The sequence below is a fragment of the Physcomitrium patens genome, chromosome 17, assembly GCF_059467195.1.
Source record: "Physcomitrium patens ecotype Gransden chromosome 17, ASM5946719v1, whole genome shotgun sequence".
Classification (NCBI taxonomy): Eukaryota; Viridiplantae; Streptophyta; class Bryopsida; order Funariales; family Funariaceae; genus Physcomitrium; species Physcomitrium patens.
Genome location: NC_143426.1, coordinates 5,473,852 through 5,545,940, shown reverse-complemented (window position 1 = coordinate 5,545,940; position 72,089 = coordinate 5,473,852). Strand labels below are relative to the sequence as shown.

Here is a 72,089-nt window from a genome sequence, read left to right as displayed (position 1 = left end):
GCCGCGGCAGTTTGGATCACTCAACTTCAAAGGAGCAATTCTCACGACTGGATCACTTGATTGCAATGAGATTTGTTGAGGCAGGAGCGTCTTTAAGTTAACCTTGCAAAAAACTTGCGAATCATTCAATTTGAAGCTAATTAAAATTTTTGGCGAATTTTGGAGTAGAAGGGGGTCGCTGCCTTCAATCCTTGGCGTTGTCAAGGTACCTTCGCTTTTACCCCTCTTATTTTATTTTTACTTTTATCTTCACAATAACTCGTAATCTCCACATTTCAACTTTTGACGAATAAATTTTAATTTTTAACTTTTAACTTTTAACCTTTAATATTCTCACTTAAATTTTTAAACTTTTAACTTTAACTTTTGAATTTAATATTTAACTTTTAACTTTAACTTTAACTTTTATATTTAACTTTAACTTTAACTTTTAACTTTTAATTTAAACTTAAGTTTTTATTCTAATTGTGAATTAATAAAAAAAACTTAATTTATTACTTTTATTCTTTTTTGTGTAGTGAATTTGATCTGATATTTTAATTTAATATTGGTAACCATTGCTTGGAAGGCGTTAATTTTAATTGAATTACAAATACAAAAAATTTAATTAACCTAAAAATTTCATAATTGGGAGTTCTTCCATTCTACCTCTTGAGCTTGTTGTGTAGTACTAAATCCATAGAATGGTGGATTTTGGGCTCACACATACTAATCCTTGTCTCCCTCGAGCTTGTAGAAGCAAAACTCTCGAAATTTGGTTGCGAGGGTAATCGACTTGTTTCCTTCAACTGCACAACTTCTTGGCGTAGACTTTGAACTTCTTCCATAATAGTAGGAATAGTGCTTCCATGGTTGGTATTGGTGATGCGTGAAATTTTGGTCCTAAGAGTATTGATAAGCTTATGAAGATCTGCAATAGTTGCAAATCTATTTTCACTTCTACCAAGTGTAGCATCTATGATTTTTTCTTCTATAGACAACTCAAATGAATTCAAAAATTAAATAAGAGGAGGGTAATCTGTAACCTCTAAAAACATATTCCATAAAGAGGGATAATCCACTCTCTTTAAGGAAAAGATCAATGTTAGAAAACAAGATTTTTTATTTAAAGATGGGTAGTCTGCAACTTTCAAAATAAAATAATAGAAGTGGAGTAATTCACTCACTTCTAAAACAAGACAAAAATAATATGTTAGCACTCTTGTCAAACTATCAAGGACATGAACTCCAAAGAAAGATAATCTCAATACACTCTTGTGTCACTCAAAAATACTTAGAAATCACTCAAAGGTGATAATATATTAAACTAGAATGGCTATTGCTAAAGACTAGAAAACATGACGACTCTTGAAACTAGACTGGAAATAAGAAAGGAATTAACAAGAGTAAAGAAGGCTTCACTCTTGCCTCTATATATACTATCTAACTAGGGGCTACGAGGCAATGTTCTATAGGACCTCCAATATGTATTGACTTTTTAAGACACTTGCCTTGACTTATAAGGCAAGTCTTTTTATGTGTGGGCTACATAGTTAGCTTAGTCTTCAAGCTAACAACATGTGTGGCATATGGCCAACATGTTGACCACATTTCTAATCCAAAAAGTTACATAAAGACACCTATGAAGTCAAAACAACGTCTATAAAGCTTCTAGGAAGCTTCCATACCAAATTCTTTAGAATTAATTTACTTTTATCTACTTTTACTTACTTCTACTTATTTATATATGTAATTACTAACTTACATGAGTATGTTCGTGACAACTTTAAGCTCAAATCTTCTTAGACAAAGGACTCTAACAACCTAATTTGTTGTCATGCATATTTAGCTTGTGGATCAAGTGTTTTAGTGGTATTCCTTGGCACTTTCTATTATATATGTGTCCTAAAGGTTATTATACAATATAGCTTATTTATACTATAAAAAAGATTCATCTTACATTTTGTAAAATAATGAAGTATATTTTTTTTTCTTTTATAGAATAATCTTTCATCTTCATTGTAGCTATAATTGATGTTAATTTAGTTTCAATTGCTTTCAAATAAGAATCATCCTTAGTCTCATTCTAATTTCATCTAATGCTTCTAATTTTCTATTTTTTTATAAAAGTATTTGTCTTTCTCTTTTGTTGCCTTATCCTTCTATTTGGAGTTATTTTTGGCTTTTTTTTATTTTTTTATATTAATTAGCCTTAATTCTAGATAAAATATCCAACATTTGGCTAACAAATGAATTGAAGATCCACATCTTAAATAAAGCATCTCTCTAACTCATTTAGATTTTAAATCACTTCCATCATTTTAACTAATGCATGCAAGTATGATAACTTTGGCATGAACAAGCTTGGTTTTTTTATTTAGTTTTCATGACCTTTCTTGTCTTAGGTATGGCTATTTTTTTTATCAAATTAATAATAATAGAATCTATAGCCAAGAAGATATATTCCAAGGTAGGTGGATTAGTAGAAAGTAAATTCATTATTCAAACTCTAATCAAATCCTTGAACTTGGCATCTAGAATGTTATACCAATAGTTGATAACTTGTGCAATTATAATCCTTTCAATACTCTTTATTAACCTCCTGAAATAATAATAAAAATCATAAATAGTTTTTTTTCTTTAATTAAAATTATTATAATTCCAACATCTTGTCTAATCTCTAGTCATAATAATTCAATTAAAGCACCTCAAAGAAACTCAAAATTTCTCTTTGTGGAATTGTTCAACTACTCTACAATTTGAATTACATGTAGATATTTTGGTCTAAATTTCTTTGACTAATTTTTGCTTCAATCAAACTAATGAATATTTCCAAATCGTGAAATCCTTTATTAATCCTAAATCTTAGTTATCTCAGACCATAATCCACAAAAAACTTTATATTTTTCAATCTAATTGCTTGATTGACCTTAAATTTTTCACATACATTTACAAAAAGTACAACAAAAAATTATCCAATTTTCACTTATAAATACACTATGAAATTCATAAATTCTTAAAAAAATTTAACATATTTTTATTTCTCAACTTCTACATCTACCAAACACATCATTAACTTTAAAAATCTCTCAAAATTTCAATATTAATCCAAATAATATGATAATTAGTCTTCTTCATATATCAATTTTTGGAAATTTAAGGTAAGATTTGCTTTAATCTATTGTTAATTCTTTCTTAAACATGCCTATATTAATTTCTTATCTCATTTATTTTAATTTAACTTATTTATATCTCTTCAAAGTAAATAGAAATTCTTTCTATAAAAAGTAGTATTAAGACTAAAACTTTTACTACCATTTTATGATTTATCATTATTTTTTTATTACAACTTTTTACTATACTCTTTTATAATAATATCCATATTTTTATTTTTCACCATATAATTGTATTACTACACAATAATATTGTAAAAGATTTATAAAACCACAAATTTTAGGAGTACAAAATACACATCTAAATACCTTCAAAATTAACATTGGAGTTCCATCTCTATATAAGAAATAATACTTGAAAAAAAACAAAATGGACAAAAGAAACCTGTAATTTTTGTAATTAGAGTAGACTTAGAATCAACCTCTTGAAGTTAGCAAAATGCTATGCAAACTTTCTTATGAGCACTTGTGCTTAAGCTCCATTTAGCTCTAATCTCTTTAATGGTGTAGTACTCTAGATCTAGACATTCCAACTTCCACCTTTTAAATGCCACAATCATTACAATTATAGACGATTCTTTTTGAAACTAAGAACAACTTACTTGGATAAATCTATGAGTACTTCATGTAAAAAATTATAAAATATTTTTGATACTTACACTCACTTTTGTAAGTTAATGCATACCTAGCATAGGCTTTCCTATAAGAAAGATGAGCTATGTCAATTGAATGAAAAAATCCTTTTTATAGATGATATTTGTATAATTTAGATGTAACTAGTCAATCTTAGCTGAAAAATAATGAGTCATTTATATAGGACACTCAAGCATATTTTTTACATTTTAAAGTCAATGGATGAAAACTATAGTATCATTAAGCTCCACATCCTTATAATTCTAATATTCATTAATTTCCATGAAATATACCAAAATTGAAGTTTTTGGACTAGACACATAGTGGGATCTTTTTTAAGTAATAAATAAGTGAACAAAAACTCAAAAGAATATAAAACTTCTATAATAAATATAATAAGTCAAGCCATGAATAAATATTATGAAAGTGTGTTAATCTACAATGTGAGAAGTTAAACACTCAAATTCCTTTTTCAAAGGCTCAAATTAAAAAAGATGATTCTTTTTAAGGTTTTGAAGTACTTAAATACAATATAACTTAAATAGGAAGTTAAAGACCTCCAATACTCCTTTCAAGTCTCTTTTGAAGATTTAAGACTCAAGTCTCACATTTGTAGTGATTCCATGCTTCATGATACACTATAGAGAAAATGACTACATTCTTGATAAATTTTTTGAGTCAATATATTAGCTTGCATGCTTGGATTGTTTAAGTGAATTTTTAAGCATTTTATAAAATAGGAATAGTTTGTAGAGAATATTTTTTGATATTGTGTAGTAATAAGTACTCTAATTATTATTATATTTAGGTATATTAATTATATATAGGCTTCTTAAAGGCACACTAGATCTGAAATTTTTATATATATATATATATATATATATATATATATATATTTCATATAAAAATTGCATTAGTAGAAAACATCATTATATTATAAAATAATTTTTGATGTTTATTATTCTTGATTTTTTGTGTTTTTAAGATATTATTGTATTCTACACAAAAACAAAAATTTGATAGAAAAATATTTAGTGATATATTTGTAAAATAAGAGATATATTATGAAATAAAAAAAAATATATATATATATATATATATATATATATATATATATAGAAAAATAAAATAAAAAAAGATGTAAATACTAAAATCTTCTAATAATGTAATGTATTGTAAATGAAGAAATAATTTAAAAGACATTATTTCTAAATTTATAGGAAGTTTTCAAATCTATCATATTTTATTCATTTATTTTATTCCATTTAAAATTAATTATTTATAAGTAGATTTTATCAAAGTTATTAATATAATAATATTGGTTTTAAGTTTAGTATAATAAAATAGAATTTTAAAATTTTACCAAATACAATAAATTAATTTTAGTTTTATATTTTATATTAGTAAAATGTATTATATATGAAATTTTAAATTGTACTACAGAGAATGTTTTAAATTTTATTAAATATAGATAATAATTTTTATATATGTTTTATTTTAAATATATTAATTTATCTATTATATATATTTTTATATAGTAGATCTATAATTGATAAGATTGCAACATCTCTATCATATCAATCAATATATCAATAATAATATTAAGTCATATCATATTGCATTAAAGAGGTGGTTGATTGCTTTTATCAAAGGATTAAAAGGAAGAAAAATAGAAAGGTTGATGTGGCATCTTACAACTTCAATTGTAACCAATTACATATGCATAAATGAAAAGAAAAAGAAAATAAAAAATAAAATGTATCCAATGCTATTGTAGAAAAATAATTTCATCAATTATTTCAAAACTTTGAATATTCTTTTGAACCAACTTATATACATAATTTTAGTAAATTAAAGTCTTGAGATTATAAGATTCTAAATTTGGTATGTAATTTTAAAGCCTTTTATAAATTTTGCATGTTCTTTTTGTGAGCATGAAATCAGAGATACTATATGCAAGCACCAAACTATAATTTTTAAAAAATGGATTAGATTGTCATATAACATCTATATTAAAATTATACAGAATATATTATAGTAGAAAAAAAAGAAATTTTGAAGCTATAATGATTTACTTTGCATAAAATAGTATGAATGATTTTGAATACGATATTCATGAAAATATAACATATATATATATATATATTACTAAGTAAAAATAAAGTTGACATAGAATTATTTTGTAAATTTGTTATAGAGTTGGAAAACAAATTCTTGAAAGAAAACAAAGAAGAAGGCATATGAAAATATTTTAAAAGTAGTAGATAGTAGAGATTTGTTTTATAACCACATTTAATGACACTTTTATAAAGTACTAATAGTGAAGCATCTGAATAATATTCAAGTAATACTATCTTAATAAGATTTTTGAATCTAATATATATATATATATATATATATATATATATATAAATAAATATTACAAAAAAATTTAAAAAATTCATAAGTTAAATTATATAAGAAAGAGAAATAAAAAATTATTTTGACTTCTAAAGATTGATATTAAAATTTAGAAAGAACTCTATGTGTATTTGGATTTATTTTAAATTATATGATATTTTATCTTATGTAACATAAAAGATATTTTATAATTATTTTAAATTTAAAATTAAATTTTTTAATTTTTTAATAAAAAATATTTTTATTTTCATGTGATATTTTTTAATTTATTTTAATCAAATTAAAAAATAAATTATTATAAATGTTACTTAAATAACTATATTTATAGTTTTTAAATTATAACATTAAATGTATTAAATAAAAAATAATATAATTTTATTTTTTTCTATTAAATTATTTTACTTTATATATAGTTTAAAATATAATAATTTATATTATAATTATCCATATTCAATTCATATACAATACTTAACTCTCGAAATTAAAATATAAAACATGTATACAAATGACTCTTTTATATGATATTTTATAAATTTTTATATTAAAAGACTAGATTCAAAAAATTAAACTTATTCAAAAATATTATTACTCATATTTTAATAATAGAATTAATATTATTTTCTAAATTTTATAATAAAAATATTATATTTTATTAATTAATAAATATAATAATGAATAAATAATTTTTAAAATTTTACTCATGAATATATTTTGTATGCTTTTATTTAAGGTTGGAATTTTTAAACTTTTATTAAAAAAAAGTTTTTTATTTTTAATTTGAATGTAAATCTAATTATATTTTTAATTTTGGTAGTGGCCATAAAGGCCATGTCTTATCTTCTAATAAGCCTTGATAGTAAGGTTGTAAGGACCTAACTTTAAGCATGTTGGTTTTGAGTCCTATTCCTTTGAAAGAAAATGATAGGTTAAGCTTAGGCTTTGGCCAACTTTGCTCTCTTAACAAAAGAAACAGGCTAGGATCACGCATTGCTTCTCCAAGCAAATAAAAGCAATTTGTATGTGCATAATAACAAGAGCAACTTTAGCTTAAGTTCTACCTCTCATATCACTCAGTCATTGTGGTGGATTAAGATTGGCTTTGAACTTGTCTTGTTCATTTTGTGGCTCTTTGTTAGGAACAAGAATCTCAAAGAAAGAGAATCCTCAATACACTCTTGTGTCACTCAAGAGAACTAGTAACTCACTCAAAAGATAATTTAATATCAACTAGAATGGCTATTGCCAAAAACAAGAAGACTAAAAAGTCTTGAAACAAGACTAAGGACTAGAACAGTGTTGACAAGAGTGAAGAAGGCTTCATTCTTGTCTCTATGCATACTCTTAACTAGGAGCTATGTAGTGATGTCGTATAGGACCTCTAAAACATGTTGACTTTGCTAGCCACATATCTTAAGTCACAAGGCAAGTTATCTATGTATGCACTACATGGTTAGCTTGTTCCATAAGCTATCAATACGTGATTAACTTGTTGGCCAAGTTTTCTACCTAGAAATACATCTAAAGTCAAAACCACATCTATGAAGCTTTTAAGAAGCTGTACTAAAAGACTTTATAAAATTAATCTATATTTACTTACTTCTACCTAATTATATAAATAATTATTGAGATAAATGTATATGTCCATGATATTATTTCTTCTTCTAGGGACAAGTTCCACAAGGAGCAGTCTTCATATGTTGATGAAGTCTAAGATGCAACGAATTGTAATTGCTACATATTTTGATCTTTGTTCTCTTTGAAGGTAGTTGATAGGTCCTCTCAGCCATTGATAGTGTTCCATACCAAAGGAAGAAGACTACCTTATTATTTGGTCGTTGTTGAGGCATTCATAACTTCTTTCAAATAAAATATTTAAAATACCATCATGAGTTGTTTTTATCTCTAATAAAATCACCAAACAGCGGAAGTCTCTTCCAAGGTCGTGATATCAAACACGTTGTATCTGGCCATCTATTCAAGGAAGGATATGTTGTTGTTGAGGATCTTCATCTTGATTTTGTCAGCTTGAAGGTTGTGATAATCATAATATTTCATCTGGTTAGTCTGCAAATGAAAGCTCTTGAATTGAATCTATTGGTTGTTAGTTCTCTATCTCCTTAGCGTCACAAATACACACAAGCTACAAAGAAAGATAGAAGATAAAATGTTATCTTCCTTTGATATTGTTTCTTTTATAGCAAAGATTTGATATTCTTCATCTTGATTTTGATGGAATTTGTTAATGAAAAGCTTCAACTTTCTTTATTGTATTTGTAAGATTCTTTAATGGCTCTCAAGTGCATTCACTAATATCATATCCATGCCAATGAACAAGATATTTCAACCTATTTCAGCGTCGCCTTGAGTCTGAGACTTCTTCCATCTCAAACGCTTGATAATTATCTACTTCTATAAGAAGAGGTGGCATTTATCTTCTTCCCAAATTATTCACTATCTTATATGGCTCAAGAAGGGATATATGAAATACAAGGTAGATCTACATAGACTCCAATAGATATAATTGATAAGCAACATGATTGATTTGTTCACAAATAGAAAAAGGTCCCAACCTACGATAGTCCAACTTATCACAAGGATAAATAGTCTTGATATTGCGACAAAGTAATCATACCTTGTCACCTACCTTGAATTGTAGTTGTTCCTTGCAATAGGCACCTGACTTGATCTTTGGCCATCCTTTAGCTTCTTTTGATTGTATCTTCATTGTTGCATGTAGCTCTAATAAATGATTTGCTAAATCTTTTACGATAGGATTATCAACTTTTGAAAAGTCAAAGGTATTAAGTCATAGATGATAACCATAATTAGAAAAAAAAGATGTTTATTGAATAGAAGAATGTACTAAATTATTATGTGTAAACTTTGCGAATGATAAAAGCAATCATCTTAATAATAGTTGATAGTTGATAGTACACCTCCTATACTGTTCCAAAAATTGATTCATCTGTTTCGTTTGTCCATCAATTTGAGGATGAAAAGCCAAAGAAAGCTTTATATCCACCTTTAAAATCTTGAATAAGGTTCTCTAAAATCTTGATACAAATTGAGTCTTCCTATTTGATATAATATCCTTTGATAATCCATAATAGCAATAGATATTATCAATAAAAAGCTTACTTATTTCTTCACCTAAAATATATTTTGTATATAGTACAAAATGTGCTATTTTGGTGAAGTAATCTACAATTATAAATATAGAATCATATGAACTTAAAACTGAAAGATCTATAATAAATTCCATAGAAACAAAAGACCATGGTTGTTCTAGAATAGGTAACAGTTGAAGCAGTCCATAAAGTCAATAGCAAAGAGTTTTAGAACTTGAACGAGTATTGCATGATTGTACAAAGACTTTTACTGCCTTTCACATTTGAGGCTACCAAAAATCTCTTAATATTAGCTTCAAAGTCTTATTATATCTAAAATATCTGACTGTTGAAAAATCATGATGAGCTTGAAGGACACGTAATCGTGCCTTGCTTTCTGGAATATATAGACAATCATTATAATATAGCCGATTGTTCTTGAATTCAAACTTTGAAGTATCATAGGACTTAGAGGAAGTATTCTTGATATCATGAACAAGAGGATCAGATGACATACTTAATTGAATTTGCTTGATAAAGGTTGAATCAATAATCAATGTTGATTTTATTGCTCGAAGATGAAAATACTTGGGCTTCAAGAGGATTATTCTTTGTCGATCAAAAGATGCATCTCCTTCTTTTGGTGCAAGATAAAAACATCTAAAAAGGACATCTGATAGACCATGTTGTTTTTTGGATCAATAAGTAATCTTAAAATTGAATGTCGATAAAGACATACTCCAATGGGCTTGATGACAATTCAAATCACATGCTGACATGAAGTACTCAAGGTTCTTATGATCCGTATATACAATGATTAGACTTCAAGCGCCTTCTAGATAATGACATCATTTTTGAAATGAATCCACAATTATAAGGAGTTTTTTGTCATGCATGTCATAATTAATCTCGGCTACTAAAAATTTTCTAGAATAGAAAGCTACAGGGTGGAGTTTATCAACTGTTCCCATTTGTGACAATACAGCACCCATAGCAAAGTCTAACGTATTTGTTTCCACAAAAAATACCTTAGAGATGTCGATACAATACAAGATTGGTGCAAAACTAAATTCTTTTTTTAAAGCATCAAATGATACTTATGCTTCTTTATTCTACTCAAGTTTGTCTTTACAAATTAAACATGTAAGTAGAGCTACAACTTGAAAAAAGTTTTTGATAAAGATTTGGTAGTAATTAGCTAAGTTTAAAAAACATTACACATCTCATATTGATCTTAGAATCTTCTAATCTATGATAGTTTAGACCTTCTTCGGATCCATCACAAGGCCTTAGTTAGAAATAATGTATCCTAAAAAGTCAACTTGAGTAGTGTGGAATACACACTTTTCCAACTTAGCATATAATCCTGCATCTTTAAGTTTCTATAACACATGATGAATATGAAGTTTATGTTCTTAGAGTAGATTAGAATGTGGTTTAAATAGCAAACAACAAAATCGTTTAAAAATTTATAAAAAACATCATTTATAAGTATTAAAAAGTGGTCGGTGCATTCATAAGTCTAAAAGATATGATATTATATTCAAAATATCCATACCAAGTTTAAAAAGTAGTCTTCCATTCATCTCCTTCTTTAATACAAACTAAGTTATATACTCCTCGTAGATTTATTTTGGTATAGATCTTTGCTTGATTGAGTTGATCAAAAAGTCCTAAAATCAAAGGCAAATGATACCTATTCTTCATGGTGATCTTATTAAGTCCTCAATAATCCACACACATCCGTCGAGATCCATCATTCTTCTTCACAAAGATACTCCTTTAATGCAGCTAAGTCATAGTGCAATAAGCTATAGATTGGTCCGAATGGTGGTTGAGCTCCTTCTTACAAATCAATTAAACAATCATAAGATCAATGCTTTGGAAGAATATCTACATTCTTTTTTTCAAAAATATCTTGGAATTCTTTCTATTGGCTAGAAATATCACTTGATATTTTTTCACCATTAAAAATGGATATAGCATATATAACAAAAGATGATCCTTCTTTTGTAGCATGTATGAAAGCTCTTGCACCTATCAGTAAAGGTTTGGAAGTACTAAATTTTTGTACTTCTACTTTGTTAACTCAATCTTAGATTATACTACCAGAAAAGTTAAGGTTACGAGAAATCCAATCTATTTGAGGATTATATTTTTTTAGCCACAATAATCCTAAAATAATTGGATTGGAGGGAGATCTTATTACATTAAATACTACTATATTGTTATGATCTTTAACTGTTACATTTAAAAGAACAATCTAATGGATAACATTTCCAAAAGACAAAAAACAACGATCTATGACTTCTGCATGTACGGATTTAGTTTTCTTGACTAAAGATATTTTTTGATTTTTGACAAAATCTTTGTCTGTAAAATAGGCTGAGATTCCTGAATCTAATAAGGCAAAGCCTTTGTGATTTTTAGGTCCTAAATACACATCTATTATAAAATAAGGTAAGAGATCTGAAGAGAGAATAGGACCTTTACTAGGTGTTGCATATGATTCCAGTTGCACATTCCTTATTATAGTTGAAAAAACTCATTTTTTGACACATTATCTTCTTTGGTAATTGTGCTCCTCATTTTGTAATTGCATTGCTTCTTTGGATAATGTTGAGCAGTGTGCTTAGCTTCTCTATAATATAAACACAAACCCTCTTCGTTATGTCGAGTCTTTTCTTACTTTGTGAGAGTTTTAAAATGTATTGTATCAATTTGCATTGATTTCAACCTTAATGAATACGTTTCAAAAAACTTAGAAGTTTTCGTGATTACTTGATTTGTTCCTCTCTAGCCAAATCTTTGTTCTTAATATCTTTTAAATAATTGTCTCATGTAATAGTTAGAGCAATAAATTGTTCCAAAGTTTCTGTCTTTGGTATTGTTAATAACAAATCTTTGACACTATTCTTTAATCCATATCAAAATTAATTGATGAAAGCTTTGTTATTCCAATCCACATTACAAGCAAGGTTTTGGAATTCAATAGCACATGTGGTGGTTCATCGTGATCTTTGTCATAAAGATAAGAGTTTGATCTGTGCTACTTGTTCTCGATCGCTTTCTCCAAATGTGGTCGTAAATACTTTTAGGAATGAATTCAAATTATAATGAGACACAAATATTTTTTTCATTAAAGGTACAAACGAAGAGAGAGCACTTTTTGATAGAAATGTACCTATGAATCTAATTTGAGTAAATCCATCAAGATATTGGAAAGGATACAACCTTAGATAGAACTTAACTTATTGCAAAAATCCTTGAAATTTTGATCTTGTTCCATTAAACTTCTCAAGCATACTAATCCTTGTCCCCATCATACTTATAGAAGCAAAACTCTTTAGATTTGATTGTGAGTTTGATCTACTTACTTCCTTCAATTGCACAACTCCTTGCCACAAACTCTAAACTTCTTCCATAAGCGTAGGCAAAATACTTCTATGATTCACATTAGAAATACGTGACATTTCCACTCTAAGAGTGGTGACAAGCTCATGAAGATCTGCAATAGTTATAAATTTATTCTCACTTCCACTAGATGTAGCATCCATAATCTTTCCTTCCATAGGTAATTCAAACAAATCCAAAAATTTAAATTAGATGACGATAATCCACAATCTGTAATAAAATTTTCAACACAGATGGATAATCCACTCTCTTCAAATAAAGATCAATGTTAGAAAATAAGATTTTTTTGTTTAAAAGATGGATAGTCCACAACCTTCAAAAAACAACAATAGAAGTGAAATAATTCATTCACTTCTAAAGTAAGATAAAAATAGTATGTTAATACTCTTGTCAAACTATTATGAATATATATTTCAAAGAAAGAGAATCCTCAATACACTCCTGTGTCATTGAAGAGAACTAGAAAGTAATTCAAAAGGTAATGTAACTTTAATTAGAATAGCTATTGCCAAAAACAAGAAGACTAGAAAGTCTTGAATCAAGACTAACGATTGGAATGGTGTTGATAAGAGTAAAGAAGGCTTCACTCTTGCCTCTGTATATTCTAAACTAAGTGCTACATTGTGATGTCCTATAGGACCTCTAAAACATATTGACTTTGTTAGCCACATGTCTTAACTTATAAGGTAAATTATCTATGTATGCACCACATGGTTAGCTTATTCCACAAGCTACTATGCAAAGTTAACTTGTTCTATGAACTACTAACACGTGGTTAACTTGTTGGCCAAGTTGTCCACCTACAAATACATCTAAAGTCAAAACCACATCTATAAAGCTTCTAAGAAGCTTCACTAAAAGACTTTATGAAATTAATCTATATTTACATATTTCTATCTAATCATATAAATAATTATTCAAGTAAATGTATATGTATGTGACACTCTCGTATTTTGGACTTTGCCTTACTATCAAAGACAAGAACATGATAAAGATAAATAAACAAGTGAGACTTCTCTCAAAGAAAGATGACAACATAGAAATAACTTGATATATATATTAAGAAATAAATTGGAATGGCTATTGCCAAAAGCCAAGAAAACTAGAGACTCTTGAAACTAGACTGGAAGCAAGAAAAGAGTTGACAAGATGTCACGGACACAAAATACAGACTTGAAATCTAACAAGAAGTTCAAGAAGAAGTGGCAGAACTAGATTAAACAGATGAGTACAAGAACAACACCAGAAAGGTGAGCTAGAACTCCAAGAGATGTGTTGTCGAGACTGAAGAACTCTTCAGCCTCGACTCTTATATATACTACTGGCCTATGGTTCTAAGGAAGCGCATCAAGAAGCTTCCCAAGAACTATGAAGCTTCTCGAGCAACTACCCAAGAGCTAGGAAGCTTCTCAAGTAACTTCCTAGAATCTACTAGAATATTCTAAGAATCTTCTAGAGCCTTCTAAGGGAATCTTTAGGGAATCTTCAAAGAATCTTTAGGAAATCTTTAAAGAATATTCTAAGAGAATATTCAAGGAATCTTCTGGAAGTTTCTAGAGACTTCTTTCTAGAAGGTTCTAGAAACTTGTCTCTAGAGACTTCTTTCTAGAAGGTTCTAGAAACTTGTCTCTAGAGACTTCTTTCTAGAAGGTTCTAGAAACTTGTCTCTAGAAAGGTCTAAGGACTATGTCCCTAACATCACCTCCTCTTTTAGCTTCGAGGTCTCCGAGAAGCAATGTTATCGTCAGTCAATACCAACGCAAGAAAATGAAGATCTGTCGCATAACCTCTGCTATGAACTCCAATTGTTGTTCACGAGGCAAGTGATTCAATGGTCCTTGAAGCCAACGGTAGTGGCCCACGCCTTCAACTTCTGACCAAGCATGAACCTCCGTGTCTTCATTGTGAAATTGTCCTGCAAACACTCCTTCTGGTTGACCATTGTAGGCAGGCTCGACCTCAAATACAATCACCAGCGATCTATTGCTCGGAATCCTTCGACGTCGTCGTGGTGCAGGCGGTTCTTCATCTCGCGGTCGTCTTCGTGAGCTAGTTGCTTGAGATGACATGACAAGTGTAGTATCTTGGCTATCCATATTCAAAGGCTAAAACAATAAGAACAAACTTGGGCTACTAACAAAGTTCTATGCTATCTTGGAGAGAATGACTACATCAACTATGGATTTTGGTGGTGCTCTCTCCTCTTTTCTGTTTTCTGGATGAGCAAGCTTCAGTAAGAAGCTATCGTCAAACCGGCTTGGATTTCTCAAGATATCGTCGATGAAATTTCTATACCTTTTGCGACGCATTCGCGAGATTTTCGGCCGGCTCTCATGTTCGTTCATTAATATCGTAACCGCTCCAATGCACAAAGTATTCTAATTTACCCCGTCTTTGCCGTGAATCCAGGACCTTTTCCACCTCGTATTCTTCGTGGTTCTCTATTTCTATGCTAGGTGGTGGACATTGTACTCTTCCAGGAAAAGACGATTCTCGATAAGGCTCCAACAAAGAAACATGAAAGACAGGATGTACCTTCATAGTAGCTGGTAACTCCAGACAATATGCTACAGGATTGATCTGCTTCTGGATAACAAATGGTCCCAATCTCCGATAGTCCAATTTGTCACATGGCCGCTTGGTCTTAATATTTCGTCGAAGCAGCCAAACTTTGTGTCCAATCGTGAATTTAGGTGCCTGATTCCAAAATTTGTCCGCGGATGCCTTGTAAGATTCTTGGGCAGTTTGCAATTGAAGCTTCAATGTAGTTTGAAGCTGCGAAAGCTCCTTCACCAATCCTTCAGCTGCTGGATTGTTAATCATTGACGAACTCCATAAGTCAAGCTTCGGATGATATCCATAATTGGAAAAGAATGGCGTTTGTTGAGTTGACGCATGAAGGATGTTGTTATATGTGAACTCGGCTAGCGGTAGATATGCGGCCCAATCATCTTGTTGATAGTTGATGGTGCAACGTAAATATTGCTCTAAAACTTGATTCACCCGTTTTGTTTGGCCGTCCGTTTGAGGATGAAATGCCGAAGAAAGCTTGATATCCACCTTCAATATCTCAAAAAGAGATTTCCAAAACTTTGACACAAAATGGGCTCCTCGATCCGATACAATATCATCTGGTAGACCATGATATCGATACACATTATCAAGAAAGAGTCTTGCTGTGTCTTCGCTTGACGATGTCTTCTTGCAAGGGACAAAATGTGCCATCTTTGTAAGCCGATCTATGACAACAAAAATGCTGTCAAATGAATTCGATGGTGGTAGATCCGTAATAAAGTCCATAGAAACCGAAGACCATGGTCGGCGCGGAATAGGCAATGGCTATAGAAATCCATAAGGCCAATGTCGAGGGTTTTTGGATCTTGAACAAATGTCACAAGATACAACAAAATCTTTCACATCCTTCCACATTTGAGGCCACCAGAAATCGCGGGAAATAAGTTCCAAGGTCTTATTGAATCCAAAATGTCCCGCAGCTAGAAAGTCATGACGAGATTGAAGAACTCGGAGTCGTGTTGGCCCTTTTGGGATATACAACCGCTCTTTGAAATATACTAGATCTCCTTCCATCTTGAATTTATCATCACTAGCATGTTGCTTGATATCAAGGGCTAGAGAATCTTCAATGGTTGCGGCCCGTACCTGGTCGAGGAAGTCAGCATCAATTGGTACAATAGCTGCGTTGAGCCGAAATTTCTCTGGCTTCAACAATGTCGTGCACTGTTGATCAAATGTTGCATCTCCAGCCTTTGACGCGAGATATGATCTCCTTGATAATGCATCGGACAACCCTTGTTGCTTCCCAGGCCGATAAGTAATAACAAAGTCGAACCTGGATAGCGACATACTCCACCAAACTTGACTCCGATTCAAAACCCGAGCCGACATAAAATACTCCAAATTCTTGTGATCCGTATATACGGTCACTGGATGTGCAGTTCCTTCGAGAAAGTGGCGCCACTCTTGGAAAGAATCTACTATAGCAAGGAGTTCTTTATCGTGGATCTCATAGTTGATCTCAGCAACAGAGAATTTTCGAGAATAGAACGCAACTAGATGGAGCTTCTTATCTACGCCCATCTGTGAAAGTACAGCTCCCAAAGCAAAATCCGAAGCATCTGTCTCCAAATAAAAGGCCTTTGTAAAGTCCGGATGTACCAAGATTGGAGCTGTAGTAAATACCATCTTCAAATCTTGGAATGCTTTTTCTGCGATAGGTCCCTGTTACGGCCATAATCATATAAGCTAATAATTACATATAGAAATAGGTAGAAGTAAGTAAAAGTAGATAAAAGTAAGTTAATTCTATAATATTTAATATAGAAGCTTCCTAGAAACTTCATAGACGCTGCTTTGACTTCATAGGTGTCTTTAATTGACTTTTTGGATTAGAAACGTGTTCAACAAGTTGGCCATGTGTCACACATGTTGTTAGCTTGAAGATCAAGCTAACTATGTGGCCCACACGTAGAAAAACTTGCCTTATAAGTCAAGGCATGTGTCCTACAAAGTCAACACATATTGGAGGTCCTATAGAACGTTGCCACGTAGCCCCTAGTTAGATAGTATATATAGAGACAAGAGTGAAGGCTTCTTCACTCTTGTCAACTCCTTTCTTGCTTCTAGTCCAGGTTCAAGAGTCTTTAGTTTCTTGTCTTGTGGCAATAGCCATTCCAGTTTCCTTTTAATATACCTACTTGTTTATATTTTGACTTATTATATCGAGATAGCCTTTTGGTGTATATTTTCCCTCATCAAGTCTTTGTCCTTGACAGTCTCCATTCGAGCTTGTCCTTGCACGTTAATCGAGTGAGGGGGGCAGCAACTTGAGAATAATTCTTGATGAAGATCCGATAGTAGTTAGCAAATCCAAGAAAACATTGTACATCCCTAACCGTCTTCGGAACTTCCCAAGACATGATTGCTTCCACCTTCTTTGGATCCATCTTCAAGCCTTCTGTAATCGCGATGAATCCCAAAAACTCCATCTCAGTTTGGTGAAATAAGCACTTCTCCAATTTGGCATAGAGTCCTCGCTCCCGTAGTTTTTTGAGTACCAGACGAACGTGCTTCTCATGTTCTTCCTCGTTCTTAGAAAATATCAAAATATCATCTAGATAGATGACAACAAAATCGTCTAGATGCTCTCGAAAGATGTCATTCATCATGTGTTGAAAGACCGCTGGAGCATTAGTAAGACCAAATGGCATGACATTGTATTCAAAATGGCCATACCTTGTTCGAAAAGCTGTCTTCCATTCATCTCCTTCCTTGATTCGCACAAGGTTGTAAGCTCCCCTTAGGTCAATCTTTGTAAAGATCCTTGCACGCCCAAGTTGTTCTAGAAGACCAGAGATCAAAGACAGTGGGTAGCGATTCTTTTTTGTCACCTTGTTGAGACCTCGATAGTCCACGCACATCCGTAGTGAGCCATCTTTCTTCTTCACAAATAAGATTGGTGCCCCAATTGGCGACTTCGAATGACGGATGAAGTTCTTGGCTAGATTCTCGTCAATGTACTTCCGCAACTCAGTCAACTCCGTCTGCGACAAATTGTAGATTGGTCCAAAAGGTGGTTGTGCTCCTTCTTGCAATTCAATGGCACAGTCATAGGGTCGATGCTCTGGCAGCATATCAGCATTCTTCTTTTCAAAGACATCTTTGAATTCTTCATACTGCTTTGGAATAACCAAAGTCGGAGTTGCATCTTCTCGAGTCAGAGTTGCGAAGATGACAAGAGGTGTATTTTGCTTGGCTTCCTTCATGAAAGCCCTTGCACCTATAAACAAGGATTTGTTTCTAGACATTGTCTTGGCAGATTCCACCTTCAAGGAGTTTGTTGGAAATGTCACTTTCTGCAACTTCCAATCTATCAATGGATTATATCTATCAAGCCAAGATAGTTCCAAAATGATAGGACATGAAGGGGTCTTGATAACATTAAACACAATATTGCTCTCATGGTTTTCAAGATGTACCTTCAATGGTTTAGTTTCATGGATAACATTGCCCGAAGACAATGGTCGTCCGTCTATGACTTCTACATGGACAGGCTTAAGTTTCTTTATAAGAGAAATATTGTGAAGCTTGGCAAACTCTTCATCTATAAAGCAAGCGGATGCACCCGAGTCTAATAAAGCATCGACTTGTAGTTCTTGAATATCCAGATGTAAAGGTACCATAAAACAATCTAAAGGTTGAGCTGAGAGAAAGGGACCTTGATTAATTTTGGATGTTGAGATGTCCAGCCACACGGTCCCTATTGTGGCTGGGCGTCCTTGTTTTCCTGCATGCTTGTACTCCTGAGTCTTGTTGTTTGAGGCTTCTGTTTCTTCCGACAATCTACAACTTTATGGCCCGCTTCTCCGCAATATAAACACAAGTTTTGTTCAAACCGTCGCTTCCTTTCCTCAGCTGTGAGGGGTTTGAAACGTACCGCATCAATTTGCATGGGTTCAGGATCTGTGAAGTGATTCTCTGGACCTTTTGAAAATGTAGCAAATGCTCCATCATTTCTCCAGCCTGATCGTCTTTCTTGTCGTAATTCAAAGAGGCGGTTATCACAAATAATTGCTTGAGATATAAGTTCTTCTAAAGTATCCGCCTTAGGCATGGTGATCAATAAGTTCTTGACATCATCTCTCAGTCCATATCGAAATCGTATCATGAACGCCTTATCATTTCAATCAAGATCACATATAAGCTGTTGAAATTCTGCAGCATAGATTGTAGCAGAACGTGATCCTTGTCGCAGATTTTGTATCTTTCTTTCAGCCACTCTTTCTCGATCGCTATTTCCAAACGTAGCAGTAAGTCTCTCTATGAAAGCCTCTAGGTCGTACAATATTGGAGAATCCTTCTCCAATAGTGGAGCAAACCAAGAGCGAGCATTTCCTGATAGAAGAGTACCTATGAAAGCAACCTGGGTAAATCCATTCGGATAACGAGAAGGGTATAGGCGTAGGTAAAGCCGTACTTGTTGCACAAAACCTCGGAAGTTGGCTCTTGTTCCGTCAAACTTGTCTGGCATACTCGCTTTTGGTTCTTTCGTACTAATCCTTGAAGTATCTATAGGGGTCGTATGTGACATATGTCTTGCTTCTCTCAGTCGAATAATCTCTTATTGTAGGCTATGAATTTCGCGTCTAGCTTCTTTGGTCACTAGATCAATTTGAGGTTCATTACTTGGATTGCGAAGAAATGTAATCTCCTTTCGTACACTATTCATAAGAGCTTGAAGATCTGCAAGAGTTGCCACTCTATTGTCTACTTGTGGAGATGCACTGTCTATGACCTGGTCTACTTCCATATTTAGAGAATAGATGGATTAAAATTTTGAGAGAAGAAGAAATTGCTAAGTCTCTTGGAGAAAATTGTAGTACTACCTGTCACTAAAATCTACTCGGAGAAAAGGAAAAAAAAACACTAAACAATTTCAGTTTTAGAGGAGGGTAATCCGCAACCTCTAAAAATGCCTCAATGCTTTCGAGAAGAGGGGTAATCCGCACTCTATCAAGAAAGCAAAGCTCTGAAATCGATGTTAACAGTCTTTTCTACTAGCTATGCTAAACAAAAAGAAGGAATTAATATCAGTCCAAGAGAGGGTAATCCGCAACCCTTAGAACGCTCAAGTATCTCCAAGGAAAGGAGTAGTCCACTCTTTGCCTCAAAGAACTAAGCTCTGATATTGTGATTGAGAAAATATCAGTTTAGAGGAAGGTAATCCACAACCCCTAAAGCGCTAGAATACCTTCAAGAAGAGGGGTAATCCGCTCTCAAACAAGAAGGATTCAGCTCTGATATTAAGATAAAGGTAGTCTCGACAAACTGTCACGGACACAAAATACAGACTTGAAATCTAAGAAGAAGTTCAAGAAGAAGTGGCAGAACTAGATTAAACAGATGAGTACAAGAACAACACCAGAAAGATGAGCTAGAACTCCAAGAGATGTGTTGTCGAGACTGAAGAACTCTTCAGCCTCGACTCCTATATATACTACTGGCCTATGGTTCTAAGGAAGCGCATCAAGAAGCTTCCCAAGAACTATGAAGCTTCTCGAGCAACTACCCAAGAGCTAGGAAGCTTCTCAAGTAACTTCCTAGAATCTACTAGAATATTCTAAGAATCTTCTAAAGCCTTCTAAAGGAATCTTCAAAGAATCTTTAGAGAATCTTTGAAGAATATTCTAAGAGAATATTCAAGGAATCTTTTGGAAGTTTCTAGAGACTTCTTTCTAGAAGGTTCTAGAAACTTGTCTCTAGAGAGGTCTAAAGACTATGTCCCTAACACAAGAGTGAAGAAAGTTTCACTCTTATCTCTATATATACTATCTAATTAGGGACTACGTGGCAACGTTCTATAGGACCTCCAATATATGTTGACTTTGTAGGACACATGCCTTAACTTACAAGGTAAGTTTTTTTACGTGTGGGCTACATAGTTAGTTTGGTCTTCAAGCTAACAACATGTGTGGCACATGGCCAACTTGTTGACCACCTTTCTAATCCAAAAAGTCAATTAAAGACACCTATAAAGTCAAAGCAGTATCTATGAAGCTTCTAAGAAGCTTCTATACCAAATATTATAGAATTAACTTACTTTTACCTACTTTTACTTACTTCTATCTATTTATACATGTAATTATTGGCTTACATGTGTATGTCCATGTTATTACCCTTCCTTCTAGGGACAAGTTCTACGAAGAGCGGTAATCATATGTTAAGAAAATCTATGATGCGACGAATTGTATTCGCCACATACTTTGATCTTTGTTCTCTTTGAAGATGATTGATAGGGCCTCTCAACCATCGGTAGTGTTCCATATCAGGGTAGAAAGACCACCCAGTTATTTGATCATTGTTGATGCCTTCATAACTTCTTTTGAATAAAATATTTGGAACACCATCAAGAGTTGTTCCTACCTCTAATAAAGTCACCAAATATGAGGAGTCCCTTCCAAGGTCGTGATACCAAATGCATTGTATTTTTCCATCTATTTGAGGAAGAATATGTCGTTCTTGAAGTTCTTCATCTTGATTGCGTCATCTTGAAGGTTGTGACAATCGTAATATCTCGTTCGGTACGTCAGCAAACAAAGGCTCTTGAGTCAAATCCGCTGGTTATTGGTTCTCCATCTTCTGAGTGTCACAACTACAAAGAAGCTACAAACAAGGATTGAAAGTAGAATGTTATCTTGCCTAGATGTTGTTTCTTTTATAAAGAAAGTTTTCATCTTGATTTTGATGGATGTCGTCAGTGAAAAGCCTCCACCGCCTTTGCTGCATTTACAAGATTCTTTACTGGCTCCCATGTGAATTCACTAATATCATATCCGTGCCAATGGGAAAGATATTCTAATTTATTTCGGCACGGCCTTGAATCTAAGACTTCTTCCACTTCAAACTCTTCATTATTATCCACTTCTATAAGAGAAGATGCAACTTATCTTCTTCTTGATATATCCACTGTCTTGTATGGTTCAAAAAGAGACATGTAGAATATTGGATGGATTTTCATTGACTCCGATAGATGTAAACGATATGCAAGTGGATTGATTTATGCAGAAATAGAAAATGGTCTAAGCCTTCGATAGTCCAACTTGTCACAAGGACAAGTGGTCTTGATATTGCGACGAAGTAACCATACCTTATCACCCATGTGGAATAGTGGTTGTTCCTTTCGATAGACATCCGCATTGACCTTTTGTTGTTCTTGAGCTTCTTTTAACTGTGCCTTCATCGTTGCATGTAGCTCTGACAAATGAATTACCAAATCTTTTAGAGCAGTATTATCAACTTTTGAAAAGTCAAAAGTATCAAGTCATGGATGATAATCATAATTAGCAAAGAAAGATGTTAATTTTGTAGAAGAATGTACCATATTATTGTAAGTAAACTCTGCCAATGGCAAAAGAGTTGTCCAATCATCTTATTGGTAGTTAATGGTACATCTTAAATATTGCTTCAAAACTTGGTTAACACACTTTGTTTGTCAATCAATTTGAGGATGGAATACTGAAGATAGTTTTATATCCACTTTTAGAATCTTAAAAAGAGTCCACCAAAATCTTGATACAAATTGAATTTTCCTATCTGATATAATATCCTTGGGTAATCCATAATAGCGATAGATATTGTCAAGAAAGAACTTAGCTATTTTTTCACCTGTGATAGATTTTGTACATAGTACAAAATATGCCATCTTAGTAAAATGATCCACTATCATGAATATAGAGTCATAAGAACTTGAGATTGGAAGATCTGTGATGAAATCCATAGAAATAGAAGACCATGGTTGTTCTGGAATGAATAATGGCTGAAAAAGTTCGTAAGGTCAACGACGAGGAGTTTTTGATCTCCAACAAACATTACAAGATTGTAAGAAATCTTTGACTGCTTTTCACATTTGTAATCACCAAAAGTCCTTAGATATTAGTTCCCAAGTTTTATTGTATCCAAAATATCTTTCTATTGAAAAGTCATGACGAGCTTGAAGAACACGTAATCAAGCTTCACCTTCTGGAACATATAGGCGTCCTTCAAAATATAATAGATTCTTCTTGAATTCAAACTTAGAAGTATCATAAGACTTTGAAAGATTTTCCTTAATATCACGAATAAGAAGATCAGAAGATATATTTGACTGAACTTGTTTAATGAAAGTTGAATCAACAGTTAGTGTTGATTTCATTGCTTGAAGATGAAGATGCTCTAGCTTCAAGAGAATTATTCGTTGTTGATCAAAAGCAGCATCTCCTTCCTTTGGTAGAAGATAAGATCGTCTAGAAAGTGCATCTGACAAACCTTGTTATTTTTCCAGTCGACAAGTGATCTTGAATTCGAATCTTGACAAAGACATACTCCAACGGGCTTGGCGACGATTCAAAACACATGCTAACATAAAATATTCAAGGTTCTTGTGATCCATATACATTGTGACTAGGCTAGCAGCACCTTCTAGATAATGGCACCATTCTTGAAACGAATCCACGATTGCAAGAAGTTCTTTGTCGTGGATCTCGTAGTTGATATCGATTGCTAAAACTTTTTTGGAATGAACAGCTATTAGGTGAAGTTTATCATGTGTTTCCATTTATGATAATACGGCATCCAAAGTAAAATCTGATGCATCTATTTCCATAAAAAATGGCTTAGAAAAATTGACGCGATAGAAGATTGGTGCAGAAATAAAGGCTGTCTTCAAAGCTTCAAATGTTACTTCTGTTTCTTGATTCCATTGAAATTTGTCTTTGCAAGTCAAACATGTAAGTGGAGTTGCAACTTGAAAGAAGTCTTTGATGAAGATCCGGTAGTAGTTGGCAAATCTCAAAAAGCATTAGACATCTCTTATCGTTTTTGGGATCTTCCAATCCATAATAGATTGAACTTTCTTAGGATCTATCATAAGTCCATCATTTGAAATGATATATCCTAAGAAGTCAACTTGAGTAGTGTGAAATACACACTTTTCTATCTTGGCATAGAGTCTTGCATCTCTTAGTTTTTGTAATACTTAGCAAATATGAAGTTCATGTTTTTCTAGACTCTTAGAATAGATTAAGATGTTGTCTAGGTAACAGACAACAAAATCATCTAAAAACTCTCAAAAGACATCATTCATTAGATGTTGGAATGCTGCAGCTGCTTTTGTAAGTCCAGAAGGCATGACGTTGTATTCAAAATGTCTATACATTGTTCAAAACATAGACTTCCATTCATCTCTTTCTTTAATGCGTACCAAATTATATGCTCCCCGTAGATCTATTTTTGTATAGATCTTATCTTGATTCAACTGATCAAGAAGTTTAGATATCAAAGGTAGTGGGTACTTGTTTTTGATAGTATGTCAAGGACAAGAACTTGATGAAAAAACAATCCAGACAAGTGAGCCTTCACTCAAAGAAAGGTAACAAAATATAAATAAATAAGTATGTATATTGAAAGAGAAACTAGAATGGCTATTGCCAAAAGACAAGAAAACTAGAGACCCTTGAAACTAGACTAGAAGCAAGAAAGGAGTTGACAAGAGTGAAGAAGCCTTCACTCTTGTCTCTATATATACTATCTAACTAGGGGCTACGTGGCAACGTTCTATAGGACCTCCAATATGTGTTGACTTTGTAGGACACATGCCTTGACTTATAAGGCAAGTTTTTCTACGTGTGGGCCACATAGTTAGCTTGATCTTCAAGCTAACAACATGTGTGGCACATGGCCAACTTGTTGACCACGTTTCTAATCCAAAAAATCAATTAAAGACACCTATGAAGTCAAAGCAGCGTCTAAGAAGTTTCTAGGAAGCTTCTATATTAAATATTATAGAATTAACTTACTTTTATCTACTTTTACTTACTTCTACCTATTTCTATATGTAATTATTAGCTTACATGATTATGGCCGTGACATAGTAATTTTATTGAGTCCTCGATAATCAACACACATCCACAATGATCCATCTTTTTTCTTCACAAATAAAATTGGACCTCCTGCTGGAGATTTGGAATGGCATATGAAGTTCTTGGCCAAATTTTTTTCAATATACTCTTTGAAGTCAGCTAATTCATTTGGAGATAAATTGTCCATTGGTCCAAATGGCGGTTGTACTCATTCTTGAAGGTCAATTGAGCAGTCATAGCAACGATGTTTTGGAAGAATATCTGCATTCTTTTTCTCAAATACATCTTGAAAATCTTGATATTAGCTTGGAATGCCACTTGAAGTCTTTCTACCAGTAGAAACAAGTGTGGCATAAATGATACAAGGTGATCCTTCTTTTGCAGCATGCAAGAAAGCACTTGCACCTAAAAATATAGGTTTAATTATATTAGACTTATGACTTTTTACTTGATTAACTATACTCTTAGTTATACTTTCAAAAAAGTCAAGACTACGAGAAGTCCAATCTACTTTAGGGTTATATTTTTTTAGCCATGATAAACCTAAAATGATTCGATTAAAAGAAGATCTAATGATATTAAATATTATAAAGGTACTATGACCATTAGTTGCTATTTCTATAGGAAGGGTTTCATGAGTAATATCTCCTAAAGACAACAGACGACCATCTATGACTTCTACATGAACATGTTTAGTTTTCTTTACTAAAAATATGCTATGTCTTTTCACAAATTTTTCATCTAAGAAACATGCTGAGGCTTCTGAATCTAGCAAGGCAAAGGCTTTGAGATATTTAGGTCCTAGAATAACATTTATCGTAAAATATTGAGACGGTTCTAAGGAGAAGATAGGACCTTCACTAGGCGTTGTACAAGGTTCCAACCGCATGGTCCCTATTATAACTGAAAAAATTTGTTTTCTGACATGCTATCTCCTTTGATCACCGTATTCCTCATTTTATAGTTGCATTGCTTCTTTGGGCAATGTTGAATAGTGTGCTTAGGTTCTCCACAATATAAGCACAATCCTTCTTGACGACGACTAGTCTTTTCTTGCTCAGTAAGAGGTTTGAAACGTATTGCATCAATTTTCATGTCCTCTACTTCCGAATGTATGTGTTGAAGAGATGTTGGTGTTACTATTGAATTATAGTTACGTTGAGGTCCCTTTGTATGGTTCTCAGATTCAAATTCAAAAAGACGATTGTCGCATTTCACAACAAAGTCAATTGCTTGACTCAATGTTTGAGGATCAGATAAGTTGAGCATTAATTTTTTTACCTCATATTGTAATCCGTAGAGAAATTGGCTAATAAGTGCAGCATCATCTCACTTGATATCAATTGCAAGTTATCAAAATTGTGAAGCATATAACATTACTGATCGATTGTCTTATTGTAAAATATGGATCTTATTAGTTGCAACACGAATTGCATCATGTTCTCTATACATGGATCAAAACTTTGCCAAAAAAGCCTCTGGATTATCCAATATTGGATCTCGTCGTTCAAAAAAAGATAAAAACTATGATTATGCTGAATCTGAAAGAAGCATTCCAATGAATCTAACTTGCGATCCTGGAATTGGATAGCTTTGGGATTGAAGTTCAATCATAAGTTGTACTTGATTGATAAATTCTCTAAACTTTGATCTGGTACCATCAAACTTCTCGAGTAGGGCAACTCTTGATTCTCTAACATTGGAAGGGTATCCACCATAGGAGAAGGGACATGATTTAGTGCAGATGTTAAAGCAGCTCGAATCATTTCTATATCTTCACTTCCTACCAATCTTGTTGCTCCTTGTGGTGGTAAATTGAGTTGATGCATCGCAAGTATTAACTCCCTCAATTGCTCTTCTATTTGTACCATTGCACTCTTCATTTCAGCAAGTTTTGCCATGATAACACTTAGAAAAGAAAAGATGTCTAATATCACTCAAGACAAATAGAAGAGAGGACTTGAGAACAAAGAAAATACTAATGACAATATCAATTTAGAAGAGGGTAATCTGCAACTTCTAATTTGCTTATGTCTTATCAAGAAAAAGAGGTAATCCACTCTTAATCAAGATTAGACAAAGCTCTGATATTGTAACAGTACTCTTGTCAATTTGTCAAGGACAAGAATATAATGAAGACAAATAAACAAGTGAGACTTCTCTCAAAGAAAGATGACAATATAGAAATAATTTAATATATATATTAAAAAAGAAACTGGAATGGCTATTGCCAAAAGCCAAGAAAACTAGAGACCCTTGAAACTAGACTAGAAGCAAGAAAGGAATTGACAAGAATGAAGAAGAATTCACTCTTGTCTCTATATATACTATCTAATTAAGAGCTATGTGGCGACGTTCTATAGGACCTCCAATATGTGTTGACTTTGTAGGACACATGCCTTGACTTACAAGGTAAGTTTTTTTTATGTATAGACCACATAGTTAGCTTGGTCTTCAAGCTAATAACATGTGTGGCACATGGCCAACTTGTTGACCACGTTTCTAATCTCAAAAAGTCAATTAAAGACACCTATAAAGTCAAAGCAACATCTATAAAGCTTTTAGAAAGCTTCTATACCAAATATTGTAGAATTAACTTACTTTTACTTACTTCTACTTATTTATACATGTAATTATTGGCTTACATGTATATGTCCGTGACATTTGCATATGCCTGCCATGTTTTATTTAACCAATGGTAGGAAGTCTTAGATAACTTAAAATTTGTTTAACATTGTATTTAGGACATCCATCCAGTTTAGTTCTTTTTACTTGATTTTTTAAAAAAAAATACTCTTAGGTAGTAAGTGCATGTACTTATATAAATATTTTTTAGAAATTAGATAAATTTATATCATCTATTTGGATAATAATATTTATCTATGAGGTAGTACTAAGTAGGTATTTTTTTTAACATAGTCGTTATTAGCCTCATAAAAAAATTCTCTTTAAAAAAATTATGTTTGCATATTTTAAATATTTTAAATTAAATTCTAAACTTTAAAAAAATTATGTAAATATTCTATTACATATTTGTTAAATTAATATATTAAAGAAAATATTTTAAAATTATTTAATTTAAGGAATAATTTTTTAATTCAATTTTTTTATATAACACTATATATATATATATATATATATATATGTATTTTAAAAGAATGATTTAATAAATATTTAATTCTTATTTTAATAATTTTTAATATATATACAAATATATATAATTATTTTTAAATAATTATATATATATTAAAGAATTATATATATATATATATATTAAATTTTATTAAAATATATTAAAATAATTATATTTTAATAAATAAAATAATTATATTTTAATAAATAAAATAATTATATTTTCTATTTTATCTTATGTTTACTTATTTTTTTAAAGCTTTATCTTATTATAATAAATACATTGAAAAACATGCATTCTTAAGATCTATGTTTCTAACTTATACTCAATTTATAATCAAGTTATGTTATGTTCATAATATCTAAGTATTTTCTTTAAATTATTGGAAGTTAGTTTATCTAATATACAACTAGTCTTATATGCATTATTATAAGAACACAACATTTTTACTAGCTTTTGATAATATAAAGATTTCAAGCTTTTTATTTATTTATTTATTGTTACAAGTAGAAATAGTATTAAAAGAAAAACACATTCTAAGTAGGAGTTTGTATTGACATAATTAAAAGAACACAAAAAACTAATGTAATTTATTAGAAGAAAATAATTATTTTTATAATAAATGTTGAATTTTTTTTTTTGGCTTTTCTAATACAAAATAATATATTTTTATAAGCTTTGAAAATATCTTGCAAATCAATGTGCATAGAAATAATACACTATTTTTTTCTTTAATAAATTATGATTCAATCAATTCTCAAAGAATTTTTAGCAAGTCTCAATTTATTTATTTTAAATTACTAAAAGTCTTTCTTCCAATACAGCATAATTAAATCAAACATAGATGGACTTTTGTCAACAAGATTTTTCATTGGATTCTTAAAATAGAAAAGTTTTTTTTAAAAGTACATAGATTTGCTATATAATAAAATTATATACATAACATGGTATATTTTATTGGCACACAACAAAATGTATTAGATAGAAATCCAAAACATCATTGGTTATTATAACTATAATAATTTATTAAAATAATAATAATACTAATGGTGACTAGATAATCAACAATTCAATGTTTTCTCCAAAAAACTATAACAAAGAATGGATAATCCAATAAGAAAAATACCAATGAAAAAGTACAAAATTCATTAGAAAGTACAACTTATATATAGAGAATGTAGAAAAAACAAGGTATTATTTTTGGAGAATACCAATTGAAAGAATAAAAAATGGACTTAAAAGTCATAGGCTCTACCTAAAGCTACCATCAAAAGTTGGCTTCTCCTAGTTGTAATAGAAGACTGTGTTTGTGGATAACTTTAAACCCGATGAAAGCAAATATCTATTGCCTCTAAAATTGAATCATGCCACTTCAACAACAAACAAACAAACAGAACAGAACAAATAAATAAATAAGTAAATAAATAGATAACTACTCTTTAATTCATTGTTTAACCGTAGATCCATTCAACATTTCTTTAAAAGCATTTCTACAACACATGTTCCTGATAAAACCCACAATCGACATGAATATATCAACGTTTGTCAGTGTGCCTTCCTGCAACGCATTTGTTTTCTGAATAAGGTACATTTTGCTGCACATTAAACCAATGGTGTTGATAGAGAGATAAAGGTGTACAAAGGCAGGAGGGGCTGGAGTATCAAAGCACTGCAACACGTGTGAGTGAGTGTAGTGCTTGGGTGCAGATGCTGGTTTCTGAGCCTCTTTATTGTTGCTTCAGCGGAATCTTTGTCGAAGTTTAAAGCTCCCGGTATCGGTGCTGTTGCTCTCAAGCTGCTGGGAGCAGTACCGAGAGAGCGCCATCATGGATGGTGTTGCTCTCCAGTAACGAGAATGGAGGGGGACGTTGGATCCTGGCTAAGGTAAGCAACGATGAATGCTGCAAACACGGTGTTGTTTTCAGCCTTGTTTCGATTCTGATGGAGGGAACATGAATACAACCAGGGGGCTCTTATGGAAGGATGTTACCAAGTTGCTTGATAACAGCAAGGATAAAGCTCGATGACTCAGGCTTTAGTTGATGCGGAGAACATGTTGTCGGTCGGACGTTGCAGTAGCTATTGCCAGCGATCATGCACACATCTGATCGAACACCTCATCTGACAACATCATCACCGCAAACTGCTCTCCCATGACCCAGTTTTGAGTTGAGCTGTGCGTGTTTCATCTCTAGTCTCAACGAAGACTTCTTGTGTTGGATATGGTGAGAGTAAGCGCTTCCTGTTGGTCTCATGAAGCTGAAATTATTATTTGTGAAGCGTGAAGTGGATTTTGTCTTTGATTTATTTACTTTTTGCTACACTATTGGTGATGTTGAACTTCTCGAATTGGGATAATAAAGTGGTATTGATAGTTTTTCGTGTATTCGTGTTGTTTGCTGTAGACCCTGGGTTTTATTCTATTCTGCGAAAGGACTTTGTTGACACGGAAAAGTGAGATTTTAGGGCAGAATAGTCTTTCATGCTCAGAGGTATCTCTTGTCAGTTTGATCGTTTGCAACTTGAGACGTTAAGAAAAATAACTGCAGTAAAGTTAACTTTTAACTTGAAGAATTGGCTTATTTTGAAGCTAGTCATTCTTGGTTCTGCAGTAACAAGTTAGCATATTCACACCAGAAGTGGTCTCTTGCGCAACCATGTGGCGACAAGTTTGCTAGACAGAGATTGGGTTTCATTCGAAGTGATCTACGAGAATTCCAAGTCGTAGAAATGTTGTTGACAGCCGTGAATGTGCTCACCTACTCACCTCCGTCGCCTGAGCCATTCCGAATTCGTGCGCTTCAGCAACCTTTAGCTTCACTCGGGTATAGATACCCGAAAGCTTCGCATCTCATGCACATTTGACATAAGCGTGTGAGGGAACTTGTCAAAGGAAGATTCGTTCTGCAGTTTCAGTGTGCGTGCCGAGTAGTGGGGTGAGGAAAGTGCTTGTCATAAATCCAACGTGGTGATCAATTCCTGAGAGCGGACGCTGTGGAATAGGATAGGAACTTGTCGGAGGGAGTGACCAGGACGGACGTGTTCAAAGCGTCAGTAAGCAATAATGCTCATGAACTTTACAGTTCCGATGAGCAGTGCTGCTGGTGGACAATCCAACCCAGTCGATGACGATTTGACTGTCTGCCAACCGCGATCAAGCAGCCCATCATTTCAGGTACCTTACTTTGGCTCGCATACGGGTCGACTGGAAAAATGCCAACTATAGTCTCAGCAATTCCCGGAGCGAATGGAGTCTATAAACACAGCCCCCAGCGCGATCGATTGCACATGAAGAATTAAAATAATAGTAAATGCAGAAAGTGACACTTAACACGTCTCAGAAACATTCCCTAGTAGCGAAGCTTCTTCACGCTTTGCATGGATTGAAGGCTCACGAAGCTGGTGTGGTGCCCACAGCCACCTTCTCTATTCCAGAAAGGCGGCACGGAGCCACATCACCGGCACCATTTCCAAGGGTGGCTTGTCGCATAAAGGCTAGTGTGCGGAAAATATGAGCTCCCATCACCACCATCGCTACCGAGAGCCATTAATAGATCGAGATGGTCCCCACTTGTCCCGATGGGCAGATCTGGCTCCGACTCATGGGCTTCGCAGTAAAGAGGAATGGACTTCCACCTTGAGGCCTCACAAGGTGGCGTGGCCCCGGCCACTCACCGACCTGGCCAACTCGTGTTGGAAAAAGCACCCTGGAGCCTCAAAGAGCGCAATCTGGCTTGATGATCCAATCCCGAATCTAGAGAATTCTCCAGTATCCAATATTCACTTCATCAAGTCGGATCACCGATTTCAGCTCATCAGCAGACAAACTCACTGCCGAAGAGAATGTTATGAGCTAGTGATGGTAGACTTTCTGGTGTGGGATTGTCGGAGGGTTCCTTCTGTGGGCCTGTCGGAGAGCTTTGCCGGAGCAGAGTGCTGGGGGGTTATTCAATCTCTGTGGTCGCCGCCTTCTCCTTGTAGATAGAGTTTGTTGGTTGTGTTTTTTTAGTTTGGGTCATGCATTTGGGTTGTTCGCAGAGGCATTGATGGGGATTAGAGGGACGTGGGAATAGGATTCGGAGAAGGCGAGGACATGGGTGGATGCAGGTTCAGGCTTAGGATTCAGGAGAACGAGAGCTTGTAGACGCTGGCGGTTGCTGTGGGGACATTTGGGGTCGCGTGCTGTGCTCAAGCTGAGCTTAAATGCGCTTCTTCATGGTTAGCGCCGTCTGTGATACGAGCGGAAGAGATTGATAACATCGTCTTGAAGGTGAGATGGGTTTCTGAATAGTTGCAGTTTGCAAAATTATGAACTCGAACTTAGCCAATTGATCAGATTGTTTCGCAGCACGTCTGTTCAGTTGTTGGTAAACTCAAACCAGGATTGGAATTGATGGGAATAGCATTTCGTATCACAAGTTGAATTCGAATCTACTGAAATGGACTCTGTCGTTGTCATGATGTGAGTCGGTTGTGGTTTACGTGATGGAGAGTAGAGAAATTCTTCGAAAGAAGTTATTTTGTGTGGATGAGTCAGAGAGCGTTGGCAATAAATAACTCATATTCTTTTACGGTTATCCATTGTTTCATGCTTAACCTGGCAACAAAATAAGAAAATCTCAAATAAGTAGCATTGGTGCACGATTCCGCAACAGCATTCAGGTGCCTGGTCATTCTTCGGCATTCAAGCAGGGTCTCCGAACTAGTTGTGTGCGAAGCTTAAACATGTCGAGAGAGATATGAAGTCCGGCAGTTACTGTTGATTGCGGACCCGCTTGCTAGGAATATGTTTGAGCTTAATTTTCCACAACTACGTATGGATCTTACGAGAACCTCACAATTGTACTCAGTTTATGATCTCACATCTCCAATTAAATTTCATGAACACTATGACCCGCAACGTAAAATTTGATAGTCGTCTGCAAAGTATGCTTTTAGATCTGGCTAATAATCAGTAGGAAATCTCATGGCGGGAACGTGAATTAGTGTCGCTAACCTTTAAAACTCCAGAGACACACGATTCAATGTAGATTTGCACATGGGGACAATGTCATTTTTAACTGCCACGACTTCTGAGATTTAAGTGATCATCCTGATGGCTTATTTCACTGAATTTTTCGACTGCAAAGGTGTGTTTCCGCATGTGGAACAGATGAGTTTGCATCGCTATATTTCTCCATGTATTTTCCACAACTATATTTGTGTCTCTGGAGACATTGGTGTTGCACTCTATGATCTCATGTAGTGATTTGTGTTTTCACTATGGGTGTGATTACATCAGTCATATGTTACAGTGCAGAAGAAAACTGCCTACGTACTAGCCTAATTGAATGGTGGCTAACGTTGGACGCTGTCCATTGCAGACGAAAATAGTTTGGAGTACAACACAGCACAATCGGCTTACACAAGGGAAACAATTTCAGAGGAGACATGGGGGCCTACAGTGACGAGTATGTGGTTGTGCGTAGGGGCAAGAAGCCCGAGGATCTAAGTGAGATAACTATCAATTGTCCCGACAAAGTGGGGCTTGGTTGTGACCTCGCCAGAATAGTATTCGAGTTCGGCCTAAGTGTCGAGAAAGGAGGTACATATTTGGGCTGTTTCATTAGCCTGGGTGCTTCTAGAAGAGATTGATGTTAAATCTTTACATATGCTTGGCTGATGTTGCGGAACATATGATGAATTAATCTTCTTAATCACATTCAAAGACAACATTCATAAAATCGAATGTAGTCAACATGGAAGGTGTTTAGTTTGCAATAAGCTAGTCATTTTACAAATGAACGTTATATTGTTAATTTTTATGGATAGATCCCACTACCTTACCAAGGTCTGTATGTGTCGCTTTGCAGATATGTCAATAGATGGACGCTGGTGTTTTGTAGTGCTGTGGGTGAAACCTAGAACAAGTCCTTCAACTTTGCGTTGGTCGCTGTTGAAGCAACGGTTGGAAGATGTCTGCCCATCCACCCTAGCTTCAATGTTACCTCCTGTATCCCCTCCTGTGCCCGAGTGCGAAAGGGTCCTGCTGCTGCAGGCCTGCTCTTCTGATCGGACAGGCCTACTCCATGGTATTACTCCATCGAATGTCCTGATATGGCGATGCTATTTGGTAGTTCACTGGATTTTATTCTGTAAATATGATAGCGGTCTGTGACATTTAGTTACATTCTCCTTTACTTTCATTCCGAAACGATGTTGTCTACATCTGTTTAATGTGCATTGGTTGGTTCCCCAGATGTTACTCAGAAATTGTGGGAGATGGAATTGACTATCAAAAAAATCAAAGTGTCAACCAGCCCAGATGGAAGAGCCATAGATTTGTTTTTCGTCACAGACAACAGGTTTCCTTCCCACACACGTACCAATTTAGCCCCCTTCAGACATAGATTGGATTTGTACCTTGTGTACATATTTTAATGTTTATCTTTAAGATTCAATCTGCGATTTCTAACCTTCACACTAATACGGACATTTTTCTTTCATTGTACGTTCGGTTCAGAAACCAAATGTCGTGCAAGAAAAGAGCCGAGGAAGTGACGAAGCAACTCAAAGAGTTTCTAGGGGAGTCATGCTCACATTGTGAGATTGGTCGTGCTAGTCCCGAGTGTGGGGACCTGACTTGTTCTGTCCTCCCCGACTCATTGACACGAGATATTTTTTATGATGATCCTTCAACTTTTGAAAAGGATTTAAACAAAGGTGGAAATCACGCCAACGGAGTCGTTGTAGCCTTCGACAACAATACCAGCCCTGTTCATAGTCTGCTTCAAATTATTTGTAAGAGCCGAAAGGGTTTATTATACGACTGTCTTCGTGCTGTGAAGGACCTTAACTTGAAGGTGATTGCTGGAATTTAACTAAAGCTTAGTTTTTGAAGGTCGCATTGAGGTTGATGCGTATCAAGAGTTTTTGGGTGTCCACTGCTTAGACACCTTCCCTCGTGTTGTTCATGTTGTTGATGATTGAGACGTTTTCTAGTGACCTGTCATCTTTTTGAAGGTTAATTGCCCAGTTATGAGGTGTTTGTATGGAGAATGATTTATTTTCACACATTCTTCACCACAGTCTAATGATGCGACTGGTTTTCTAATCTCTGCAGGTGGCTTATGGACGGATTGACATCTTGGACAACGGAAAATCTGAACTCAATTTGTTCTTGTTGAATTCGAAGCATCGAAAGGTTACTGACACGCAAGAGCAGAAAGTTCTGGCGCAGTATGTAAAAGAGGAAGTTGAGCATCCTGTGCGGATCAAGGTGGAGACTAGAGGTCCTGAAACCGAATTGCTTATCGCGACCCCTATTGAGAAATGTGGAAGAGGTCGACCTCGAGTATTGCATGATGCTACTCTAGCTCTGAAAATGCTAGACATCTGTATTTTCAAGGTAAATTACATATTTCTATTGTTCTCACTGTTATTATCCCTCTCTCTCTCGCTCTCTCTCTTCTCGCTCCTTACTATAACCTTCCACTCATGCGACAATCCACCACCCAAAAGTCTTGTAAGAAACAAGATAAGGACTGACCTTCATTCATTAGGTAAAGTGATCAAATTTCATCTGAAATCATTGAAATAACTAATTGAGTTTGAAATGAAAAAAGTTAAACTCTTGCCTGTTTCTCACTCGTGTTTTTATGTCGCTCCTTGATATGACATGCAATTCAAACTCTTACTGTGTTTCAGGCTGATATTGGGAGGCATGAATACAACGGCAAGCGTTGGGAAATCTATCAGTTTCTGCTTGTAGACAGAGGAGAGCCTTCTTTGACAAGTAGCAAGATGCGCAAGCTTATCGTGGACCAAGTTCGACACATACTGTTGGGCTAAAATGCCAAACAGTATCTGTCGAGCTTTTGGACCCCTCTGTCCACCTGCGGCCTGCATCAGAAAGTATAGTGCACTCTAATGACAGGAAACCTCTTTTTCAACATGGTGGGTACCTCTCAACGATAGCCAACTATATCCACTTGAGCGAGAGAGAGAGACTGGAAAGTGTAGCGTAATAAATTTTAGTCGGTGGAAAATTTAAAGAGTTTTCTATGTGCGGAGCCTAGCTACTCCGAATTGCCTCTCAGATCACCATCGGTTGTATCTGTTAAAAGTTAAAAGAGTACCCCCACAGTTCCTCAATAACCATATGATTGTTGTTTGTAGGATGTACTTTACTCATGGTTTTGCAGCCAAGGCTGCAAAATGATCATAGGGGACCTGGATAGGTTTCTGCACCCAGCACATCAAAAGCTGAGAAATGTTTAGCTAACTCCCAAGTTATGAAAGGAGCAAGGTGAAGACATGAATCTGGCGGTGCTTGTAGAAGAGTGTTTACGAGACTTCGGAAGAATGCATGAAACCTTGGAGTTATGATGTGTACTACCCAAAATCATTCATGAATAAATGTTATTTTGTGAAGGATTATAAAGTTTCTTTTTACATTAATATCTCATTTTATACTTGCATCATAAATTATAACGAAATCGCCTAGTTTCCAAATTTATTTAAATTCGTTGGTTCATTCATAGACATCACTACTATTTATATATGATATAATCATCTCTCTTATTGAAATGATTGAACATTTTTTTTTAATTTAAAATATTAGTTTGAAATAATTTTCAAGATGGTTTTATAATTTAATCATTTTCTATTTTAAAATCATTTTTTTTTCCAATTAGATTAACCAATTTCAATTGACATACTTAATGTATGAATGTAATATTTTTTAAAATGACAAATTTTTGTATAGAACTTGAAATAGTATAAACTCTTTAAAAAGTGAATATACAAAAATTAAATATTCTTCTAAACAGTGTTACTGTTTTTTCCTACAAATTATGGAATATGAGTAATAACTTGAAAAGTGAAACAAGAGAATAAATTATCTTTTTAACAACAAAATTGTAAAAATTAAATAGTAAGATTAAATGGCAAGATTAGATAGCACATTGTTGCATTCGATTTTCAATTTTACACATGCTTGGTGCATATTTCTTAGGAGATTTACCAAGTTCAAAATTCATCTAAATGTACTCCAAACCTCTAAGGCCTCAAATCATATCAAAAGATTTCTACTTTTATGGTTACAAATGATAGAATTAAAAAAATGGTGAATATCAACCAGTCAACAGCAAGCTTTTGAATGTCTTAAATGCACCAATGAAACATCTCCATACTGTTCCTTTTGTGAGAAAAGAGTCACTGATATATGACCTCTAAAGCCTGACAGACTCTACACTATTGTACTCTACACTACGCCTGCAAATCTGTAGCATGGTGATGGGAAAAACATGCTGTGCCATCACTAAAGTTTTCAATTCTGTTGTACACCTGGGCAAGGTTGTTGTCTATCTATATCCTTATCCAATAGACGACTAACGTAGAGGCCACTGTTTGTTTGTCAGGTTCAACTTAAACATCAGAAGGGAAAAATTTGCAGTACTGCTTTGTCTCCCACGCATGAAACAGAACTGTGTTGTTTCAGCAACTTCGTTTGGCACATTGGAACTGAAGATTTCTGGCACCAAAATATCTTGCCTGAAGAAAAGTTGCAAGGTACATTTTTGCTATATCATACAGTTCATAAAGAATCTAGAAGATCCCGTAGCCTTCCACAAGAAGCTACCTGATAAACGTCTTTTTTACGATAAATGTCCATTTGATTTGCTTCAGAGAATGGTCTGCAACGTCACCAGCCGCGGCGGCTCAGGTCGCTCACCTTTCAGTGGGCAAAGATAAAAATGGACTACTTACAAATCCCCTCAAGTGGTTAGAAGCTTTGGTATGTAACATGTATTTTCTCCCTGCGTCATCAACATAAAACGTCCATGATACTATTCGTAGCAAAGTCCTTTCATTGATAAAATTCATGGATTGTGCTTCATACAGCCCAAACTCCCTTTCGATATATCAGAGATGTGGGTGTATAGTCATACATTACACCAAATCATCCAAAGTAATGAAATTCCACCCAGGATGTTAATGATATTAACTCAAAATTGGATTTAATGTGGAGACTTGTATAAGCAAAGAATTTACAACAAATTTGTATATACACCTAAATACAACGTGAGAGTTATCTGCAGCATTGAAATCAAGACTATTACCTTGGTCGTAACTGGGACAAGCTATGAATATTGAAAGTCACTGTGGACTTTCTTTGTGCTAGGATGGCCAGCTTTCCCCCCTATTGATAATTTGGGGCGTCGCCGCTTCATGACAACTGCACAGTCGCTGCAGTACCACTTTCCTTTCGGTCTCTCCTTGATCCCCACACAGTCAAAGTGAAACCACTCGATTTTACACTGCAAGATTTCAATTTCAGATAAGCACTAGTATGTACCAACAGCAGATGCCTAAGAAAACCACATAGTACATGTCAGCAACGACTGCCAAGAACAACCACGGTTCCATGTGCTGAGAACTAAGTTAATCATACCCTGCCCTCCGTCAATTAAAACTAGATATACTTTTCACAGTTCAGACGATGTAAGCATATAAGACTTTATGTCACCCCGACACCAATTTCAGCAAACTAATAGTCTTGCTAAACAAACAGGAAACATAAAACTCTTACCTCAGAATTATCACAAGCAATCATCTCGCCATAAGAAACCTGTCCGCAATAGCAATATGTTGGTTCGTTTGGATCGACAGGGAGATCCAACTCTACATTGACGTTTGTAGGTATTGTCTGCCCTCCACCTCCTCCGCTGTACCTTAAAGAATATAAGGCCTCGATCTTGAGTTGCTATTTCCCATCTTTAATAAATCTGGCTCAACTAAAAACACTAACACACAAAAATACATGCAAAATGGTTTAGAATGAGCTCAATACCCAGCACCCTTCCTGCGACCGAATCTGGTTCCATCTCCTCCATCTCTTCCAAGCGTACCACCCACACCATCTAACCGCGGCTCTGCTGACAATAGACCTCCTCCAGCTGCCTCTCTATCTGCACACTCATGACACATTCGCACAATGTAAGGAATGACGAAAGCAATAACCAACCGAATTAGATTGGGAAAGATTCACATACCGTGTACTCTACAACGAGGAAGAAAACTGGGGAGGTCAACACCTAGAAAATGAAAGAAACGGAGTTTAAATAACTGACCTCTTCTTAGCTCCTCTTCAAACTTCTTCAAGTCTTTATCTAACCTTTGGATATGACCATCAACCTGCATGACGCATACTCATCCATTTGTGCCGTTCCAATCGACTAGCACTTCAGTCTCATTTCAGAGCAAAATATTCAGTAATCGAATCTTTCTTTATATCCAACTCCAAAAGCATGTGAATAATCATACTTACCAAATCATATGTCTGTACAGCTAGAAATACTTTCTCCTCAGCTACTGTGAGGCATGCCTTGTGAACATTAAGAACTTCGTTTGAATGCTGTAAAGCTACAGTATCAGGGGAAGCACTTCCAGATTCTTTGGCCTTTCTAACCTCCTCCAGCCCTTTCGCACATTGCACCTGCATGTGCTTCTGTAAAGCTGCATCATGACATCAAACTGTAAGTATCATGTGTTTTGTCTGACTATCTTAGAATCTGCAGGAGAGAGATGTTTAGTAGCTTATCATTTTCTAAATATACATACAACAAAAATCTAACTAAGACTTAAGAAATTATGTAGTACAACATAATAGTACTTGGTGAATAAGGCTCGAGCATGTGAATTAAAATAAGAAAAGTGTAAAGTGAGGTTAGATCTGTTTGTGAATCATTGGTCTCAAGGTGATGCTTTGACTACGTTAGAAGAAAGTAACCCTCAGTCCTCACCTTGAAATTTTTGATCTAGCTCCCGTAGTAGCTGATAGTTTTTTTGAAGCTCAGTTGGAAGTGTCTGCACACCTAGCCAACAGCATAAAAAATAGGACATATAAATTACTCAAGCTTAACACGCAAGCTGCAACACAAGGTGCATAAAATTATCAAATTAAAATCTGGAGATACGAAAAGGAATAATGAACTTCATTTTCAATATCGACCCGCTCCAGCAGGTGAGCAGATGTATGCAATTATAGTCGAAGTTACTACAACGATATGAATTTGTGTACATTTTAATATGACCAAAAATTATTACCAGAATAGATACGAACAAATTCGTACATAACAAAACGGTTTACCAGCCCTAACAGACTGCCAAAACTTTACGTAAAATCAAGACGCTTGTAAATGACAGCTAGTCACATGTGAAAAGTCATGTTCATTGGATTAGATCAGCTAGAAAATACGAAGACGGTTTCAATTATGATATTCTACACAGAGCTGCACGTCTAACTATAAAATATGCTGTCAGCTAATGCTTAAAACCCCAATTCAATGCAGAGTGAGATACATGTGCAGTATTTTTCTCATTGCAAGTGTCAAATTGATTAAGTACCACAGCTTAAAAATTCACAAACAATTGCTACAGTTTGAAAAGTTAGAAATTATACTCGAAATGTAATCTTCCAAGTAAGTCATGTTGGCGTCGAGTCCTCAACCTCGCTTTGCTGGATGCTAACGAGTCTCTTGCTGTTGGGCGCAGCAACGCCAGCAACTGATCCGTCCCTACCTGGTTAAATTTGCTCTTGCGAATCCGCTCAAACCTTACTAAGACAAGCAAGGAAACAGGTTCCACGACGCTTTACTCAGGGTTTCCACATAGCATCCACTATTACTCCATACAACTTCCAATTCCACAGAAGCAGAACACAATTGCCCAAATAACCCACTTCCAATCACTCGTCGATTCTTCACGTAGAAAACCCTAAAACAGCAAAAACAATTTCATGAGAAACTATCGAACTGCAGAAGTTGCACCCACCTTTCAAAACTGCGAAAAAAGGATCCACAAACCTCAGCAACCACTCACAATGCACCGAATCATCTCGCAACTTCTCCAAATCACCAGAATTACTAACCCTACCACCTTGTGCTGAACCCAGTCTGGAACCCTAATTTACTCCATATCCACTCCAAATGCTGCGAAACAGAGAACGACCCAATTCCGTTGAGTGCAATCGCAAGCCTGATTCGTACCGAGTTTGGCCAATTAAAGCAAACAGCGACCATCAACGAACACGACAAAGCTCGAGACGGAGGCGGTAACGCAGTTGGGAGAGCGTCATGAGCGAGTAGCAAGGTACCTGACGTCCTCGCGGCGCTGGGAGTAGGTACTGTTCGGGGTGCTGTGTGGAAGGTACCAGTCGCACAGGTAGGTCGAAAAACACTCAGTGAAGGACCAGGACATTGGGGCCTATTGAATCTTATTCCATTAAACAGATTATCACTTAATAACTTTACTTTTAAGCATAAATTTACTTTCAAAATGAGATTATTCTTAAATCTCATAGGTAGGTTTTTCGCTAAATTTTTTAGAAAATTACTATCTTATCACTCCTTTGACACCAAAAAATTCCTTTAAAAGTTAATTTTCAGATATTGGTTAGTTCTGCTTATCTCTGTCTGCGTGTCTGTATACACAATTCAAACAAACAAACAAATAAATAAACAATGTTTTGAAGATCAAAATATCTAAAGCTGAAAAAAGTATTTGAATAGAGTATTTTTATAAGATTACTTTTTTATTGGAACACTTGTGTACGTTTTCATTTGTTAATTTGTGTAAATAAGAAAAATATTTTTTTAGCATCAGAGAATATTTTATGAATGGGTTTATTATTAATTTTTTTTTAAAAAAAAAGGCCCTAGTTGTAAATTTCAAAACAAAACCAGTCGGTACTTCATTTTTTCTTTGTCTTTTTTTTCCTTTTTGTGAGTATTAATATTTGAACCAATGAGGATTTGCAAAATTTTGTTCCAGAAATTTTACATCCTACTAATGCTTACAAGGTAATACCAAAATTTAAATCTTTATTGTAGTACTAGCGGTTGGCGCTTGCTTTGCAACGCATTAGTCCAACCATTTTAATGTAGTTCTTATATTACAAAATAGTTTAAAAGGAAGGTAACAACAATCTATATATATAAATATGTCTTCATGACCTGAGCATGAATTTTAAGAATGTAATATAATAGAATAGAGTAATAAATTTTAGAAATAAAATGCATCTAAAGATGCATGCATTGGAAAATATCCATTCATTGAATAGTGAAATTCAAGATGTAACCTTCTTCAATTGAATGGTAAGTTGTCTCAATTGAGAAAACATAATTGAACACCAAAAGAATGCAATTGGATGGAAGGGGACGTCGCCAAAGCGTGCATGAACCCTAAACATGCAGAGTTTGAAACAAACTCTTAACTTTTCCATCCACCTGATTCAGGTGTAAATATTTATAGGAATTTATATGACAATGTCATGTAAAAACCTCATGATAAACAATGTTTTTAATCGTTCCCACGGCTTCATTGTTGTCATTGGCAACCTTAATGTTTGCAGGATGTCTACCACGAGACAATGCCACATATAATTGACCATGGCTAAATACTTCATTGCGAAGATAAATGCCAACTCGATCATATGATTGGCCCTGCGATTTGTTGATTGTCATGGCAAAAGCACTAGTGATAGGAAATTGTCTCCGGCAAAGTGTGAATGGCAAGCGGCTATCGTTGCAATGATGTGTGATTCTAGGAATCAATACCTCTTGGCTACGATAGCGTCCTTCTACAATTTCACATAACAACACACTGGAAGACACTTGCAAAAGACGCAAACGACTACCATTGCACAAACCTTTTGCCGGATTCAAGTTCCTTAGCAACATCAAATATTGGCCACATTTAAGACTTAATTGATGAGGAGGCAAACCGCTCAATTGTAAAGAATTCAAAAACTCTACTGGGTAATGATGGGCATGTTCATCATTCTCGTGAACAAAATCAGCACTAAAACATTGATGCACATCACCAGGTATACGATCGGTGATTTTTCGGTTGATTTCTTGGGCATCATCATTCCGGACAGCCAAAATGACGCGCTCAGAAAAATCAACCGGATCATCAAAAATAGCATCAATGAGACCATCTAAAGAATTTCCAGGAGCAACTAATCCTAGCGGTAAATCTACCTTTGGACCGGTTTTGCCCTCACCAATATCTAACAAAAATCGTTGAAAGTCCGATTGACTTTGCAAACGCATGTTAGTGGTCAAATGAAAATGTTGCATTAGTGGAAATAGGTATGAATTTCGCAAGCAAGCTTGAACAGTTTGCTTGCGACCTCCACGTACAACTACAGGCAAAGTTTGGCAAAAATCACCGCCATATAATACTACAACACCACCATTTGGACTATCTATATTGCGTATATCTCGCAATGATCTGTCTATAGCTTCAAACATAAAACGATGCCTAGCACAAGCTTCATCAAGTATAATCAATTGTACTTCACGTAAGCTTTGACCTAATGTAGACTGGGCACTAATGTTACAAATTGATGCATCGTGCAACTGTAAAGGAATAGCAAGAGCTGAATGTGTCGTTCGCCCTTCATTCAAAAGGCATGCGGCAATTCCACTTGTTGCCATTGCCATACACTTGACATTACGACCACGAAGATAACCCAATATGGTGTTATACAAAAAGGTCTTACCTGTACCACCAGGACCATCTAAAAAGAAAAGCCGATCTGGAGAATCAGAATTTAAAACGGCAGTGGTCACTGCATTAAAAACAATGTATTGTTCTTCGTTGAGCCTACCTACATCCTCCTCTAGAAAAGTAATGTTTTGGTTATCAAAATCAATATTGTCATTGGAATCACCGCCAACATCAACAATGTTTGAATAACCAAACTCATTCAATTCTTCAATATTAAAAAAATCTGTAAGATGTTTGTCTGATGATGACAAATATTCTTCAATGGAAAAAATTGCTTTGCAATAGCAATTTTGATCATTGCGCCAATCATCAGACATAGCATCAAGATGTGTCTTTAGTAAGCTAAGAGGATCTAGCGTTTGTCCAAACACAAGAAGTGTTGCAAACAACCGCCGAACTTGTTTAGGCAACACAATGACAGTTGCGTCTTGCAGACAATTTTTCCATTCAGAATCATCTTGTAAAAGTCCTCTTGCAATACAAGCGGCCTTGTACATTGGATGCACTATATCATGAAAACAAAGTAGGTCCTCAAATGAAGTTGGTGCCTCGACATGAGTCAACAACAAACGCAAGTAAAATACTTCGGTACCTATGGGAACCATGTTTATCCGACCAAAAACTTTTATCTTACGTACTCTTCTTTCCCACATGTTATTCTTCACATCCCACTTGTAATAGAGTGGAAGATCCATGTAACGAAGAAGCATATGGATGCCTTGATTGCCAGAAGCAATTAAGGCACGAATATGGCAATTAAGCTCAAAAAACTTGGTGAGTTTAGTCTCAGCATTTTGATCAATCACCGAGTCCAAAGATGTTCCTTCCTTAAAAGTAACATATTGCTGACCGGAAAGGTGAACAGGCAAACGACAAATACTATGGCTCTTATTATTAGTTTCAAAACCAAAGAGCCTCCAACATGCTTCTTGGGCGGCCACATAACGACCCTCCAAGAAATCCTTAATCTCATCTACCACTTCATCTGTTTCTACAACACCACGATCTGGACCTTTAAAAATATACTTGTAGAGGTATTTGACAGTTTTTACAAAACTGCAAATTTCCACATTAATGTGACAATTAAACTGACCTATCAAATATGGATTATATGGCACAACCCATCGATTGTCTAAACGGACAATTTGTCCACGTACACGTTTCTCGATATATCGACCTTGATTTTGACAACGGTACAAAACATGTCCGTCACCATCCACCTCGGTAGTATCTCGAGCTTGCATCGGATAGTTCTTTGTACATCTATCGTCTTCCATGCATGGACAATTGGGATTGTGCAAACCACATGGTCCATGCATCATGTGCTTGGCAACTGCGGCATACAATTGCGGTTGTCTATCTAAATCGGGAATCTCCGCACATACTATCCTATCTACAAGGTCACAGTCATTGACCTTATCTTTCAACCAAAGAAGAATGTGTGCATGAGGAAGACCACGTTTTTGAAACTCAATAGTGTAACAAAAAGCAATTGTCTCTCCCATGACATTCTTCTTCGTGATCTCATCCATCAATGCTCTTAACTTGAGCTCGAAAACACGCACAATAATATCTGGACGATCAGGAGGACTTTGACCTGGCTCAAGCTCATCAAGAATCTCAGACCAAGTCGGATTACATGTCATTGTCACAAACAAATCGGGTTTTCCTAAAACTCTAACCAAAACCATACTATCATGAAAGAGTTTTTGCATGTATCGGGGGGAACCAATGAATGTTGCAGGTAAGACAATGCGACGCCCAATGCGTGCTCCATTGTCTTCCTGCAAAGCATCTACGACCCCCTGATAGCACTCTGCACGAAGTTCAATTTGATGTTGCCTAATGAAAAGCAAATTTTCATGTTCTACACGTAAATACTGATCCACTACATATTGCTGGAATAATCTACCAGCCTTATGTAATACATTAGATTCTGGGCGCTTTTGAAGCAAATATTGGACATATGACTTTAAAGTCACTCCAGTATCTGCTTTAAAAGTTGGTGACCACCCACATCGCCCATCAGGAAACAACAAAGGATAGGATAAAGCATCGTAAGCTGGATGAATTTCTTTTATTCGTATTAAATCTCCACTACGTTGGTGAAGAATAATATCTCTACCAAAATTCATGTATTGTTCGTCAAGAACAACAGCAGCAACTTCTGGAACTACTTGGCGATTATATCGATGGGGATGTTCACCAAAAGGAACCTCACCGAAGATACGAAGTCCCATGTTTTGTCCCCTTTGAAGAACATCACGCGAAGACTTAAAACCACGAACCAACGCATTTATGGATTCTAAAACTTCTTGAATGTTGTTAACAACATCACGATGAAGATCATCAAAAATCTCCATACGACGATTTGTTTGTAAACCATCATCCAAGAAATAAATTTGTGCAAATCTAGCACCTTCGTCTAAATCGGGTTGTAAATTTCCAATGTGATGGCATAACTCTCCGTTCACACGAAAAGTATATACCCCTCTACCTTCAACTTAGCCAGACTGAAACTTACTACGCATACTTGTCAATGCAAAAGCTTGATTATACTTTTGAATGGATTTAAGGAACTCTCGAGATTTAGGTGTTGTGCCCATATAAAGCTCATTGAGCATTGGATGGACAATGGGGTGATTAACATGTTCATTGGCAATTTTGCCATTGTAACAACAAATGGTATTTTTTTCTTTTTTAAAATGAAAAGCCAAACATTTTGGACATTGGATGCACATTAATCCAACACTATCAACATTGACATCTACAAAATTATCAATGGTAGACAAAGCACGAGCCATTCTCTAGAAAGATGACAATATAATAAAAAAAGTGGAATTTAGGATAGGAGAATGAAGACCCTATCATAAATTCTAAACTCCACAAAGATAAAAAGATATATCAATAAATAGGATTTAGTGTAGGATAGAAGAAATCCTACCCTAAATCCTAAACTCCACAAAGATTGAAAAAATTGATAAGAAAAAGCAGAGTTTAATGTAGGATAACAAAAATCCTAACGTGAATCCCAAACCATTTCAAAACTCACAAAAGTAAGGTTTTTGATAGTACCTTTGTAAGCTTGTGCTCCAAGAAAGTTGCACCTTTTGATGAAATTTCACTCCACTCTAAAAAGTTTACGTTCAATGCACTACACTTCAAAGAAAAAAAATAGATTAGGTTGGCGCTTGCTTTGCAACACATTCGTAGCCAAGAGGTATTGATCTAACACACAAAAAACATGCATGAAAACAGATGTGATGAACATATTCTCAAGCCATACTCTACCTCCAAAGTTTAGACTCTAAATTTTTTTTTTTGAAGACACTTAAAAATGTCGATTTTTGAAAACTTTTGTCAGAAATCATTTTCTTTCCTAGTAAATGAAAATGCACCTAAAAAGTCCAAATCCGAAGTCGGAATTCAAAAATAATTAGTATTTTGGGAGATATTAATTCACTGTTAAATGAATTCTGCCCAAAATACAGTTTCATCCACAATGGATGAAAAATCATGCAGCGGATGAAAACCATGCAGTAGATGAAAAAATGCAATGGATGAAAAATCACACAGCAGATGAAAAATCGCAGCGGATGAAAAATTGTTGGGCAAAAAAAAAAGTTTTAAAAAGTTTTAAAAAAGTTAAAGTAAAAGTTTCGGCGATGTGCACATCACAAAAACAGCAGCTGCTCGTTTTTGAGTCCTTGATGTTTTTTGTTTGGTTTTTTGCAACTAAAACCACTAAATTTCAACTTGATTTGAAAGTTTAATGTTTGAAAACTTGATTTTATGATTACCCAAAATCAAAAATTACCAAAAATTTCAATCTTTCAAAACCTTTCAATCTTTCACAATCTTGCAAAAATTGCAATCTCACCTCAAATTTCTTGAACAATCTCCACAACTTGAACTTTGTAACTCCAACTCCAACTCCAACTTTGTATTCAAACCTCCAAGATCACATCAACCAATTCCAACTCCAACTTCACAACTTACAACTTCCAACTCACAATTTACAACTCAATCTTGAAGTGCACAATCCAAAAAATGTTTTGAACATCAAATTTGTAATCAAGAGCTTCAAAATTGTAATCAAGAGTTTCAAATTTGTTTTGGATAAGCTCAAATTGTAACACACACTTTGGATTGCACACACCCACAAACTCAACGTTCAAATTTCAAAACTGCGCAGTAATAAACGGAGCAGTCAACCATGTAGTCAACAAAAGTAAAAGTAAAAGTAAAAGTCACTGTAAATATAAAAGTGAAAGTCACAGTAAAGGTAAAAGTAAAAAGTCACAGTAAAAGGAAAACGAAAAGGAAAAGTATAGTTGACTTTTGATAGGGCTTATGATTTTAGTAGTATGATTGTAGTATTGCAGTATTGTATAAATGCTTATTAATGCATTTATTACATCTTAATGTAACATAGAAACATATTAAAACTTTATTGTAGTATCTTATAGATGCTTATTAATGTTTCTTTGTTATATTTAGATGTTACAATTTTAAAATGATTACAGACTAGTTACTTAAGTAAAAAATAAAATATGTCATTTTTAACATAATTAAATTAAATTAAAGATCATATTTATTAATTGTTCCCTTTTCTTTTAAAATTCTATATATATATATTTTTTATTTTATTCAATTTTTTCCTTATTTTAAAATTTTGGCAACTCCAAATAGATATTAGAAAGTAAGAGATTATCCCATACTAATTTAGAAATATCAACTCATTTTCCAACTCATTCAAAGATCCAAATACCATAAAATGCCGTAAGAAGGACAAACATTCAAAGATGCACTCAAAGATGTTTCGATCAAGTCACTGTGCATTCCACGAAATTCAAACTCATTTCACATGTGTATTCTTAAACTGCAGCTTGCAGCGACCTATATAAACTATATTTAGATCGTCCATTTGACAAAAGACATACATTATTACACAAATTCTACTAATAATGAACTTGGTGAATTCATGGACTGTTAACACATGTATGCTTGTGTCTGCATGTACGAGAGAGAATGAATGCAAATGTGCAAAACTGTCGCTGGTCGCTCTCCATGCAGAAAAAAGCTTAATGAACAACCACGCTGTCGTAAAAAGTAAAAGTATAATTCCGCACAACATTGAAACGAAGAAATCGCGCTGTCGGTGAGCATACAACCTCCGAGGGGACCCACAGACGGTGACAGGTGTGGATCATCGTCAGCTTCGAATCAGAAGGATCACCGTCTACCGTGGGGATCCAATCCCGTGGATCTCCCCTTAACCGTTAATAACGAGATCTTACGCGTCCGACGCTAGAATCTAGACACGGAGTCGCTAGCGTTGGATCTGGTGCGCTCCCACCTTCTTCCCGCACTGGGCCCCGCCTGAAGTTGTTATAAACATGTGTCAATGGCCCCTTTCCCGCATTGGGATGACACTGCAATGGGATGGTGATAGTGTCGTGGCAACTCACGATGCAGACAATCAGCATCAGGATTTGTGTTTAAACCATGGGACCAAATTTAGGAGAATTTCCTGACTGAGTAACGAAGCTGCTGGTCCTGGTCTGGTGATGGCTTGAGTGAGTGGCTCTGGAGGTGCTTTCGGAGAGATGGCGGCGTTTTCCTTGTGGGTGCACGTGGAGAATGTCGACCTCGTGTCGTATGTCGCACGAGGGGCATAGGTTTCTTCTGCAGGAGACTGTTGATCTCGAGTGCAGCGAGACGATGAGTCGAGGATGGGGAGTGTGCTTGACTGGGTGTTGCTTTTTGCGTGTCGAGTTGGTTCCAACATTGGATACGAAGGTGGATTAGCAGGTTAAGCGCATTGTCAGACGAGTTCTGTTCTCATGGTAGTGCAAAAGCTTGTTCTATCGCATGTCATGAGCGAGGTGATTGAATAGGGTTGCGCACAACCGCAACGATTTGACGACACAGTTCAACATCAGATGTGATCGAATGCAAGCCAGTGTGAAAGTGGTGAAGGAATCGAAAAAAGTTTGTGGATTGACAATGAAGTGGTTACCATTATTTTACTCATTTACGGCGTGTGTGAAGAGGATGTCACGTGTGTGCACCTCCACTAGCTGTACCCATTACAAGATCAATCGCGCACCGACAGATTGATCAATCGAAGCCTAACCAAAGGGATAAAAATTCTGACTGTCTTCCGTCGTACGTACTATACAACTCGAGGACCGTGACATGTTTACGCAGTCGCTGTAAAGCACCTCATTCTACAGCGACAGCAATCAGCCCAAAGAATGAAGAATTCACATCAGTACGGTGCTCACCACCTATTCCTCTACTTCGCAGAGCACCGATAATATGTTCAACATGCAAGAGAAAATGACGAAGAAACTACACGTTCTTTGGGGATGCTCACAGAAAGAGGATCATGGAGCACATTACCACCACCACGAGAGTTACCACAGTGGAGGTGAGCATTGAAGCGGCGGCAGTGATGGGAAAGCCCTCTGGCATCGTGCATTCCTCTCCATTGAAGTAGATCTTCGTTGGGAAGAAATCCGCTTCGCGAATATTTGGAGTGGTTTTCTTTGTGAAGGAGAAGACGGACTGCAGCTTTCCTGCCGACAGGTTAGTGGCAGCCATTAAGTAGTTGAGCCCCTCAAGTCCCGTCACGAGGAGGCTCGTGTTGGGCGCAGTGTCGTTCGTCGGCGGCATTGCGGTTGCATTGAAGGAGTACGCCTTCTCGAAACCTAGGTATGCATTCGGCATCTCCACAACGGTGTACCAGTCCGCATAGGTTTTGTTGGACCAGTCGAAAAGCGTCATGCGAGAGCTCCACCCCCCGGTGTAATTCGACACAATGTGCCAATTGATGGCCACGCCGCAGTAGTCCATGCAAGGGAGCGGGTTGGGGGGCACCTTGTGATTCATCTCTGCCCATGCAAGGATCTCAGGAGTTCGATTCAACGGGGGCGTGGTGATGGCGCTGTAAGGAAGGAGCATGGAGGAAGCGCTGGCGTCACACACTGGATTAATTTTTTTGGGGCATCCGCAAGCGCAGGTCCGACAAGGAACGATGGACTCATTTGTGTACTTCGAGAATGAAACACAGCACATCCGAGGCCGTTTGACTGCAGTTTCATTGCACGTAACCTGCCAAGACAAACCAAAATTTCTACCCAATCAATCTCTCAAGCTAAGATAATCATTAAGCTCTACAACTTCTTACTACACCCACACACAGAATTTGGGACGGTCAACTACGAAGATGAATCTGCACCTGCCATGTCTTGAAAGCGGATGTATCATGGCTCAAGTAGGGATCGGGGAAGATGGTTGGCTCAATCCGGCGAGGTTTGCCACACTGGAACCTCCCATCACCTAGCCTCCAGTTTCCCGGGGGCGTGATGCTGTTAATCTTGCTGCTCTGTGGTGGAAGCTTCATCACGTCCAACATAAATGCAGACTTGGATTTCTCTGGATCTAGAACTGCAGGCCAGAGGGTGCCATTCCGACAGCAGTATGTGATGCCGCCAACCTGGGTGTCATTTATTCTACCGAGGGGAAGATCTATGATCTCGGGGCTCCTCGAGCAGGAGAGAGCCTTGTTAAGGTCCATTTGCTGGTAAGTTTTCGCTGCAAGCCCATTCAAACAGACATCCAGGTCAGCTGCGCGCGTCGTGGCGCCCAACATCTTTGTGATGAATTCGTTCTCTTGCCATGTCCAGGAGAGGTTCCAATTCTCTAGACGCGTCCATGGGCTGTCGTTGGAAATCGTCACCTGCATTAGCTCACTCCAATGCGGATGTTTTAGGTATAGGCGCTGCGCAAGCTTTCATAGTGACTCAATCAGAAGATTGAATTCAAGTGATTAGAATACCACGAAAAGAGTGAGTCACTCACAAGTGCCAAGTAGCTGCCTGGATAAGCTTGTGTGACATCATAAGTGATTGTGAAATTCCCTTTCTCAGGAGGCAGGTACATTTCCTCGTCAGTCAGGGTGACATTGCGATTCGGCTCCGAGCAGCAAGTGTGCATTGTAGTATCTGCACCGATAATCGCCCAATCCATGACTTCTGACATGAGTACAATTGCAAAGCTAGCGACAATTCTTTAATAAATCCTTCAGCTTCTAAAAATCTGGAGGAAGTGCAAGTCTGAAGATTTTTATCAGTCATAAGACTTACTGAAGAAGGTTTCTGCAATGCTGCAGTTGTAGCCCTTCTGCGTTATGTTAATATTCTTCGGCATGGAGAACTTATTCTGGCCGAACTCAGTACCCGTTATGACAAAGGTTTTCCGAATCTGACCGAAGTCTCCAGCAGTCTCAATGGCATTCTTCAATATTCCCGCAGGAACTTGGGTGAGAATGGTGCCATTAGAGACATCAACAGGCATGAGGCGCCCGTCCTCCAAGTGCATATCATCGGCGGCGACAAGAATCTGTTCAATTTTTTGAGTCCATTTAGAGAACGTCCAAAAAAACAATTCCTGTGCAGCTTATAATTTTAAGAGCGGCCGAGGCCTTTCATTTTCTACTACTACTCCTCACCACGTTCGAGTGTGTTTCATACCTCATTGTTGGAGAAATTCATGCCGATCGCCCACCCCTCCACCGTGGAGTACCCCATGTTTGTAACCGTCACGATGGAACTGAACTTGTATGGTTGCAGCCAAGGGGTGTCGTTAAGGAAAGGATAGATCTTCTCCACGAGCGTATTTTGGTACACGACATCCACCCCGTCGCAAGGGGGCCATAGAGGTGCGGGCTCCGGTGCTGGTGCGAAATCCAGTGGCGCGGGAGCTGGGACTGGCGTCGGAGCAGGCCCTCCGACTACTGGCGGCCCTATTGGTGCTTGTCCATCGACCGACACAACCATCACGAAGAGAACGATCAGGAGCACCCCGACCCCGACCTTGCACCCTCCCATGGCTACCATAGGAAACCAGCCAAGTGAACCTCTCGCCAATCTGCTCAATCCAAACGATATAACTCACCGCCTCGTCCCCCGCAACGCCAGGGGGGAGACAACACAAGCTTCCACAGCAATAAGAATTATCCAAATTGTAAGAAACTAGAAAATTGGGCGTCTACTCCCTTCACATCACACTCCTGAACATTACATGACTTCTACGACAGGAGATAGAGAAGGTTGAGCACTCGCACCGACTGCGGAGGATGATTTTGTGGAGCCTGGGAAACGATAATTATTCAATCTGCCCACACGATCTTCCACTCACCCTAGGGCCTACACTGTCTCGATGAAGAGCGTTCCCTTTTCCGGAATGGATCTCACCCAACTATCCTGCAAAGAGGCTAGCGCGAGACCAGTGCCACCATCTAATGACCCCAACAATTGCGAACGAGAATACGATCAAGGACAGATGAGTGTGTGTAAATCCGTCAACGTATACGACTGGGCAGGTGGCTGGGTAAGAAACCTCAGATTGGATGTGTGTCGGTGTGTCTGAGTGTGTGCGTGTGAGTGTGTGTCTGGCTCACCACCAGCTACTTGTCTTAACTCGGCCTCTAATTCAAAAATAAAAAATAAAAACAGTAGGCAAATACCCTCGACGTGAGTACCATTGCCCCGTTAGATGATTGCAGGAACTTGCAATAAATGCTTCCTGAAGGTACAGCGATGACAGGCTGACGATTATCGACGTTGAACCCGTCATTTCGTGTGCATCCTTTAAAGCATTACTAACAGGTCTACGTGCTTTTTAGTAAATGCTTGTCCTGGTCGCGCATTTCGTGGACACCCTCGTGAGGGGTTAGCTCACAGCCAAGCTCCACCCCCAACCGCAACCGCCCAACAAAACCAGTTCTCAAGGCTGAGCAGCTCCTCCGTGGTAAGTCTCCCTCAAACAGAGAAAAGTAGATAATAATTCTTCTGCTATCGCACTGGAACTGTGTTTTTTCATGGGTGGCGAGATTTATTTTAAGACAATGCGTACTGACCACCGGAGGAGCAAAATAACGCAGTTTGGCGCTTGGTCGATGATGATACATGTGATGTTGATTGACTACGTGAGAATCATGTGAGAATATCTGCCATCTCTCATTCATCTTAAATACCTCGGAGTTTTCAATGCGGAAGATTCCCGCAATTTTTTTAATTAGCCCCCCTTTTAATCACCCTCGCTAAAATTTATCACTAGTTAAGCCCATCCCCTATTCCACCATTATTTGTTTCCCTAGGGCACTATAGAAACACGCGACCTTTTGACTGCAGCGTTATGTGTGCTGCTCTGACCTTTCACCTTTCAACTTCTCGGCTGCAATAATTCAACACATTGAGCTCAAGGACTGGACCCTTGTCCTGCTCCAGTGAATAATTTACCGCGAGCATTGTCAATCTCCAGTGATCTCGTGTGCCGAGGTTTGAAATTGGGACTAAACCCAGCTCACGGTTCTCAAGACAGAAACCCGAGATCCATTAAAGTATCACAGGAACCGTAAACATGTGTAGCAGCACCACCCATTTGGCAATTCAACCGTTCCTAAAAAAGAAACCACAGAATAACTTACACAGCTTCCGCTGAGTTTCAAAGTTCATCAACCCCCCTTTCAATCAACTGGGGGTGCCGGTGAGTGGCATGCTATCCTTGCCTTGACTTTCCTCACCAGACATCCTCGCCAATCACAGCCACTGTCGAAGTTGATGGTGTTGCCAATGAAATTATTTTCTAAAAAATACAAACTACCAAAAATATACAAACAAAAACAAATAAATTTGTCTATTCTTAGACCTCATTCCAACGTTCACTGGAAACAAACTCCTTGTGAAACAACTAGTCAAACGCTGCAACAGAATATCGCTTTTCATTCTATATATATATAGTTGAATCTCGTATTCTTTGCTGGACTGCACTGGCCAGGCATGCACGGAGCCTTCACGCAACTGGAGCTCTGATATTTAAACACAAGGCTCTGATCTGATTTCCCCCATCACCTGCTCAATCTCTCTCTCTCGCACTCACTCACTCACACACTCGCACAAACTATAATTATCCCGGCGGCGTCAAAATTGTGACCCGAATGTGCTGCCGAACGAAGGATTCATGCTGTTCGAGGGGAGGCAACGGTGGTGGCATGAGCTGGGGTGCATAACCCACAGCGCTGAACCAGGCATCCAGAAACAGCGACTTCTTCGATCAGGCTCTTCTCTACCGTCAAGTCTCTCTCGAGACCGATCTAGTATAGAAAAAGTGAGAGTTGGGAAGACAAAACCACGCCGGGAATTCGTTCGAATATTCTACTGGGTTGGAAATAGCACTCCCACCCCACCTCCACTCCTCCTTTTATTATTATTATTATTGTTAAAAATGTAGTGCTTGCTTTGCAAGTCAGTCAAAGAGTCAGTCAATCAACGAATAGGATTAAGAGTCCGTCTCCATCCCTTTGATTTTTTCCAACTTGCTCTATTGCTCTTCTTGTTTTGCTTCGCTTTGTTTACTTCTTTTTCTGTGTGTGTGTGTGTATGTGTGTATGTGTGTGTGTATGTGTGTGTATTTTTATTTTTATTTTTATTATTTTTTAATTTATTGAGTGGAGCATTATTGATGTTACCTTTTGACCGTTCTTTCAAATGGGTGATTGTTTATTAGGCAATGTTGATTGTGGGTGCAAGGTTGATTGTTCAAGAATTCAATTTTTCTTCTCCTTTATTTAAAAAATTTATTTGAAGATAAAATAGAAATATAGTTTCTATATATATATTGTTTTGTTCGTTGAGGGTCTTCTTTAGATTTCATTAGAGCGCATAGATCCTTGTCCTCTATTTTCTTTTTTTCTTTTTCTTTTTTGGTTTCAAAAACACAAAACCTCACTTTTTTTTTTAGAGTGAAATAGTCATCATAATATTTTCATCATGTTTTTTTCTTATTTGGAGCCACTTGCACACTATAGTCGGAATTATTAAAATAATAATAATAATAATAATAATTTAATTAACTACAGAATACATTTGATTTTGTTTTGCTAAGCTATTTCATTCAATTGCAACTTCTTCATCCAAGCAACTTTTTAGTTAGGAAACCTGTATTTAGAATAACACTTTATAAAACACTGTAGTAATTATATTGTTTCATAAATTTTTAAAAATTACACAATTGTAAATCCATTTTTTTCAGTGAAATGATTGATAACTATATTGATACTTTGTTATCTTCACTGATGTTACTTGTTTCATTACTTTACATGTAAACAAGAGAGATAAATATATATATATATATATATATATATATTTGATAAGTTTTTCAATTTTGTCTTTTCTACCATTTGTTTGTGTTTAATATCTGTTCATAATTATATATGTAAATAGAATGACTATAAACAATGTGACTGCATCACTATCTTTATTCTTTTTCTTTTCTTTTCTTTTTATTATTTTTTATACATGAATACTTGCAAAAGAAAGATTGAAGCAATAGTTATGTTAATTGAATCAACTCACACATGTTTTTGATTTTGAATGGTATTTAAAACTTGATATTATGTGCATTTAAAGTAATAAAAATATAAAAAATGAATTTTATTTATTTATTATTTGTAGTTTGAAAAATAATATTTATTTTCTTAAAAAAAATTAAAGAAAATTTTATGATATTAAAATTAAGGTATTACTAATGTCATCTCAATTTATGCTACTGTGACCATAATCCATCATCTATTTGGCATAATTTTGTAGTTTTTAAAAGCACAATCACAAATAAAATATTTTAATAAATCATACACACATTGTCATATTAGAAAATAGCATAATATGTAAAAATAAATTGAAATTTTATTAGAGTTCGGATTATAATTAAAAATAAAATAAAATAAAATGCTCATCTAATTTATTTAAGTTTGTAATTTAAATTTGTAATTTAAGTTTTTTAATTAAGGATAGAAGTTGTAGGATTTATTAGTAAGGAGTTTAGAGGGGCTTTCGAGTCAAAAATATAATATTTTGACTCATAGACCATTCCATGTGGGTAGATAAGGTGAGTGATTGAGGACTTCATTTCCATTAATTGAAAGTCATGGCCAATAGGCATTGAGATGTTGAAGACTACACTAGAGTTTGAGTCCACTTGAGGGTGACCCATTTGAGACAAGGCAATCCATTCAAGGCAAGATGATATATTGGAAGTTTAGAGGTTGGATTCACAAAGCTTGTGTTTCATACTAGAAATTGGATGAAAAAAATATGTGATTAGGATTTTGGGTGGAAGAAATATGGTTATTTGAAGTTAGGGTGTGAATTTGGTACCTACTATTTTTCTTTTTAGCATACAAAGAGTTTTAGGAAGGAATTCAGTAATTGAAAGGTAATATTCGAAAGCTAACTTGAAGAGCTAAATTTTATGTTGAGGGATTGATAATTTCCGATTTGGAATGAAAGAGAGCGAGTTATTGAAGTCTATTCTTCAAAACTAGAATTTGTAAGTGAATTCTTTTCATAGAGATTTTGATTTGGGCCATATCTTAAGTTCTTGGATGAATTTTTGACTCAAAATTTCCATAAGTATAGATTACTATATTAAAAAAATGTATATGAAAAATTCATGATATTTGAGAATTGATTTTTTGAAATATGATGGATTTAGTGTGCACATGCCTAGAAATTGACATGTTTAGCACCTACTATAAATTAGGTGATATCCAAAGATCTGTAATGGATTTATAGTTGATTTCTTTTGTAAAAAGTAGTTAAAGATATAAGATAACTTGTAGAGAAGTTTGAATCCAATTAAACAGATAGATTCAAAGTTATATGATAATATATATTCAGAAGGGATTTCCATAAGAATAGAAGTGGTTTTAGGATATTTAGGCACATCTTGGGAATTCTTGTGCATTCTAGACTTGTGTTTTTGATGTAAATGTCTTCATGAGAACAAGTTATAAATAAAATTTATGTTTTTATTAACTTGCAACTTGTTTGAGCAATTAATGGCAGCCAAAGGTCCAACACTTTCTTGAGGCAAACTTTCTCTACTACGACAACAAGTGTATGTGTGCTATTCATTCAAAACATTTCTAAGAATAGTTGCAATAATTCATTCTTTTAATTTTATGAAATTTTTAAATATAGTGATTGAAAATTTAAAACTAAATGCAAAACCATCTATTATTACAATAATATAATTATATAATACTTTTTCATATCTTTTGAAACACATAATCATTTTTTAAATATTTATATTTATATTTACTATAACAAAAGTAATATCATGATTTCATGGTTTTTTTAATAGAATAAAATCAAAATTCGGCATATACAAATTAAGTGTATACTTAATTTTATGCTTTCCAATTCAATTTTAAGTGTCTTCAGTCTGTTCCAGGATGATCCAATGTGTTGAATTGTGTTGTGAAACACAAGTTCAACAACAAGTCTTGCAAACGTTTTAATTTTGTTATTCTGATTTTAAATTTGTTTAAAAGTCTCCTCTATAAACATACAATCTTGAGCACTTGCTCTTTCACCTTTTTATTTTACTCTAAATTAAATTTAACTTAATTTTTTTGTTTCTTTTTATTCTTGACTTTGTCGTGACTTGCAACGAACTCTGAACAAAAAAAAAAAAAAAAAAAAAAAAAAACCTTTCTTGGAGTTGACGAGTGTCCGAAATCAGTCTGCCCCTTTCAATAACAAAAATATCCCCTGCCCGTTCTGGGCAACTGCCCCCCCCCCTCCTGCCCAGAAGAGAATGCTCTGAGGTGGCAGAAAATAGAATCTCGAGATTCCGAGGGCTGAATTCCGAGCAGCCATGTTGTAGTTAACGGGGATTGAGAATAGAGAAATAAGCGCGCGAATGTCTGACGTGGATGCCTGGAATCAGCACCCAAACCAGGTCAGTGCGGTCCTATAAAACGTGTCATATTTCTATTGACCAGACAGAATTCCACCAACTCCATCAGGACGATACCGATCCTGTCCGTGGGAAGCAGAGACCCACGTGGCGTGTGGGGAATGGAGGAAGGAGGCACGGGAATAGGGGTCGTTTATTCCTCCCCTGCCCCTTCTTCCTTCTGCCTTTTTCATTTTGCTTTTGCCTTGGGTTCTGGCAAGAGCCAATTACAGGATTATTAGGGCTTGGAATCTGGCTTCATGGCAGCAACTTTTGAATGATGGGAGGGATGGAGAGACCTGTTCCATGTTCAGAATTGTCTGGCTCTAGTGGAGGCAATACCCACGTGAGAATGAGCTCCAGCTTGTCTTTCATCCACCCATCCATCCACCACCATCACCACCACGACTCATTCATCCACAAGGCATCCGTCCACTCATCTACCACCCATCACTTCATCTATAATTCATTCATCCATCCATGGCGGCTGCTTGTGTTGCTGCTCTTCATTCATACAAAGTATGGGACTTTTTCCAAGTCTCGAATAGAATAGACCCCCCCCCTTCCCTTGTTACTTTTAGTTATTTATATATTTTTATTTTTTTTGTTTTTTTTGTGTTTTTTTTGTGTTTTTTTGTTATATTTTTTGTCTCTTTAAGTTTAAAAATGATTAGTTTTGGTTGGAGGTTTTGTACCATGTTGCTGGACCACTTTTTATATTACAACGGAAACCTTGCCATTTTTATTTATTTATTATCCCTTTTGCTTTAGACTTCTATGGCCATCCTGCAATAACTGTTTGAAGTAGAGTTCAATTATTGCATGGGATTACATTTTAAATTGATTTGTAGCCATTTGTTCCTTTACAGTGATACCTGTTATTCATTATTGTTATTATCATTATTCCGAGAATATTTGTTGAACATTTTGGAGGTGTTTGAAAAACAATTGAATTTATTAACTGTGCACAAGTTGGTGAAGTTTGATTTAATTCATTGATGTGTGCAGGTAAAATATAAAGCGTTTGTGATATAGGTCATGCTTTTATTGTAGGAAAATAAAACCAAAAAGTTAATGAGGGTTTCCAGGAGGTGCAGCTTATTCAATATTGATTCATTATATATTAATTTGGAAGCTGATCCATGTTTCCTTTTAGAAAGCAATCATTAACTTACCATCTAAGTAGAGAAGATCATAAAATTTTAAATAAACATAACATTCAAAATAACTAAACTGTCAACTTAGTCTTAAAATCCTAGTTGAGACCAAAACTAATCATATTTGAACAAGATCTTTAATTTTGGCCTCAATTACGACTTTAGATGCTTGTACTTGCAAATCGATTGCAACTCATTTGAAACCCTAATTGGGATTGTCATTTACTAAGTTTTCTTCCCTGGTGCATTCTTTTACATTATCATCTTCAATGCATTGTTTGTGTTATGGCAAGGATATTAGTGCACCACATTCTTGTTTTAGCGCTTTTTTAAACCTACAAGTTTGTATAATCCAAAAGAAATCTAAACTCTAAATGGATCCATATCTCTTGTCAAGTTTTGATAGTTGTGACAAGCTAAGGTTACAACTAAAATTTGAAATACCTTGTTTCCAACTATTAATTGTTTCTAATTTAAATGATTCTACAAAGGCTACTAATTTGCAGTAAGTAAATTTGTCTAACCATGGCACAATGGCTGCATAAAGACTTTGAGCACTCTTTAAACAAATAACCTTTATAAAACCTTATAAAATTGCATTTAATATTCCACATTTTAAAATTAGATCAATACTTTATACACACAAGGATTTTCTATTTTATTCTTTGCAAGCTATTACATTGAACAAACAATGAATATATTATGTGAAGAATTTTTTGCTACCTATAATAGCCATCAACTCTTAATAAATGGTACTTTCTTGTGTAGTAGATACATGAATAGCATCTAGGATCTTTTATATACAATTACTTATAACCAAATACTATTGTCCATTGAGATATTTACTAGATTATAATATAAAAGCTATGTGTATAAATAAAGAAATTATGGATCTGCAAAAATATAATATTTAAGTTCTAAGGGCCATTATTATCAAGTAAGGTGTGTATAAGATACTGTGGACATGCTTCTTGAGTTTATTATTTTGCATCCCAAAATCATTTATAATCTCTATGATACTTTTAAGTTGTATTTTGACAATCATATAGATTCAATCTTAAGTTTGTACAATATTTTTCTTCATGAGTAGATGAAATGAAATTTGGTCTTAATAAAGTTGGTAAATTCATGATAAATCTTTAAAACTAGAGATATTTGTAGAACATTGTTTTTAAAATGAGTTGCAAGAAAACATGTTGTTGTGGCATAATATTTTATAAATTTAGACCTGATATTAAATACATAAACCTCATACAAAGAAAAGATTATTTTATGACACTACTTAAAGATTTTACATCACGATATATCAATAAACCTTACCATCATTTTAATTAATAAAATTTTATTTATTTATTATATACAAGAATAATCAACTTTCATATTTGGCTATTTTTTAAAAAATAAATAATACATATAATTTAAGAAAAGTTTTTATGTATAAAGAAAAAACTATTATAAAGTCTTTGTACAAATTTTCCATGCATAAATATAAAAAAATAACTTTTTGCATATATGAAGACATTGCACATTCAATGAAAAATCTATTAAAATAGGTTTAATATAGAATAATGTGTGTATATATATATATATATATATATATTATCATATTAAAATTATAATAATTATTTTTCTTCTCATTTTTGTGATGGATGCAAAGATATGTTTAATGAGAGATTAAAGTTGGAAAAGTCTATGTTTAAATAAATCATATTTAAAAAAAATCATGGTAGTATAATTATAGTTAGAGAGAAGAATTTAGCTAAAAAAAGAATAAGAAAAAAAATATTATAATAGTAGTGTGTGACTAAAAATTAATAATTGAACTACTTACAACCATAATTAAATTTGTCATTTTGAATCCTATTAGACTAACATATGTCTCTTATCTTTCATAGATTAAATTCGGCATTAGATAAATTTCCATGTCTACACCTAAGAATAATGGTATAAATTATGTTTTATTTGTAATTAGTTTAGAAGCATATTAAGTTGTGATAGAGAACCTATATATAAACAAATCTCACGTATAAGTTCCTATAGAATAGACAACAATATAATAATTGGAAATCCTATGAAAAATATATAAGTAACAAAATAATAAAAATAAATAATAATAGTTAAAATGAAATTATGATGGTGGTATTTGCTACAAAGTCAATAACTACAATATTTATAAAAATAGTTAAATCCATGTTTTTGAGTTTTATCAAATAAGATAGAATCTCTTATCTTACATGTAATAAAATTTGGCATTTAACTACTTATATGTCTAATAGCTTATATCAATATTCTAAGTTACATATATATATATATATATATATATATATGTGTGTGTGTGTGTGTGTGTGTTTTAAAGATGTATTAAGCTATGATAGTCAACAAATGTGTGAGAAAATCTTATATTAAGCTTCTTACATAGTTGATAGTTGTAAAGTTAAAAGAAAATTGTAAAAAAATCATAGTAGGATTTAATACTAAACAACATGTCTATAATCTTTAGTATTAAATCCTAAGAAACTTAAAGCTAATCTAATTTTATATTTTAATTTTTAAATAATAATATAATAATAAAAAATAATAGAAATAATTTAATAAAATTTTTGTTAGTAAGAAAAATATCATATTTAAAAATAAATGTAACTATAAATTTAAAAATAATCAATTAGTATTTTTAAAATTTTCATATAATAAATTATTTATTATTAATTAAAATTATATTTTAGTTAAAATCCTTATTAAATAATTTGTATTATCTACTTTGTTTTATAAATATTTTATTTAATTATAAATTTTTCTTTAACATTATAATTTTATTTTTTTATTGATTGTTAATTTGTATTTTAACTATTCTTCTAACATTTGTTGTAAATCCTAACAATTTATTTTTATTTCATCTTTGCAACCACATGACATAAAATTTTCATTGAGTGTCTTTTTATGACATTTTTGATAAAATGATCCAATTCTTCTTCAAATTTTTTTATTCTAATAGTACATTGTTTTTGAATAGAAAATAAATTGTAGAATCATATATATTATTTATGACAAACATCCTTGCTACCAACCTGGTTCTTGAAGGTCTTCATTTTTCTTGTCAACTTTTGCAAACAAGAAGCCAATTTGGTTGTAATTTTTTTAGATCACCAAGTTATAAACAATGATGTATACAAATTGAAGAAAAAGTCTTTAGAACTAAAATTTAGACAAATTATTGCATAATCGCCTCCTACATTTTACATGCAATGTAGTCTATTGGATTAGAATTTATTTCTCTACTTGCCTCAAATGAGTGGAACAACTAGTTCTATAAAATATATAGTTACCTGAATAATATTTTAGAATTTTTTAACATATCCAAAAGTCTAAATGGTTATTTAAATCAAAATCAAAACTAGTACTTAAATTAATGTGGAATTAATCAAAATCCAGGATAAGATTTATCCTCCAAAATGATATAATATTATACAAGAAAATGGAAATCAAAGGCTTCAGTAATACAAACGGAGTAAAAAGTTCAATCAAGTCAAGATTAATATTTAGACACATAAAAGAAATAGGATGAAGTTTGAAAATACTCTAGTCAAATACATTATATCTTAGGAAACACGCCAGTAAACTTGAACAGTTGTGTAAAGCAATGTCTAGAGATTTGGAATCCACCCTAAAAAGTATTAATAAAGCAAACACTGAACAGGCACGTCGAGTAGCCTTGGTTTCAGAAGACAGTGAATCCAGATCTCCAAATCACGTTAAATCAACAACTCAAAGGTGCCAATCACAACTGCAAGGTCATAAGTTAAAGAATTTTTTCACTGACGTAGTGATGGATAGAAGCAAGCAAGCTAGATCAACTTGTGGAGGAGTTGAAAGTTGACAAAGTTGGGGAAGTGAGGCCAGGGCCATGGTGATAGATGTCTTGCTCTGTGAGTGCACTGAATCTGAGCTTCAACAACAAATCGTTATGCATTTGAACAGGAATTTGAGGGTGCTATGCTAGATCCATTTTGAAGCTCAAAGTTCGAGGACGAGAACAATGACTCTTTGGACTACGGGGGAAGTGCTCGTCGAGTGTGTGAGATTGGAGGATGTGCATGTTTTTCTATGCACCACTGAAGCTCACACACTCACAAACGCACCGAATTTGCAGCGGACTGTTTTGATAGCGTGACTAGTTTTTGAAAGTTTATTGCGAGGTAATCAATTGGACTTCTTAAATACAAGCCGCACCCAGCAGCAAGCGGTGGATCTAGATATTGAATCCAGTTACTGTATCTAGTGGAGTAACGATGACGGTATTCCTTTTGCGGTTCTTTAAATGGAGTGTTGAGCAATTTCAGAAGCTTGTCGATCTAAAAATTCAGTAAGTTAGAGTCATGCGAAAAGGCGAAGGTGGGGAATACAGTTTGCTAGTCCATCACTCCCAGGAGAAACTCAAAGAATGGGAACTTTAATGTGCGAGGCAGTGTTCCAAACGACGGCAAGAGTCCCAGGGAAGTGGACCTGCGTGGGAATCGCTAGCGATACTATCAACGGGACACACTTTGTAGATTGTCTCAAGAAGCTCGTGAATGATCCAAAAACTAAAGGATTAGTGTTGATTGGTGAAATCTGAGGCTTTGTGGAAGGGGATGTAGCTGCACTCATCAGGGGAGGTGGTATGCGCAAGGCAGCGGTGTCATTTATAGCTGGAAAATTTCTCCTCCTGGTAGGCTAATGGGACCATGCCGGAAGCTTTCTCGGTGGAGGTTACAAGTATATTGATGTGCTGTTCGAAGGCGCAACCAAAGAGATCGTAGAGGATCTGGAAGAGGACAACGACGCGTCGGATTGCAGGGTTTGGGTGTTTAGATGTTGGAGCAAGTAGAGGCAGACCTGACCGTAAAAACAATCGAAGTAGTCCGGAGATCCAAATCTGGGGGGAAGCGACTGGGAGACTGCAGGCTGATCTGATGGTCTATTAATGAGAAGGTTCTTCGTCTGAGCTCTTGAGTTCAAGGGAGGAGATAGAAAAGGCTCAGGCTGCAGGTTCAGCAAGTTATTTGATTCACATACAAAATTAGCAGATAGAGAGGCAGGCACTGGAGCTCTTGTTTCTTGGAATTAGGGTTTATAATTAGAATTTATTATATATAAAAAAATTTGGAATTCATTTGAAGATTAGAATTTAGGCTTAGATTTTGCTACATTTAAAAATTGTTATGTTCTTTTATAATTAGAATAAATGTTAAAATGTCGATTTAGCTAAATTTATAATTGATTTTATATGCATTAGATAAAATGGAATTAAAATAAAATTTATTTTATTAAATGATGATTAAATAAATAAATAATAAATTAAAGATTAATATGCACATTGATCTTTAAATGGATGCAATCTTAGGACTGAAGCATTCAATAGATTTACTGAATGTAAATTAAGAATTGAGAATAATTTTTGAATTATCCAAATATATGCAAATTATAAATGTCACTTAATAATAACTTGTGGCATGAAGCATAAATTTCATGTTTAATGAAGTAAGAAATTAAAGAAATAAAAATTGATCGCGATCTATAAATTTACAATAAATCATCTAATTGTCATGAATACTTAATCTTTAAATATAATTTAGCAAGAGAGTTTTTTTAATCTTACACATCTATATTCACAAGAAACTTCATCTAAAATTAATCTCGTGTCTCTCACCTATTCTCATTTTTTCTTTTATTCTTTCTTTCATACTTGTATATTTAAAAAAAAAATAAAAAAAATAAAACTTGTTGCCCCATCTATTGATGTTATTGTCTTTTTATTTTAACTACTATTAATTTTCTTCACTAAATTTATTAAATTGTTGTAGTCATCATTGGACTTACTTGGGATTAGATAAAACATGGTATTCATGTACCAAATCACTTCCTGTTGTCACCTTGTCATATTTTCTATCATTATCTGTATTTTTTAACCTTTTCTACTTTTTAAGGTAATCTTTTATAATTTTTTCTATTGATTTCTTCTTCTATTGTTTGTGCTTGAAATCAATAATCAAGATGCTTATGCACTCTACCATCTCATTCATTAGTATCAATTTACTTCAAATAAAAATATCATCTTCTTCAAGACATTTTTTTCTACTACCATCCTCTTGTTGAGATGTTTTTAATTTATTCTATTTTTTTAAAAAGCTTCATCTTTTTTCTTATTTAATTCTTAGTTAGATCTTTATAGCCAAAGGTTATCATAGTTTATATACTTTCTTCCACTAATTGTATTTTTTCTTATCCATGTCTATTTACAACTCTTTGTCTTCTTTTGAAATTGCTATATTTTTGTTTGCAAGAGTCATCTTATTTTTGGCAAATCATGGATTGCAGCAATACAATATATATATATATATATATATATATATGAATAGCAAATTCAATAGTTTCTACGGCCAAAAAGTTACGTATATTCAAAAAACTTTCTTTAACATTCTATCTAACAAACCAACTTGTGTTTCTTACATTACTAGATTAAATACTCTTTTATTTTATGAGCTTGCTTTCTAAACAACTTTTGTTGTTTATACTTAACATATTGTCAAGGTTTAATGCTTCATTGTGCCGTTTTTTTTTTTTTTTTTTTTTTTTTTGTTTTTTTGTTAATTTTTTTCTAATATTCTTATCTCTCTATTTTTGCAATATGTACAAACAATCATTTACATTATGTTGTCTATGTTTATTGAACTACTATCTTCATACTAGCAACAAAATAAAGCCTGCATATTGACAGACATGTAAAATCACCTTGAATACCAAAAGAATTAGGCCACAACAATCTCAATTTTTTATCTTTGATTAATGTACAATAAAGCATTTGAATAATAATTAATCCACAAAAAAGAGTGATCTTACTAATTGATTTTGTATACTATTAGTATTCTTATATATAATAAGGAACAATGCTAATAGTATACAAAATCAATTAGTAAGATAAAAAAAGAGTGATCTTACTAATTGATATTATATACTATTATATATAATATTAATTTATATTGCATTTTTAAAACAATAATATTCACATATAATTTATTCTACATATAGAAGAAAAATATTTTAGTGTAAAAAATATTTATTCTTATATTTATTCTGCACAACAGGCTCCTTTCTCCTTCCGTAGCTCATCATACTTTAGAAGAAATTTCCACTTGTTGGCATGAATTTGCTTCACCATTGCAGTCCAGAATGTCCGATCAGCAGTCTGTCCTTGAGGTTCTAGTTTCCGGGGTCCGACCTCTATTCGAGATCTTCAAGCCAGAATACATGTTCGGCGGCGGTGTCGCTGGGTTCTTGTTTCTGCTACGTTTCTTCGTCTGCCACTGTTCCGGTGGTCGACGCTCCTTTGTGAGGCGACTGTTGCTGCGCCGTTGGTTTCATTTTCTGTTTTCTCGCTTGCGGTTCCGGCGTTTGTTGCTGCTGGCATCGTCTATGTTTCTTTCCTCGTGGATTGGCGGGGTGCTGCGGGGGGCTGCGGGGAAGCGTCGACAACCTACTTGTGTTTTTATGTTTTCCTCGACACTCGGGCAAACTACCTTTAAATTCAAATTCAGAGGCCATTTCTCAACAAGGCCACAGTAGGGTTTCAGTGACGAGGACGACGAAAGATCGTGAGCAGCTGCAGGAAGGAGAGACACAAGGCTTTAGGGTGTCACGTAGTAGTGTAAATTAACTGGTTGAGACGACAAGAGCGGAGGTTGGAACTGCAACGCCTCGAGGAGAAGTTCCGGCGGCATTCGTGGTAGACTGTTGTTGTGCGCTAGCATTTGAGTCGTCGCCACCTCCATCGTCGCCCTCGTTGTGCTGTGGCAAACCCGCTCTGTGAACTGCGCTCTGTTCGTTCATGCACCTTCGACGTCTTTCGTACTTGGTGAGAATTCCCAAGATGGATGAAACTATAATTGGATGAAGTTAGGTTAGGATTTGGATGAACTTTGGGTTGGATGACAATTAACTAAAGAATGAATTGTTATTTATGGATGAAATTTTCTAAAAATTGTTATTTATGGATGAATGATTGTACATGGATTAATTTATTATTTTCCTTTTTAATTGAATTAAATTGAGGGACATAATAATAGAAATTTAGTTGGATTTTAAGTTACAAATGTAAATAATTTATTAAACATTAAAGTTTGATGAGTTTTTTGTGTGGATTAGTCTAAACTACCAATTAATGGGAATTTATTTTAACTCGCATACTATTAGATTGAACAAATGTAGACATTATTGTTGTGATTAATAAATGTAGTACATGTTAATTGCAAATTTAAATTGAAGATAAAAGAGGTATGTAGGAATATAGGTAAAATTGAGTGAAATGGATAAATGAGCTCCATTTATAATATAATGGAAAGAACATTGAAGTTGGAAAGAATAGAAGAAAGTTAGTCTTATTAGAATTTATAACAAGGACTTTGGTTTTAGTTTGTTAGTTGTACTAAATATTTAGTTTGGTTGAATGTTTTTTGAATCTTGAGTTGGCTTTTCATTCAATCAAATGAAGTGGGTTTAGGATTTTAGGGTTTAGGTTTTAAAAAACTTCATATTATGATATAACAGTATTATTATAAATTTTTAAAGCATGTTTGTATCTTGTTGAATTATTGTTTTAGTTGGATATTAAAGTTTTTTAGGTAGAATTTTTTAGATAAAAGTTATTTAAGGTTTAGGATTATGATTTCAACTTAGTAATTTTTATATTAAAGTTGTAGGTTGATATTAGATTATTAAATATGTAAAGAATTTAAGTGGCGGTTTAAGATTATTTAAGATTAATGGTTTAGTTTTAGAATTACAAATTCAATTTCTAAGATAGAAAATTGTATGGTTTTTGGAACAATGTAAATAAAAGAATATTTGATAAATAGTCTTAAAATCAAATAAATCTAATATGTAATTTTCTATGATTGGTGAGAAGGTAAAATTATATATATATATATATATATATATATATATTTATTATTAATTCATCATGGAATATCTTTTGGAATTATTGAAGTAATATATATATATATATATATAATTTGATAGTTTGGAGCTATTTATATAGTCTTTTTATGTCAAGATCTTCAGGCACCATGGAACAATATGACAAAATATTAGATATGCAAGATATTTGTGAAGATACTTGAGAAGGATTTGAAGTTTATATTAGAACATTTAAGGTTTTGTTGAAGAAAAATAATTTGATAAATAGAAATTTATGTACCAATTTGTGCAAGCTAATTCAATATGTTACAAAGGATTTTGATCACCCAATGACTTGCACCAATGAAGGATTAGAGTTTAAGTCTTTTATTAAGTAATTTATAAAATTTTTATAGTAAATAAATCTTATTATTTGGTAGGTGTGAGCCATAAATTATGCACCAAATTTTATTTAGTCAATTTTTGGTGTTTTGATTTAGTATTATTTATTTGTTAATTGTGAGAAAATAGAGGTTGTTAGGAAAAATGAAGTTAGTTGTAGTTAGAGTATAGTAGAAGAAGATAGAGAGTTACTTTGCTCTTAAAGCCTCAAGTGATGGTAAAGGAAGAAGATGAAGAATTATTCTACTCTTGAAGCTGCAAAGAATAGTGAAGGAAGAAGATAGATAGTTACTTTGCTCTTCAAGCCACAAGTAATGGTGAAGGAAGAAGACAGAGAGCTATTCTACTCTTCAACCATTACTTCCATTACAACAAATTAAGTTGTTTTCTAGAATATCTCTTTCAAAGGTTAATATTTCTAAGTTAGTAAATTATTTTCCATAAGTTTTCGCTAATTAAGTTATTAGGAATTAAAAATCTATGCATTGATTAATATCCATGGTGATTTTTCATCACCTTGTAACAAATGGATGCCAACCATTGGTCCTTTCCATAAAAGGCATTGGTTGGAGATCATGGGGAGTGTAAATTGACTTTTTAATGACAAGTTATATTACTTGCATGGATTAGCTTGTAGGAAAGCTCTTAAATTATTTTTTACTTGCAAGTTATTGGCAATGGTAATTGCAAATAAATAACTTGAGGGCTTGGGTATATAATTCCTTTTCAAAGCCTTGTTCTTCCTCTCTCAACTTTGGTTTGAGCCCTAGGTAAGGGTGGCCCATTAACGCACCAAAGAATTGTAGTTTTCTTGTTTGTTATAAACTTATGTTATAATTTGTTTGTTTCATACCTTTGCTGGTCTTCTTGGAGCTCACTGTTAGTGGAATTATTTTCTTGTTTAGACATGTCTATTGTGTAGAGGAGAGAGAGTTAATAAGATTAGGTGAAAGAATCATCAAATTTGGAGTTGAAATAAAAAAATTATGAGGGTTTGAAGTTGAGAGGTTTTTGTTGAGGTTGTTGTTACTTTGCTTGGGAGGTTGCTGCTACCATTGCTATGCCCTAGAATGCTATTTTCATCTAGCAGCGTTGTTTCCATCTAGTTGCACTATTTTCATCCAATATCATTGTTTCCATTTAACTAGGTCTATTTCCATCCAATGGTACTATTTTTATCCAAGTACTTATTCTATCCATCTTTTTTCATCTGGCTATTTCTATTTTGCTAGTTCTATCTAATTCTTCTCTTTTATTATTTTATTTTTTATCACTTCTTATAAGTTCAAGTAAATAATAATCATTGCTTGAAAGGCATTATTTAGAGAGTTGAATTTATAATCACTTGATTAATTAACCAACCATTAAATTAATCACACAATTAGAACCTACTACCTCCCAAACTTGTTATGTAGTTATTTTTCTTCTAAAAGTGGATAGGAAGGATTTTCAGCTCATAGTAGGACATTATAAAAAATCAAATTAGTTTGAAGATGCTCTTGTCTAATTAAATAACAAGGAGATATTTAGAGAATTAATTTTGGATTTAAAATATTATTATTATATAGCAAGTAATATGCTTCCAAAGCATTATCTAACAAAGTTGAAGATAACTCCTTTGTTACTTTTAATGTTGCAACATATGATGAAGTCCAAGAGCATATTAAATCTCTACACGAGAGATTGATCCATGCAAATGGTGAAGAAGATTTTGAATATTATGGATTGAAAAAGCATCTATTACAAAGGTTGGAAGATTAACTTTGCATAAAAGGTGGAAAAATGGACAAAATTAAACTATCATTTGATACAAAGAGTCTTGAAATCACACAATGTACAAATGAAAGAAATTATAATGAAGTTTACAAATCATAGTAGTTGTATGAAGGATATAAATCTTGAAGAAAGAAAATCTTTAATACACTCTTATCTTACTAAAAAGAATTAAAAAGTCACTCAAAGATAATATAATATCGAACTAGAATGGTTGTTGCCAAAAAAAAGAAAACTAGAAAGTCTTGAAACAAGATTAAGGACTAGAAAGGCATTGACAAGAGTAAAGAATGCTTCATTCTTGCCTCCATATATATTCTTAACTAAGAGATCCGTGGCAATATTCTATAGGACTTCTAAAACATGTTGAATTTGCAAGACACATATCTTAACTTGTAAGGCAAGTTTTTATATGTGTGCCACATAATTAACTTATTTTATAAGCTATCAATACATGGTTAATTTATTGACCAAGTTTCTAACCTACCGATCAATTATAAATGTATGTAAAATCAAAACAACATCTAGGAAGCTTTTCTAGAAGGTATTATAAAATTAATCTATTTTTATTTATTTTTACCTACTTCTACATAAATATATAGATATTTATTAGAGTATATACATATATCTATGACATTATCATTCCTTCCAAAGATGAGTTCTATGAGGAGCGGTCATTATATATTGTTAAAATCTAAGATATGACAAATTATATTTGCCACATATTTTAATTTTTTTTTCTTCAAAGATGGTTGATAGGTCTTTTTAGCCATTGATGGTGTCCTATATCAAGGTGGAAAGTCCACCCTATTATTTTATTGTTGTTGAAATCTTTGTAGCTTCTTTCAAATAAAACATTTGGAATATTGTTAGGAGTTGTTTCTATCTCTAATAAAATCACCAAATATCAAGAGTCTCTTTCAAGGTCATGATACCAAATACATTATTTCTTGCCATTTATTCAAGGAAGGACATGTTATTTTTGAAGATCTTCATCTCAATTACGTCATCTTGAAGGTTGTCACAATCACAATGTCTCATTTTGTAAGTGAGCAAATGAAAGCTCTTGATTTGAATCTATTGGTTATTGATTCTTCATCTCTTTAGTGTCACAAATATACATGAGCTACAAAAAATGATAGAAGGTAGAATGTTATCTTTCATGGATCTTGTTTCTTTTATAAAAAAAAATTGTTATTCTTCATTTT

At 34.4% G+C, this 72,089-nt stretch overlaps 4 protein-coding genes and 1 long non-coding RNA gene across 14 annotated transcripts; 2 read left to right on the top strand and 3 right to left on the bottom strand.

Annotated features, from left to right (window-relative positions):
* The first annotated feature begins 29,783 nt into the window (after positions 1-29,783).
* Positions 29,784-32,226, top strand: LOC149987523 (uncharacterized). Of its 2 annotated transcripts, none has more exons than XR_016497864.1 (2): positions 29,784-30,477; positions 30,865-32,226. It is a non-coding gene; the product is annotated as an uncharacterized LOC149987523 (long non-coding RNA). The 2 variants fall into 2 exon arrangements; XR_016497865.1 differs by lacking the exon at positions 30,865-32,226 and adding an exon at positions 30,658-30,856.
* On the top strand, positions 31,791-36,685 carry LOC112293991 (ACT domain-containing protein ACR9). Of its 2 annotated transcripts, XR_016497863.1 has the most exons (8): positions 31,791-32,522; positions 33,616-33,836; positions 34,105-34,323; positions 34,491-34,596; positions 34,755-35,094; positions 35,355-35,639; positions 35,939-36,187; positions 36,410-36,685. XR_016497863.1 is itself a non-coding variant. In XM_090243585.1 (7 exons), the coding sequence occupies exons 2-7, from the start codon at positions 33,683-33,685 to the stop codon at positions 36,080-36,082; spliced, it is 1,248 nt and encodes a 415-aa protein (XP_090099711.1). In that variant the 5' UTR covers positions 31,791-32,522; positions 33,616-33,682; the 3' UTR covers positions 36,083-36,685. The 2 variants fall into 2 exon arrangements, 1 of the variants encoding a protein (XP_090099711.1); XM_090243585.1 differs by having other exon boundaries at positions 35,939-36,685.
* Positions 36,686-37,359: 674 nt separating this feature from the next.
* Positions 37,360-41,377, bottom strand: LOC112293989 (PHD finger protein ING1). 6 transcript variants are annotated; one of them, XM_024544031.3, is made up of 9 exons: positions 41,069-41,377; positions 40,698-40,854; positions 40,039-40,110; positions 39,564-39,751; positions 39,367-39,430; positions 39,087-39,204; positions 38,826-38,961; positions 38,356-38,553; positions 37,360-38,052 (listed from the first exon to the last, which is right to left on the bottom strand). In XM_024544031.3, exons 2-8 carry the CDS (start codon positions 40,723-40,725, stop codon positions 38,377-38,379), a joined length of 783 nt encoding a protein of 260 aa, XP_024399799.1. In that variant the 5' UTR covers positions 40,726-40,854; positions 41,069-41,377; the 3' UTR covers positions 37,360-38,052; positions 38,356-38,376. The 6 variants fall into 6 exon arrangements, with proteins under 6 accessions (XP_024399799.1, XP_024399796.1, XP_090099708.1 ...); XM_024544028.3 differs by having other exon boundaries at positions 38,826-38,967; positions 41,069-41,373; XM_090243582.1 differs by having other exon boundaries at positions 38,826-38,967; positions 41,284-41,368.
* A 651-nt stretch (positions 41,378-42,028) lies between these two features.
* Positions 42,029-46,173, bottom strand: LOC112294739 (uncharacterized). Its single transcript, XM_024545515.2, has one exon. The coding sequence runs from the start codon at positions 46,171-46,173 to the stop codon at positions 42,565-42,567; it is 3,609 nt and encodes a 1,202-aa protein (XP_024401283.1). The 3' UTR covers positions 42,029-42,564.
* A 3,640-nt stretch (positions 46,174-49,813) lies between these two features.
* LOC112294816 (COBRA-like protein 8) lies at positions 49,814-53,364 on the bottom strand. Of its 3 annotated transcripts, none has more exons than XM_024545691.3 (6): positions 52,944-53,253; positions 52,351-52,709; positions 51,964-52,219; positions 51,680-51,822; positions 51,057-51,557; positions 49,814-50,929 (listed from the first exon to the last, which is right to left on the bottom strand). In XM_024545691.3, the coding sequence occupies exons 2-6, from the start codon at positions 52,705-52,707 to the stop codon at positions 50,189-50,191; spliced, it is 1,998 nt and encodes a 665-aa protein (XP_024401459.1). In that variant the 5' UTR covers positions 52,708-52,709; positions 52,944-53,253; the 3' UTR covers positions 49,814-50,188. The 3 variants fall into 3 exon arrangements, with proteins under 3 accessions (XP_024401459.1, XP_024401458.1, XP_090099707.1); XM_024545690.3 differs by having other exon boundaries at positions 52,351-52,747; positions 52,944-53,086; XM_090243581.1 differs by having other exon boundaries at positions 52,351-53,364.
* Positions 53,365-72,089: the final 18,725 nt, after the last annotated feature.

Bases quoted from the DNA above. Each gene is read 5' to 3' on its own strand.
- LOC112294739 (XM_024545515.2), bottom strand. From the start codon at position 46,173: ATGGAGATTTTTGATGATCTTCATCGTGATGTTGTTAACAACATTCAA.
- LOC112294816 (XM_090243581.1), bottom strand. From the start codon at position 52,716: ATGGTAGCCATGGGAGGGTGCAAGGTCGGGGTCGGGGTGCTCCTGATC. The intron at 52,220-52,350 runs GTATGAAACACA...AAAATTGAACAG, and splicing joins TGAATTTCTCCAACAATGAG to ATTCTTGTCGCCGCCGATGA. The intron at 51,823-51,963 runs GTAAGTCTTATG...TTATCGGTGCAG, and splicing joins CATTGCAGAAACCTTCTTCA to ATACTACAATGCACACTTGC.
- LOC112293991 (XM_090243585.1), top strand. From the start codon at position 33,683: ATGGGGGCCTACAGTGACGAGTATGTGGTTGTGCGTAGGGGCAAGAAG. The intron at 33,837-34,104 runs GTACATATTTGG...GTCGCTTTGCAG, and splicing joins CCTAAGTGTCGAGAAAGGAG to ATATGTCAATAGATGGACGC. The intron at 35,640-35,938 runs GTAAATTACATA...ACTGTGTTTCAG, and splicing joins TAGACATCTGTATTTTCAAG to GCTGATATTGGGAGGCATGA.
- LOC112293989 (XM_024544028.3), bottom strand. From the start codon at position 40,725: ATGACTTACTTGGAAGATTACATTTCGA. The intron at 39,205-39,366 runs GTCAGTTATTTA...ATGAGTGTGCAG, and splicing joins TGAAGAGGAGCTAAGAAGAG to ATAGAGAGGCAGCTGGAGGA. The intron at 38,968-39,086 runs GTATTGAGCTCA...ATATTCTTTAAG, and splicing joins GGTCGCAGGAAGGGTGCTGG to GTACAGCGGAGGAGGTGGAG.